Source organism: Parasteatoda tepidariorum, chromosome X1 (genome assembly GCF_043381705.1).
Source record: "Parasteatoda tepidariorum isolate YZ-2023 chromosome X1, CAS_Ptep_4.0, whole genome shotgun sequence".
Taxonomy (NCBI): Eukaryota; Metazoa; Arthropoda; class Arachnida; order Araneae; family Theridiidae; genus Parasteatoda; species Parasteatoda tepidariorum.
The window spans coordinates 18,568,687-18,624,226 of NC_092214.1; the positions used below are offsets into that span (position 1 = coordinate 18,568,687).

General features: G+C 27.9%; 2 protein-coding genes across 2 annotated transcripts; one reads left to right on the forward strand and one right to left on the reverse strand.

Moving 5' to 3' along the window:
- Positions 1–1,373: 1,373 nt before the first annotated feature.
- On the forward strand, positions 1,374–20,952 carry LOC107443985 (charged multivesicular body protein 1a; the record flags this gene model as incomplete). Its single annotated transcript, XM_016058028.3, is given in 8 exon segments — positions 1,374–1,534; positions 5,072–5,091; positions 7,698–7,775; positions 9,927–10,073; positions 14,228–14,296; positions 18,365–18,424; positions 19,217–19,419; positions 20,805–20,952. Coding segments are annotated over 8 exon segments (615 nt in total). The 3' UTR covers positions 20,827–20,952.
- A 6,209-nt stretch (positions 20,953–27,161) lies between these two features.
- LOC107443984 (aquaporin AQPAe.a-like) lies at positions 27,162–46,306 on the reverse strand. Its single transcript, XM_016058027.4, has 3 exons — positions 45,602–46,306; positions 30,204–30,284; positions 27,162–28,785 (listed from the first exon to the last, which is right to left on the reverse strand). The coding sequence occupies exons 1-3, from the start codon at positions 46,163–46,165 to the stop codon at positions 28,618–28,620; spliced, it is 813 nt and encodes a 270-aa protein (XP_015913513.1). The 5' UTR covers positions 46,166–46,306; the 3' UTR covers positions 27,162–28,617.
- Positions 46,307–55,540: the final 9,234 nt, after the last annotated feature.

Here is a 55,540-nt window from a genome sequence, read left to right on the forward strand (position 1 = left end):
CCGATATTTACAGGCTCCCGCTAGACGGCGTACTCGAGCGTTGCGATCGCGAATAGACTACAATGACATAAACAAGAGACGCATTACTCCAGAGACGCATTTTCAGATAAGTCTACAGATAAATTCTCAGCATACGGCGCAGAAAAAATTAAAAGTGGCAAGCTAAACGTTGCGTTGGATAAGCTGATTATGGTTTTAAATAAAAGGAGCCAAGTCCATGAGATGTATAGCAAGACATTCAAATTTTTAATGGATTTGCAAGACAAAAATATGGAAAACATAGATCAGGAAAGTGTACGTAATATTGTTAATTATTATCCAGATGACGTAGACGAGCATTTAGTGAATGAGTGATGAACTTACAATACGATGAGCAAATAAAGGAATTTGCAGCACAAAAATGCAGAAAGGTTGCTTTATAATTTATATAACATAACTACACATAACCTGTCAATTTATTTTGCAATAATATTGCACAGTTGCTGTTTGTATACACAAATAAAAATAAATAAATAAAATTATTTTATTGTCCTATTTTTTTCTGTATACTTATCTATATCACTATAGAAAGCCGTTTTTTTTTTTGACAAAATGGCTATTAGGGCCTCTAAATAGTTTCAGCCCAGGGTCCCTTAAATTCACGATCCGCCCATGGCTACAGGTGGCGTAGATCAGAACTCTCAACCTATGGCAACACTTCGCAAGCTTTCACCATTAGCGTGTGGAGAGTCATAGAAGAAGGAATTACGTTAATATCAGTTTTGATTTTCAAATAGATTAAAATCATTTAAGTTAGGAAACGATATGGAGCTGAAAACTACATTGAACATAGTTCCAAAAAAAAAAAGCATTGTGGAAAATTTCTTAAAAAAATTGACAATTACGTAAGAGAAATATTAAGAAAACTACATTCCTATACAACTGAGAAGAAGAGGAGAGAGAAAGGGGCTGGATCAAGCCATGAGACCGCTCTTCTCCCCCAGATGGCGGATACGAGCGTTGCTAGCTTTACTGTGCAGGAGAGAAACATGGCGAGAAAGCTGTAAGACATGAAAACGGGACATGGACTAGTCTAGCTGCATACAAAAACATTTGTGAATACGAATTTGGACATGCAAATGAGAACTTCAGAAGGGAAATATCATGAAGATCAGCCAATCGTAGTCTTGCTCTCATCTCCGAATTTGCTTACGCGTTTTGCGTATGCAAGGAGAATCATCCTTGCGTATATTTCTTCAGTGTCCGTCGCCAATAGCCCATTGTGCAGCTCTAGTGCGACGTAAATTAACAACAACAAACAACAACAACAACAACAACAATCTGAAGGCGAATTATTTTTTTTCATTTTGTCGGTAAAATCTGATTGTGGCAACAATCTGTTTGTTTTCTTCTATGACAGGGAGTGAGTGAAATCTTTGACGGAATTTCTTTTTGTGTGAATTAATACACTCGTTTTGTTGTTTTTCCTGCAGAGTACTTTTTTTTGTACATTTTTCAATACTTTTCTGATCTTCAAAAATGCCTGATATGCAAGGTATTAAATTATTGTGTCATGATCATTCTCTTTACCTTAGTTTCGTTTTCTTTATACTTATGTGTTTTTTTCTGAGATTATTCTTTTAAATCATTATTCCAAAATTCAATTTAAATCCTTATCTCTCGTCTGTTTATCTATTTAAGTAATTTTTATTTATTGCAAGCATAAAACTGTTTTGGGTTTAGAAACTGTTGTTGGTTTATATTTTCAATATTAATTTTCAGAACTTATTCCCCTATAAATCGAGAATCGAAGTGTTGCTCAATCTCTCAGTTATCGAAACATTATTTCTTTCAATTGTATAAATCCTCCAATGTTGTTTTTTGCAATCAATCCAGCCGTTTATCGCTTTTTAACCGATATTTTTCAAAGACATTTTAATTTCAATAATTAAAATTTAAAATCAGTTTTAGAAAAAAGGAAAAATAACCCTCAGTAGTTAGAAGATATAACCTGATGGTTATGTTTTCTAATCATTAGTGTTAGAAATGTTTAATTTTTCAATGTGTTATGTCACTGATGCCTCATGTTACTTATATTATTTATAAATTTAAAAAGAATACAATTTACTGTTGATAACTAGACAGAGAAGATTTATGTATCGTGGTCTGTGGCAGAATTATCACCTAGTCTTGAAAACTTCCGGGCAGTGGCCCACTAGAAACTAAAAAAAACATCACAGAAAGGGACCAACTTGAAAGGTATAACTCGTAGCCCCCCCCGAGTCTACATGTTTTTTTTTTCTTTAAATTTGCAAGTTTAAAATCTATTTGGCACCTTGACAGTTGTAGTTGGCAGGCCAGATCACAATACGGAAATGTCCCCACTAGACAATTGAAGAGCATTTTTTTTACACTTTATTTGTTAGGTAACTGATGGTTGAGTTTATTATTACAAGAATATAATTGCCTCATTGAATCAATCAAATGCTCAAAATATGCAAGAATTCAAAATCAATCAATACTGAATACAAAATGCTGAAAAGCATCATGATGTTAGAGTAAGAATGCATTGTGATGCTAAATTTGAAACCCAGTCCTACTCAAGACTTTCCAAGGGACATTGTGGTTGCAAACTTTCGAGTTACCACTTCTCACAATTTTTTATTTGGATACTTACACCGTTTTGTTGCTGTTTCTTAGTACCTCTTCAATATTACAGAGCACTATATGGATTTTAATCTTATAATGTTGTGTTCACTTCAAGACAAACATTTCTCTGATTTTTTTATTGTTCAACTCTACTAGGTCATTTTGGAAGTAAAGATCCTTAGACATTTTCTTGATGTAGGATATAGAAGAATGTTTCATGCGTTGTTAAAATCATCACAAAGTGTCACATACCACAAATCAGTCAACACTGATTTGTGTTATTGTGCTTGAATAATTGTTTCTGTTCTTGTTTCTACTTATTTCATTTGGGGATATTTCCGTTTTGTAATCTGTCACACTAACTACAATCGCCAAGGGGTAGAAAAATTTTAAACTTACAAATTTTTTTGCTTGTTTTTCTGTATAAACTATAACACAGCCTTTTAATGGAGCATTTCTAACAGACTTTATTCTTTTATTATCCCTTTTTTCCTATCCGGTGAGACAGATTGCTGGTAACATAGAAAACAGAGATTCTCAATGTTAAAGTTATATTTCAGAACCAAAAAAAATTTTTCTTCTGTTTCACTTTAGCTTTGTTTTATAAAATTTTCTTTTTATCAGTATATTTATTATGACTGCATTTTTTAAAGAGCATATATGCTCACTTTTTTTCTAAAAATACGACAATATAAAAAAGTTGAATTGACATTTTTAGCCTTAAATCTTTCATTTAAAAATAATAATGATTTGGTTTCTTTTTAGCTTTTACTTTCTCAAAAAACTTGTTTTTATTATGATGCAGCAATTAAGAGGGCTTTTATTAGACTTTAAACTTCACTTTTTCTTGAAAATATCGTAATTGTTAAACTGAGATGTTTAGTTTTATAATTTTCTTTCAAAAATTAAAATCAATTTTTATTTTTTCTGTTTTGTTTTTGTATATAATATTTTTTATGAGTGTTTTTGTGATAGTGCTGTTTTTTTAAAAGCCTTTCTGATAAACATCTCTTCCAACAATTTATGGATAGTTTTTCCTGGAAAATATTATTTTTAGTATTAAAGTCTCGTTTTAAGAACTAAGGCAATATTTTTTTCTATTTCTCTTTTTTTTAATTTTAAAACTTTAGTTTTCTTTTTTTTTTATTATTATCTGTTAGTCAGTTTTTTATTTTTCTTAAAATTTTGAATTATCTTAATATCTAATTATCTTTCCTGTGACAGAATTTTTTCAGGCTATGTGCGACAAAACTCTCTACTCCAGCACTAATATCTTTCTGCAAGATGCTTTTAATAATAACAAACATGCATGTTACTAATTTAAAATAACAAAAGTGCTGTGTTTATAAAAACTATGTAATTTTTTTAATTAAACATGTCATATTTTATTATTCTAATATTATGGGTGTTGTTCATGCATTTTGTTGTTGGGGGGGGAGACATACAATTTATTTCCTTCTTCTCATTTTGTAAATAATCATCACAGTAAAAAACATAATTAAAAACCATGAATTCCGTAGTAGTGTTTGCCGGAAAAAGAGATCTATGACGAAATCACGTGAATCAGACTTCTCAAATGTGTGTTTCATTTTGAGATTAGGTTATTGTATTAAGTAATAAATAATATCTTATAAAAAATATCAGATTTAAAAACTATGGAGAAATCAATAGCAATAACTGCCGAAAATTCGATAGAATAATTGGCTTAAAAAAAGTAAATACTGAAATGCGCGATTCAAATTTTCCATATTCTTTGATATATAACGGAGTATTTAAAAACCAAATGAAAATCAATATCAATAACTGCCGAAAATGCAATAAAAATACATTGACTTACCATACTTTCGTGCAAATTGAGCGCATTCAAAAGTGATTATCTAAATGCATGATTCAAATATTATGTTGATTTGGTAATTTTACCTAAATTATACAAATATGACTTTGTAAATTTCTGTAGAAGAGGAAAGTAAAATTTTTTACTGTTCAGAAGAAAAATCATTCTGTATGAACTATATAATGTTCTGTGACAATGTAGCTGCAATTCTGCCATAGGGATTATCTTTATAATCTTAAACATTTTTATTAAAGTTATTTTCCCTTTACCAATAATAAAGCTAAGTTTTGATTTTTTTTCAATAAAGACTAAACTTATTTATATATTAAAAAATGTTTCTTAATGATTTTTTTTTTTTTTGTTGAAAAAAAGTGTTGCTATTTCGCTACCGAATATTCGGTATTTGCCCGAATCTTTGATATTCAACCAGTTTAAGGGGCAAGAACAGAAATTAGTTTTAAACAGCCTGTTTAACCTGACAAAAAGCCTTGTTTTTTTTTGGAGAAAAAAAAATTTTTTTTTTCAACCCTATAAATAATTATGCAATAGTATAAAAATTTAATCATATTCATGGATAATTTCAAAACTTATGCATGTTTTCTTTTTCAGAACTTATGTTTCAACTGAGAGTAAGTTTGTTATTTATTATTTATAAATATCTTCCTATAGTTTAAAAATTGTGTATGCATAATGTCTTGTTTTTTTTTAATATTTTTAAGTTTTGTTGCATTTTTTAATTTAGAAATTTTTCGCTGTCTTCTAATTTTGTAAACATTTTAAATTAATAATTAGAGGGTAGTTAAGCCTATTAATGTGTATTAATAGTATATTTACTTTATGGGAGTATAGGAGAAAATTACAGTGTTTTGCTTTAACTTGAACATGGTTGATTAGGCTTACTGACAAATTTTCTTTAACGTTAGACTTGTACAAATGGACTTATTGAGAAGAGATACTTAAATCTGTTATGCAATTTTTAATGGAGGTTAAAAACATTATAACTATGGTGTCATAGATTTACTATAAAGCAGTTATAAAATATCCATGGTTTGATTATTGCTAAGAAGATTTTAAGGTGCTGTAGCCAAGAATCAAAAATAGAAAATTTCTCTCTCCATATAAAAATACAAAAACGTACTACGCTATTTAATACAATAGATGCAAATGCAGTATTTTATCCAAAATTTCCTTTATCTCTTGTAATGATTTGATTTCAATAACACAAAGTCTATCCTCTTTGAATGTTTTTTGATAAATTATAAGTTAAAAATTATAGATTAATTTTCTATGTTTTACTAGTGAAAAAGTTTTTCACTGTAGCTTACTATATGATTTCAGCAGAAATTTCTAAATAGAGCAAACCTTAATCTGCAATCTTAATAAGATAAAATCAAGTTTTAGTTTCACCAAAAATAAAAATTTAAACTTTAACCTTGCATAAATTATCAGTTAAAAACTTGTAATCTATTAATGCATCATTAAACTATGAATTTTATTACACATTTTACTTGTTTTTAGAAGACATAACTGCATGTAAATTTTTGTATTCTACTTGTTTACCAGACAGAATTTACACTTTGTCCATGCCAAAAAGGCAATGTTGTGAGTTTTTGACATTCTGTCAAGGCCTCCTTTGATTTCTCTTTTATTATTTAGTTAGTTGATTTTCTATAACTGGAATAGAAAGATGCTGTGATAAAATTGAATAAATTATTTAATTATGCAAAAATGGTAGCAATAATTCGGCTGCTATTATTTAATTAATTAACTAGGCTGTAATGTGTATAACCTTTTATGAGTTTGGCCTTACACAGTTGACCACTTAAAAAAAAGTCAAATATGGATTTTTGGTAACATTTAAGCTAGTAATCAGCTGTTTAATACATGTTATAGTGATTTTTTTCTATGTTGGTTAAGAAAAATTTTAATCTGAAAGGAAAAAATCCAGTCTACTCTAATTAATCAGGCATGAGAATCTACTATTTTTCTAAACTTTAGAAGACATTAAATTTTTAAACTTTATTATTATTTCATTCTCTTTAATCAAGATTGAAATAGAAAGCTTAAGGCTTTGTTAGACTGTAAGTGTACGTGTATATTAAAAAAACTTTCAATAATATTTAAATTTTTTTATATGTTTTCTTTTTGTGCGAAAAAGTTTCACATAATTTATATATTTTATCATGTATGTGCTTGTATATATATATATGTTTCAGGATTTTTATTCTTTTCTCACTCTATGCCTGAATTAATAAAATAATATGTTTCAACTCATCTTATTTATTACTTAGATAAAAATTTCCATGAGTAATTATAAGCTTTTTCCTGGTAAGGTATATGACTTTACTTCCTCTCAGTAGGTTCAAATAATGCAAAATAATTTAATAACTCAAATAACTAATAATGCAATAATAATTCAAATAACTCATAATAATTCAAAATCAGTAGGTATAAATTGAACTTGACCAACTGATGTGTTATCTAATCTGAATCCAATCCAATGATAAAGTATTAAGGGAATCCAATCCAAGGATAAAGTATTAAAAAAATATGTGTGAATTTTTAGATTGATAATGATTGGAATTGATAATGATTGGAATTCCTATCACAATTCTAAGATAATATAATTTATAACAATATATTCTTAATTAAGTTCACTTATTCTAATGTTACAAAAATGCATTATTTTTTTTTATTTCCAATGGCAGGGAATACAAACAATAACACAGAGGAACAATAAAAATAGAAAAAAAACCAAAACAAAAGACCAAAGTCATCTTCCCAAAAGCTCTCTCACACTCCAATATCTTGCGATCTCCAAGTCAAGTCCGTGGAGCCTCCTACAGCAATCGAGGTGCTCTCTATTCAAAGAATGCATTATTAATTTTAAAAATCTTGCACTTTACATGCATCAACGTACTTAATGCACCAAACATAGAACCTTTTAGGAATAGTGTACTGAAATTTTCCTGCTACATGCCATTTTCCTGTAGGACGACGCTAGGAAAACATTTTCTATGATGGGAAGCATTTAACAGAAAGGTTGAAAAAAGGAAGACTTATTCTCTTATCAAATGGGCAAATTTCAAACAACATTGGGCTTGACTTACTGAGATTCATACAAAAATATTTGACACTGCTTTCTGAACTAAATCCTTGATGATTTTTAGACAAAAATGTGTTTTTTGTTGTTCTTATTCACATAGCATTTTAATTGCTTCACTTTTTTCCATAGTTCAGTTGCAAACAGTTGGAAAGATTATCAAAGAAAGCTGAAAAGGATGAAAAAATTCAAAGAAATAAAGTTAAAAAAGTAAGAGTTTTAAATATAATTTAAAAATTAATTTTAATAAGCATTTTATTTTTTCTGTTAGTTCAAATCCTAAATTATTAGTGACCAGACACTACCATTCAAATCATTACACTTTTTCCAAAATTATTATTACTATTTTTATTTTTTAAATTTGCCTTAAGTATGTTTAATCAATTTATCCTTAGACTGATTATTTTTTAGGAAAATTATTATCATATTTTAACTTAATTTATACATTGCTTGTATTATCAAGTAAAAAGAATAATTTCCTGATTAATTTTTTTAATATTTTCGGCGTCTAAATTTATAGTCGAACTTTATTACCTTAATTGTCTATTTTTTTAAAATTCCACTAAGATTTTGATGTATGTTTTTTATTTTATTTATACATGCAGAGGAGTTATTTATATATATATAAAGGAAAATTTGTTTAATATTTTTTTTACATGCGATGTTACAATATGCTAGATGTATCAACTAAATATTAAATTTTTTCTAATCTTCAACTTGTAAAGTACAATTTATGTTGTATGCAGCTAATTTTTCTTCTGTTAGGAAACTTATTCAGTTCATTGATTGTATTTTTCATTTTGAATTATAGCTTATTTTTCAGTTTACTTTTTACTTCAAGGAATGTTGATTTCACTTCATTTTCAGCAAATCAGTATCAGCAGTGTTTTCTAACAACCTTCCTTGACCTTTTAATAGCAGTAGTTAGTATTAAATTCTTATTAAGGATTTTTTTTTTAATACAGACATCAAGATTACTTAAAGTACACACTAATTATTTTTCACATACTGGCAACCCTAAAAAATTGTTTCACAACAATTTTAAATGGTATTTGATCTATACAATCTCATTTATGCATAGATTTTCTGCTGTTGGTCTCAAAAGTGTGGTGCCTTAAACTCCATGACCCTCCTGTCTCTATAATTGACTGTTGCTGGAATGCTTTATGCTTTTTTTTTCTTTTCTCAAAGCTAACATTTTATTTAAAATGATTTATAAATGCATGAAACTTCTCTTTCATGAGTGAAACAAACTTATAAATTTGAAGATAATTGGCAAAACTTGACATTGAAGTTATTATTACATATTTTGCAACTGATTATACAATTGACTTTCAATTAAGCGAGATAGGATTATTCTAGTTGTGGATTATCCAGGATGATAATAAAAAGGAAAGAGAAGTGTGAATTGCAGTTAATGAAATGTGTGGCTAGACCAGATTCTTCTTTACCCTTCCTTTCTATTGTATTGGATTCATACAGCCGACCTTAAGTACCACCAATTGATTTTGCTCCCCATTCTGTAATGCTGGTGTAGGAAGACAAGGATAAACATGATTCAATATCATTAGGGCTTAAAATATCGGATGATTTCAAGGCTTTGAGTGGGTAGTTAATGAGATTCAAACAAAGATACGATATTCTCCAAATAACAGTTTAAGGCAAGAAATTGATTAGCAATACATTCATAACTGAAGATTTTGTGTTGAAATTTTAAGATGCAGGAAAATAAATATGAGTGCTGAACAAATTTACAATAAGGAAATATGTTTTATATTGGAAGTGTTTGTAACAAAAAACATTGAAACTGCATTATGAAACCGAAAAAAAGGCATTGGAACATAAGAAGCAGAATCAATGCATAGCAGTGTTATATTGTGCTAATGCGTCCTATAAAGAGAGATGATGCAGCTTTTAAAGGGAGCAAGCATGTTATAAATTATTCAAATAGCAAGAAATGCTCTCTTGTTTTGTTTTCAAGCAGGTATCATAAAGCAATTTTCATAATGAACATGATAAGCTGAAGTATTCTACAATAGTATATAATAAGCACAAAGCTCTAATATAAATTATTTAATATACAGTATATTTATTATTCAAAAGGAATGTTTTTAATTTAATCAAAGAATAAAAAAATAAATGCTTAACTATGAAAAGATAGATTTTGTTTTTGTGTGAGTAGTTTCTAAGATGATTAACTTTCAATATCATTAACTGCTTTTAATAAATAGTTTTTGTGAAAGATCTATCATTGAAAGTCATTTTAAAAATTCTTTCATGTTTAAAATGCTGTTTAAAATGTTTTTTTTTGTCTTACTGCTTTTTAAAAAGTAAGAAACATTATTTGATAAATTTTTTCAGGCAATTCAACAAGGAAATTTGGATGGGGCTAAAATATATGCTGAAAACGCCATTCGTAAAAAGAATGAGGCTCTTAACTACTTAAGAATGGCTTCCAAAATTGATGCAGTATCATCTAAAGTTCAAAGTGCAATCACTATGAAAGGGGTATTGACATATCTTTTATTTTACTTTGAGCATTATGCTGAAGTCTCTGTTACTGTTTTGAGAAGCATGTAATATATATATGCGTGTGTATATATATATGCATATTTATATACATGTATATGTACATATTAAGGCTAGGCAGTATCAGAAATTTGATATTGTGATTTATTTTCTACTTTATATCCTGATATTATGATATTCCATGGTAATTTAACTGTTATGCATATTATAAATGCTAGCTTTTTTGCAAAAAAAAAAATTTATGTGTTTAAAGAACATCATTTACAAAGAAATACCCAATGTTTTTAGGAGTAGCTCATAGGATGAGTATCCTATAGAATCAACAAATTATGAAGCATCATTATTTAGAAACAGAATACTTTTATTCACATAATTTTAAATATTATACACAATTTTTCATAGTTTTACAACACATTTTAAACATATTTAGAATTTTTACTTAAAAAGATCTGCATCCAGGCTTTGTCAGGTAGTAAATATGCACAATCTTTAGTTATCACATTGCCTGCAACACTGAATACACTTTCTGATAGCACACTTCTACCTGGTATTGCAAGGAATCACCTTGCAATTTGTTGTAGTTTTGGAAAGGAGGAGCTATGTTTTTTCCACCACATTAATGGGCAAAGAACTTTGAAAGACCTTTTTTTTGTGTTTGAGTACTTGTTGAAGAAACGCTTATTTGTTGTTCATCTTATATTGTATATGAAGCAACCATGAATTCAATTGCTCTACTTTTAACTTAAGAGGCATTTTCTATATATTGAAGTTTAAATCTTGGGTCACACAATGAACAAAGATCCAGAGTCAATACCATTGAAGAATCTTTACATTTGGCTTCAAGAGCACCCAGAATTTCTTTTTTGATAACCATGCTAATTTCAGAGTCTGTGTCATTAGCTTGAAGATTTTTCTTTGTTTTACTCAATAGTTGCGGAGCACAGGTTAGTTAGCTGTGATATAATTGCTACCACTTAAAGATTTTGTCATTTCTTCAAGCATATTTGTTATAGTCATGAATCTTAAAGCACATTAATATGTGATCCTTCAAGCATTAAATGCTTTCTGGTAGGATAATCTAGCAAAACTTTGCAGAGAGGAAGCTGTTTTGACAAAACTTGTCTGCATAGTTTTGTTGTGCTCCACCAACATGTTGGGCATGCAATTGGTAAATTTCAATAGTCATTACTCAATTGCTTTTGAGCTGTCTGTAAATCTCTTTTTCATCTTCTGCGAATGAGAAATAGTATTTTGAAGCTTTTTCAATCGAGAAATTGCTCTCTTCAGGGAAGACTTGCAGAGATTGGTTAATGCCAATGTTTGTGCGCAAAACATCAAATCTGGTTTATGTTAAGATCTTTGATAGCTTTAACAATGCTAGTGCCATTATCAGATGTTATTGAAGGCAATGTTTTAATATCAATATTTCAATCTTTTAAGGTATTAGTTAACATTTCAATTAAATTTTCTAATGTATGATTCTCTATGAAAGCTTGTAATTTAAACACGCACTTATAAGCTGCCATTCATTGGAAATTTAATGAGTAGTCACTGCTGGAAAAGGAGTGTTGGTTATAGATGTCCAACAGATCACAACTCTGTATGGAAGATATTCCAGTCTTTATCTTTTCAACCATATCTTTATAGAATTTTGGAATAGCTGTGGTTGAAAAGTGTTTTCTACCAGGCAACTTATCTCTTGGTTTCAAAACACTTACCATTTTGATAAAACTTCGGATTTTCCATTGTGGCAAATGGGTGCATTGATGTAGCAAAAAATTTTGCCACAGCTTCGGTGCAATTTTTAAGGGATTTACTGTCCAATGGTTAAAAGTCTATCCTAGTTTTTGCCACTTTCTCAAGTTTTCATTTGTGTTCTGCTTAGCATCGACTGGAGCTGGAGGATCATCTACATCCGTGGCACGATTAATGCATATAGTCACTGGTTTGCTTGAAGAGTTCAATTCCCTAAATTTTAAACAATGATGATGATCATTAGATGACTCATCAGGTTACTTGTGCCCCCATTTTTTAATCCAACAGTAACTATATACCGGTCCTAACGGTAATATAATTTTGGGATAGCTACGGTTGAAAAGTATTTTCTTCCCAGGCAACTTATATCTTGGGTTCAAAACCCTTACCCCATTTCGATAAGCTTTAGATTTTCCACTGTGGCAAATGGCTGTATTGATGTTGCAATAAATTTTGCACAGCTTTGGTGCAAATTTTAAAGGATTTACTGTCAATAGTTGAAAATGTAACATAGTTTTTTTGCCCCTTTCACACACTTTCATTTGCGTTCTGCTCAGTATCAATTGGAGCCACTTCAACATGGTTTACATCAATGGCACGATTTATACTTATAGTCAATGGTTTGATTGAAGAGTTTAATTCCTTAAATTTTAAAGGATGATGATGTTTTAGATGCAACACCATGTATATAACACACACACACATATATATACAGGGTGGACAAAATAATGGAGACACTTCTATACTAATACATTTTTTCATAACTTCAAAATTGTGCAATTTCTCATATATATCAATGGAGTTTAAAGATTTTTGAAGTTTGAGGGACTGACAATCAATTACAAATGGAAAATGTTTTCAAACACCCTATTCCAAAAAATGTAGCAATAGATTTATGTGTGACAGTTATTTTAGTTATTCTATGCAATAAGCCTAACTTAAATATTTATAGAGATATGAACATTAATATGAAAAACTAATTTTTTGTCTTTCTTTTTTTTGCTGTAAATTTAAAAATATTCTCTAAAGTGTAACAAAATTTTTAAAGCAATTTAAAATTAATTACAAAATTCTTGCTTTGAAATTTGAGAAAAAATCATTTAAAATTGCACAAGATATGAGTAATTAAAGTAATTCGTTTATACTGCGCATGCGCAGGAACTTTTTTAAAAAAGTACAATTTTAACAGGTTTAAACAGTTTTATAAGTAGTTTTTTTACTTTTTAAAACAATGCTTGAAATGATAAGGGGTTTCCCACATGTTATACTATTAAGCAATATTTTTAAAAAATGACACCGGCATTGTTGCGGATCATCCCCCATAGAATTATCTTTTCTTTTCTGTATCTGTTCAAAGTATCTGTTTTCTTCCCTTATTAAATCGCATTTTGGTATTGTAAAGTATTATCATTTGTCATTAAATTCCATCTTATGATACAAATTGATATTTGTGGAAATAGTTGTTATCATTTTAAACTTTCTTTTAAAAAATACAAAAACTAATTTGAAAATTGCTTGAAATTTTTTAAATTTTTAAGATATTCAAATCAGACTTTTTTCATTAGTTCTCAAATACTACTACAAAATTTAAAAAAAAAAAATCGATTTTTCTCAGTCTTGCTCATTTCATAACTAATTGTTATGAAATTTAAACAAATATTTTTATTATTTACTAAAAGTTACTCTAAAAATTTTGTTTAATTTTTTTGAATATTTTTAAAGTTATAGCAAAAAACATAAGATAAAAATAAATTAGTTTTTTTTTTTTTTTTTAAATATTCATGTCTCCATAAGTATCTAAGCTAGGTTTACTAAATTTTGTGTAATTATTGCATCTAATAACCAAAATAACTGTCACAATTTGTAAATCTATTGCTACATTTTTTGGTATAGGATGTTCAAAAACATTATTTTCAATTTATTATTTGTTGTGGATCTCTCAAACCTATAAAAGCTTTTAACTTCATTGATGTGTATGAGAAATCACATGATCTAAACAATTCTGAAGTTAAAAAATAATTTGTTAAGTATTTCTGGAGAAATATGAAGGAATTTATTAGTATAGAAGTGTTTTCATTATTTTCTTCACCTCCTGTGTATATATATATATATAATCACCTTATTTTATTGTTGTTTTTGTTATTAATTTCATTTTTATTTTTGGTTTTTATTGTCTCCCCTTTTTCTTAATGAGTATAAATTTCTTTACAATTCTTCCTTTCTATATTTCTTAAACTGAAATGAATTCACTATGAACTTTTGAATGATTAAATTTGTTTTAAAGAATGAAAGAAAATAGTTGTTTTAAAAATAATTTTATGTACTTTATTCTGTGGTTTAACTTAGCTATATAATGGAATGAAATATGTTGTTTTCAGGTGACTAAAAATATGGGATCAGTTGTGAAAGCATTAGATAAAGCAATTAATTCGATGGATCTCCAAAAGGTCTGAAACTTTCTTTTTGTGTGTGTATGTTTTAAATAGAAGAAATTTTGATGCTTCAATTTTTCATATTCTAAGGCATTCTTTAAAAAACAATTTTTTTTCTGCATGAAACAATTAAGAAAAATCTTTTTTTTTAAATTTTTTATATCTGATGTATCATTAACAGATTTATTTTATTCTATTGAATTTAAATTTTGCATTTTTTTTCTTCTCTTTATCTTGTTTTAATCACCAAAAATATTTTGTTACATATTTAGAAAAAAAGGGAGTAAAAAAGATATAAGTTAGAACCTAAGTAGTTAAATGTTGAAATAATTTGGAGGAAACTCAGGGGTCTGTCTAGGTCTTTCTGAGAGGTGCCTATTTTGTGAAAATTTAGACATAATTTGTGAAAACTAAAAATTTTGTTAAAAATCAACCCAAAAATATGAATTTATCGTTTCTTATGGGATACAAAAATAAAATTTTAAGAAAAAGTATTTTGAGAGACTACGGTTTTTCCTAAAGTTGAATTTGTGAAGGTACCGTTAGATGGTAGTAAATTTGGCTTGGACAGACCCTTGAAACTAAAATATTGTTTTATCAACTAAAAGTTGTTGTTTAGGCTGAATATAAATACAGTAGAGTCTCGAAAATCCGAGGTAATTGGGACACACTACCTCGGATTACTAAAAACTCGGATTTTCCGAAAAAGTAGAAAATTTTTAACAACTACAAATGAAATTAAATAAAATGAACATATTACCATAAAATCCTTGATTCTTTAGTATAATGACGTAAAAGATTCTTTACAATTTAAAAAAATTGTCAATTTTTTGTTGCTTTAGTGTATTACTTCTCTTTGTTGATGCGATAGTCAGCCAACGCTTCAAAAGCAAAACATCTGCAGGGGTGGCTTCAGTTTGCTGTTCTACATATTTTAAGGCTAGTTCTAAGGCTGCAGAACCTTCACTATGAGATTTTTTTTTCTGATAACGGAGAGTTGTTTTCTTCTGTTTCATATTCTTCCTCATCTTCCATCATTTCTATAATACTTAAGTCTGTTTTTTCCAGCTTGTCGTCACTATTTAACCATTCATTTAGATCAACTGCATTAGAGTTTTTGCAGCCTGGTAATTCCTTCACCAAATCTTTCAAAACAATTGTTTCACTATCACCATCATAAATTTTCTCAATAGATGTAACCAATTTAGGTAGAAACTTAGTCCACGATTTAATTACTGTCTTACGTTGAACTTCTTCCCAAGTATCTGCTATCCAGTAGACAACATCTCTCAGACTACATTCCTCAAAACATCCACAACACTTTCATCATCAGACTGAACTAAATGTTGTAACAAACGGTGTCAATATTTTTTCTTTAAATTTTCCAATACGCCCTGATCCATTGGCTGAATCAAACTTGTAACATTGGCAGGAAAAAATATAGCACGGATTTCACCTCAACGTAGCTCATCATCGTCCGGATGAGATGGAGCGTTATCTAAAAACAAAATTGCTTTGCAAGGCAAATTTTTTTTTCTCAATGCCTTCCGTGTTTCTGGAACAAAATGTTCTAGAAACTATTGTTTGAAAATTTCTAGATTCATCCATGCACTTTTCTGATTTGTGTAATGTACTGGTAAGGCTTCTTTAGTGATGTTTTTTAAGGCTCTAGGTTTGGCAGATTTCCCAATCACAGTCAGTTTCATTTTATGATTTCCAGATGCATTGGTGCATGCTAAAATGGTTAATCGTTCCTTCTGTTTTTTGTGACCTGGAGCTGAATTTTCCTCTTTTGAAGCAATGGATTTTGATTGCAACATCTTAAAGTTCAAGCCTGTTTCATCACAGTTATATAACTGGTCAGGTGTGAGCTTTTCTATCAATATAATGTCTTCAATCCGTTTTTGAAATGCCGGCACAGCTGACATATCTGCCGAGAGTATTTCACCGCAAATATTTAGTTGACGTACACCATATCGTTTTTTACAACGGTCTAACCAACCAACGCTTGCTGCGAAATCTTCTCCTTCTTTGAACTGATTTCTGAAAAACACAGCTTTTTCCTGAAGAATAGGGCCACTTATAGGAGTACCTTTGCTACGCTGTTGAGTAAACCAAAGAAATAAAGCCTTGCTAGTATTTTCATAGTCTGATGTTCTCGTAGATTTTCTTTTTTCTCCTGGAGTCTCATTGCACTTCTGTGAACAAAACTGCTCAATTTTTATTCGATTGCGGCGCCAGTCACCAACTGTTACCTCTCCAACACCCAAATCGGTAGCAACACTTTTTATTGTTTCACCTGTATCTAATCTTTTCATAGCGTTCAATTTAGTTATCATAGATACAAATTTTCTCTTATTTTTTTCCACTCATTTTCGCAGCAGGCACCTTAACGCAACACTTTCAACAGCAATAAGTTTCCAAAATGATAAGGATCAAGCACGTGTATTGAATCCCTAACTAACATCTTAGCTACTAGTACAATTGAACTTGGAAGAATAAAACTCTTGTAGATCTGGTTTGAAAATTCCTTTCAAACCAACCCCTACGTAGCCACCTTCCAAAGCAAAGAGAACAAAAGGTGGTGGGTTACTGAAATTCTTTCCAGGAAGAAACGAAAAATAACACCTGCATTCTTTCGGTTGCGAGAGGAAATGGGAAGAGCGCTTTTGGTTGCTAGGGGGAAAATTTGGCACCTCGAATTAAGGGGAACCTTGGACTTCTGAGACTCGAACTTTCGAGACTCTGAAGTAACTGTAGTTGAATTTTGTCCTTGTTCAAGTTTATGGGGCTAATTATTTTGAAGTTATTTAGTTATATATGTTAGAACAGGCAAAATTTAGAATTATATCTATTTACTTGCTTGGCATTGCTTCTGGACGTATGATGTATTATTTCCCATTTTATTTTTTTATGCGGAATCAACTGACACCAAATATAAGGAAGTATGACTATGTGCTTAGAAATTTTAAGTGTTTCTATGCATAAAAAGTCGTTTTTTCTTAATTCGCATATACTTGTCTAATATTTATGTATAAATAATTAAGTCATTATTCCTTCAAATTAATTGATAACTGTTCCTTCAACAAAATATTCATAATTATCAACTAATGTATACATTTTTTAAAGTAAAGTTTTATTACTTTTAGTTGTGTAGATTTTAATGAATAATTGTATTTTCATCAAGTGTCAGCATTTTTGAACAATCGAAAATTTTATTTATAAGTGTTAATTTACATCCAAATAGTAAGTACTGTAAACCACATTTTATTCATTCCTTTTTTAGTTATTATTATTACTTTTTATCTGTTCTTTCTACTAAGCCACTCTAACAGGGTAACTAGTTTTGCCCACTTATCTTTATATTATTAATTATTTATTTTGGCCCCTTACTTAACTTATGCCTCTAAATATTTATTATTTATTCATTTTTTATAATTTTATATTACTTACCTTTTACTTTTACTTTAGGTAAATTGAAAAAGTGATTTATTTAAATTTCAATAAATAAAGTTTTTTTTTTCCTTTTAACTTTATAATGATAATCATGTTGATCATGAAATTTTGTACATTAATTTATTGTTTAAGAAGCAGAAATATGTTTTTCTTAATGCATATTCTAAAATCCTAATAAGGTTTGACTGCTTTTGTTCAAAATTATTATTATTTTTTTATATCTCTACGTTTTATTTTATTTAATATCTCTATTGTTATAAGGAAAACTAAAAGAACATGGAAAATTATAAGTTTTGGTAGTTTCAATTTGTTATGCATTAATATTTTTTTAAGGGTGGAGAAACATTTGTTCGATTGAGATTTTCCTGTATAGTAATTTTTCTAATTTAATCCAGAAGATAATAATTTTTACATTAAAACAATAAGATAAATAAATTATCTCTTGAAATATTTTATAAACCATGAAATATTTATTATGAATTATTTTATAAACTTGAAATATTTTATATTAAAATTTTATATATTATGGACAATTTATTTTACTATACGGGCAATTGTATTTTTGTTCCTTTTTTTTGTTGTTGTTGTAAAGAGATAAATATAAATATTTAATCATATATATTATAGGTTTCTGCAGTTATGGAACAATTTGAACAGCAGTTTGAAGATCTTGATGTGCGAACATCTGTAGGTATTTTTATGTTAATATTTATGAGTCTAAAAAGTTTTTTTAATATTTATTTTCATATTCAATGTTGACTATATTTGGTTAATTAGGTTAATATTGTCAATTTATTATTTTATAGACAAATATACATAGGTTTCTGAACATTAAATATTTGAGCCAATTTGAACCTTTTTTTCATTATATATCAGCAGAGAAACTGATAATATAATTTGTCCTTTAAAGTGACCAAGTTTATAAATGTTTGTGCTAATCTACCAGTAATCACATTCTTCTCTGGGAGAGGATTGAACTGACACAATAGACTGAAGACAACTTAGGGAAACTCTTTAAAGACTGACACTTTATGATTTTCTCAGAATTTCTTTTTATTTACCTCTCCTCTAGAGTTTAATGCTAGGCCTGAAATTGACCTATGGTATTTTAGTATTAAATGACAGCAGTATACAAATATAAAATTTTAAAAGTATGTGAGAATTACTTATGTCTAAATTTTCTGATTTTTTTTTCTGTTTGTATTTTAATAGTATATGGACAGTATTGGAACCATTGGAACTTATTTTAAAAATAATATTGGTGCTTTTTTTAGCAGTAAATGTATTTCAGTTTTTCGATTACTACATTCATTTATAGTTTTGGTCACCAAAAAGTTATTTAGATTAAAGTTATTTAGATTAGCATTTAAAAATGTTTATATTTTTTGGAAAAATAGTAACGAGCAAAAATTTTTGTCTGGCTAGTGTTTTAGAATTGAAATTTCATGCCCTCCTTTTATTATACTATATTTTCTCAAGGTTGTAGAAGATGCTATGGGTAGTGCTACAACCACATCAACTCCTCTTGCTCAAGTGGATGCCCTAATTGCTCAGGTTGCTGAAGAAAATGGTTTAGATATTATTGATCAATTGAATCAAGCTGAGTCTGTTCCTACTGGCTCATTATCATCTACTCGTACCTCCGATAGGTCTACAGCAGAAGAAGATGCCCTTACTAAAAGGTAACTTATTTTACTTAAAATTCTTTTAGTTTATACTTAGACCAGTGAACCAAGATGTTATAAATTAGCTATGCTGTTTTTGAATCAGAGCATACTGAAGGCATTTTATGTTTCAAATAAGAAATGTTTGAAAAATCAGCATTAAAATAGAAATATTTACTATGTTTGCATTATTGAAAATACAAAGTGATAATTTTTCAAGAAATGTCTGGGTACGGTTTCATAATCACTATTGTAGATTATAGATTATTTTACTTTGCTGCCCTAAATTTTTTGCATGCAGCCAAAACATGCTGTAGCATAAGATCATATTAGGAAATATCGTCAAGATGCATAATTTCTTAATTGTAAATCAATATTTGTTTTGTGATCTGCTTTTAAACTTTTAGCTTTCAAATTTAGTATTCCAAATTTTTTATCTCACATTACCAATTTAATTCATAGTACATCATAAATAACAGCTTCCAAGTTCTTATTCCCTTTAAAGATCATGTTTGCAGAATATTATCAAGAAGACTCTAGAATAAATTACTAGAACTGACCTTTAAATCTACTAAGGTAAGTTACTGAAACTTAAACGTTTCGACCAAATCAGAAAACTATAAAATTCCTTTTGATGATAAAAATCAATCAACAGCTATAATTATATCCTTTATAAAAAGTTGCTTATACCTAAGCAACATAATATGTCTATGATGTGCAAAGATTTTGTTTTTGTCCAAAGAAATGCTGAAAATGCATTTAAGCTGTTTTTACGAAACATTGAACTAGAATGTGTCATTACAATATAGGTAGGTATTTTATTTATGTTGCTGTAGAACTGCACATCAATTACAATATGGCAACCATTACCATATAGAAAAATAACAGATAGCCTTAAAAATGACTCTACTGTGTTACCTGTTCCATAAAACGCCACTATTTTTGTTTACCAGACAAATCAAATTAAAAAAACAAAAAGCTGAAATGTAAAACAGCTTACTATTAAACTACTTATACTATTTAACTTAAATTATTAAACTTATATTATTTATAGTTATGCCATTAAAAAATTTAGAAGAGTAATAGTTAGATTTCATGAAATATTTAAATTTAAATAAGTATTTATTTAGCAATTATCTTGTTACAATAGATCTTGTAGGTTTAACTCAAACTTTTTTCACACTTTTTTTAGAATATTCCTCTTGACAAAGTGACAATTTAGTAATTACATGCATTTTGTGATTTAGAGTGTTTGTTTAAGTAATATTTGTACTGTTTAATGTTTATTAATACTTTTCATAAAAATTAGTTATCAGGATTAAGTGTTACTTTTTGTTTTGCCTTCTTCATTTTTGAAAAGTATTGTTGTTAATCAAAATTTTTTATATGTTTTGTTTTACTAGGCTTGCTGCTTTGAGAAACTGAAGCTATTTTTGGAATTAGAAATTTAGCTGCTTCTTAAAATTATGTCTCATAATGTGTATGTATGTATATATATGTAACAGATGTATCTAATGTATACCGTCAGCAAAATTAAATATTTTTCCTTTTGTTGTGATTGTTAATTTAAGAGAATTTTGGTTCATAAGCAAATGCTTTTTTTTCTAACCCACTATATTTTTAGCGGTACTCTATCCAACTGTCTTTTTGTCAGTACTTTATACCATTCTCTTTTTATCGGTAATCAAAGCACTTTCATTTAATGAGTTCTTGAATCCACTCTCTTTTTGAAAAATACTCGAGCTCTCTTTTGACCTATACTCTATTTTGACAATTACGCCATTTGAAAACTTTTCAAACTCACTCTTTGTTTTAACACTCAAACCTACTATCCTTTTATTTATTCTTGAACCCACCATGTGTACAAATAAAAAGATAGTGTGTTTCATCAGGAAATGTTTTTTTCATGTGTTTTGGGACCATTTATGGGGGTTTTGCCCTGCATTATTTTTTTTTTACATACTTGCATCCACTGTCATTTAAACAGTTTTTGAGCCACCTCTCTTTTGATCAGTATTAGAGCCAACTAGCTTTTGAACAATACTCGAACCCCATAATTTTTATTGGCACTCAAACCTATTATCTTTTTATTAGTACTTAAACCCACTATCATTTGATCAGTTCTAAACCCCTCAATATTTTAACCAGTTTTCAATTCCACTCTCTCTTGAACAATATTTAGAATCGCCATCTATTTTTTATAATTTCGAACCAACTTTTTATTAATACTCAAACCCACTTTCTTTTTATTAGTACTCAAACCCACTATCATTTGATTAATAAATCTAACTGATTAATTTTTTATCGGTACTGGAGCCCACTAGCATTTGATCAATCTTCTAACTCCATTTTTTTAATGCTGGGACTTGCTACCTTTTTGTGATAATCGAACCTGCTATCATTGAACTCAAACCCACTGTCTTTTTATCGGTACTCGAATCCTCTATTTTTTGGTACAGGAATCAACAATAGTTTTACCAGTACTTAAACCCACTATTTTTAATCAGTTCTCAAACATAGATCCAACTATCTTTTTCTTACTTTTTATTGGTCTTGGAGCAACTCTCATTTTTCATTACTTGAATTGACTATCATTTGATAAATTTCCGAACCGACTCGAATTTGTTGAAAGCTCTTAATTCGCGATTTTTTATCGATACTATTTCTATCGAGAATCGAAAGCGCTTTCGTTTACTGCCTTATGCAATTGAAATAAAATTCGATTAAAATAGTGGTCTCTGCTTGATTTTTTCGAAAAAATGTCCGTTTCTTGATTCAACTGAAACATTACGAACGTTTTTCGTCACTTGACGGCATGATAACTTGACTTCAAAGGCGAAGTTCGATAAAACTATTTCTGACCAATCACAAAGGAGATACTCTCAATTTAATGGAAGTGGTGGAGAGCAATCAGGGATATAGGAGGATGAAAACTTTGGTTATATGTTACAAACACTTCTTAGGTAAATTTGTATAAATAATACGAATTTTAAGTAAGAGGTGCAAATATTTTAAATTGTCTATTTGCATTTATAAAGGAATTATGGGATTAAACAAATTGCCAATATTTGATTAATTATACATTTTTTAAAAATTACAAATTGTTGTATAAGACATGTTAAAAAGTACTTTTGTCATAATTTAAAATGAGTAATTATGGTAGCTGAAAACGTTAAATAAAGAGAATCTTAAAAATGAAAACTCATCGTCATTGTATCTAAAATTATTTAAAATAATTATTTTATTTCAAACTAACTATTCAATTTTATTTTAAAAAACAATTGTTTTTACAAAACTGTTGTTAATTCTTTGAAATATTTAAAGGGTTCAAATAATTACAGACCCAATTATGGAAGGTAAAATCGAAACTTTGCAAGCGGAAGCTAATTTGAAAGTCACAGTTGAAAATTCTTTCCCAACTCATAGTTGAGAAAATGCGTAAAAATTGATTTAATTTTCTGAGAAAGATTATAGCACACGTGACCTGCCGAAAGAGATAAATTTCTTCGACTGGCAACCCTTCTACTTCGATATTGGCCTAATGTTACAGTTGAATTATCAAACCGGTCACCATCGTACGGGTTCGAAAAAATCAAATCGAAGAAAAGTGTTTCGAAGTGAGCTGCTTAACCCCTTGACATTTTAAAACTCAAAAATTATGCTGAATTTTTAATATCTTGATATAGAAATAATATTTGATTGCACTGTAAATAACAACTCGCAACGGAATGTTGACAGAGTTGCCAACTGCTCCGGACTAGCCAAAATAATTTTAAAAAAACGGTAAATAACTGCAAACTAAATTTTGCAAATATTGACTATGTTTGCTTGCTTTTTAAAAGGTATAGCATGACATAACTACTATAAAGTGGTGAATTATTAAAGCCTACGAATTATTTAGAAATAGTGGTAGATAAAAATGTACTAAATTGAATTTATTAAACCAAGAATCACAATTGATAAACTACCACTTTAAAATATTTATTTGCTGTCCGGAGCAAGTTCTTATCTCTGTGTTGAAGACGTCTGAGACACGTTATTGTTTTGACATAAGAAACAAATGACGTCTTCGTATGTCAAGGGGTTAATGATCTTAATCAGTTCTCGAATACACTCTCTTTTGAACAATTCCTAGTGTAGACCTCCATAAATCTATTTTCGACAGTTATCTTGGACGTTTTTAATTATGAATTTATTAATTAAAAATAAATATCAATGTAATTTTGAATTTCTTTTACTATCATATTTAGTTGAAATAGTTTTCGGCATTTGATTTCTGTAATTGATTCATGTCCACCTAAGCAGGCACTGCATTTTCGAACATATTTCTCTGTCCCAAATGTATTCACTTTCCCTGAATTAAAATTCCGCACTAGAGTTAATTATGATTATGCCGAACATGAATGAGTGTTATTCGGTTCTAGATACCCGTTAAAATGGGATAATGAAAATCTTGCCACCTTGTATGTTCTCATTAATACAATAGGTACTTACATTTGAAATAAACTTTCAAAGATGGCGCCACTATTACCAAGATGATAAAATTATTATCTTGCCTGGTTATATTTATATTTCGTTTTACAAATAAATCAAACGCTTTTCTTCTCTTTTAATCCTTTTTTTTTAAAAAAAAAACTCTATTCTAGAAATTTAGGTTATTTTCTTTTTACTAGTTCAAATTATTCATTCCTAATTTTGCCAACAAAAGTTTGAACATACCAAAAAATGCTGCTCTTAAAATCGAACGTATCGCGAATCTCATATAATAAATAAACTCAGATATTTTTTTAAACAGGCGTAAGCAACATTTTAAATATCTTTGAATGGAAATTTTATAAAATAGTTCTCATATTTTGATCTTTCATCTGCTTAAAGTTCGAACAGAATATTTCGTTTATCATATTAAAAATAAAAAAGGAAATTTTTTTTTCTTCTCTTTAAATTCCGTTTAGTTTAAGAAAAAAAACTTTTTCGAAATCTGACTGTATAGAGAACAATTGCAGAATCGGTGGTGACATTAAAACTAATAAACCTAGTAGGTACATTTATTTAACAAGTCGGTGAATTTCAACTTGTTCGGGAAAAAAATAACGTTATTATTACAGTGAAGTACAAAATGAAAATAAAAAAAAGTAATACCACTTAATGTCATTCTTACTTTTGTTTTCTCCCTATATCTGTAAAACTATTTGAGCGAATCACAAGCGTTTTGCATGAATTGATAAAACTCCTTCATCCACAGAAAGTTTTGTAAAAAAAGTTAGTTATGATAATTATTTCCTTTCTTATTAAATTTAATAATAAGAGAAAAATTTGTATCACACAATATTAAACTTTATAGTTATCTTGTAAACTAAAACTACACAATTTTAACACCAACATTCAAAATTGAATTAATGCTATGGTTTCTGAGATATAAAAATTGTGAAAATTATAAATTAAAATTTTTTGGGAACTTTTTGTTCAAATTTTATATTTATTTTTATATTTTGTTCAAATTTTATATTTCCTTTAACATGATGTAAATTTTTTTTAAAAAACCTAGAGTTAAATATTTGATAATATTAGATCATTACTAAGTTAAAAAAGAAACATTAATAAATAAATATCTTAAAGATTTAGTTTTTACTATTTTTATGCGTTTAATATTATCATTTAGTTAATACTATTTCAGCTATCTTCCTATCATAAACAATTTAATTGAAGCTACTCATTTGCTTAATAGTCATTTTTGCGCCACTAATACAGTACATCAATCGTGTGTCTTTAGTATACTGATAAAATTAGTTAAACATAATTCTGTTTTGAAGAATGAAATTAAGGATCGAAAAAATCCTTGATTAATCGAGGATTTTTCGATAGCACAGTACATTAATCGTGTGTCTTTAGCATACTGATAAGGTTTGTTAAACATAATTCTATTTTGAAGAATGAAATTAATGATGGAGAAAATCCTCGATTAATCGAGGATTTTTTATTGCACTCATTTTCAGAAATAAAGACTACAAATACCTCGATCTCACGAATATACGAATTTTTCGATGTCACGAATTCTCTTTGCCACGTAAAGAGAAAACACATCATCAATTTTTCTCCTTAATTTGTGAAGAATTTTTCTTGAATTCCAATTCATTATTTTATCGATCATTTTATTTTGAATATGGATATTTTATTAATTATTTCCCAACTAAGGGATTAATATGTTTGAAAAGAACCTCCCTGAATTTCTCTTTTTTTTTTAACAAGTAGATATGGAAGAGGTGTAAAAAGGATGGGCTGCCATCTCATTAAATAGGAAAACCAAAAGAAACTGAGAAAGAACCTATTATTGTTTCAGTGTGTGGTGATTAAATAAAACCAGTTATTTGGAGTAATTTCATGATACAAAACATCAGTAGAATTTCTATTTTGATTCAATTTTTGATTAAAATGTTAGATAACCCGAATTTTCGTTAGCATGAAATTTTGAATTATATCCTCCAAGTTCGCTAGATAATAAAATGGTTATATAATAGAGAAAAGTTAATTAAGACAGATTAAATCAGTTTTTCTCACAGATTTTTTTCCAACTGGTGCGCAAGATTGCTCCACTTCTAAAAAAAACTATAAATTTAAAAATTTTTTTTGAGCTTCGCATCTTTCTTAAATTTAAACTATCACTTAAAATTAAGTAAATATTTAATATAAATTATATATATTCTTCTGTCAAAGTAATTTTTGCTGTATAAAAATTCAAAATACATATTTTTTTCTTTTTAAATTAAAAAAAAACACTATTTATGCTTTAATTTCTTTATGTATGGTTTTTTTGACTGCCTATGAAAAGAAGTTTCGAGTCATTTATTTAATTTTTATGAATTTTATCGTGCAAGCCAGACTTGATAGTATCTTTTTTTTCCTCTTAAAATTTCAGCTCTGCAGAAATTCTTTTGTAAAGTTACACAAAAATTACAATTAAATAATAGGTGTGCTGATATCAGACTCCTGTTATAGATTCTGAATCCTAAGTTGAATTATAAAAAAAATCGAAAAAATTTGTACATTGATGCTTCCTTGATGAAAATAAAACCATCCCTTAAAGCGAACCATGTTTCTGTTCCAGTTGAACTATAATCAAGTTTAAGATTATTTAATTTGAACTATATTATGGTTTGACTTGCAACCGTTATTAAGGATGCATTGTTAGAAATGTTTGGCTATTTCGTAATCACAGACTATAATATATATAATTTTTAAACCCTTGTCAAGATGTAGTAAAAAGTATACGCATAATGGATCACAAATAAATGTTTAACTGACAAAAAAAGGAAAGAAAGCCATAGAAATCTGCCGAATCACTAGTATGGAAAGTGAGCTGAAAACATCAAACACAGTTCTGATAAAGCTTAGAAGTATTTCTGATAACTCTTCTCTATTTACTCCGGTAATCAAACCAGTTTGAATGTTGATTCGGTAGGGCGTTTTAGTTTTTTCCTCGCTTACATATCAGTTTCTTACTTCGACAGAATATGCTTTTATGACTTCATTTTTTAATGGTATATAATAAGGATGGTCATTACGGAAAACCCTGAGTAGCATACATGATAAAGAATTTGTCAATTTCTATTTTTTTTTCGACAACTGAAAAAGTTATCAAACATTTTTTTTCTCTTTACTGAAAAATGTATTTTTAATAATTAATTAACAAACTATATTAATTGAGCTTCCTGGGTAAATGTATTTTTTTTAAAATTATATAAGAAAATTTAAAGGCAAGATACTATTTTTCATGATTTTTTTATTTACACAATGAGTTTACAATAAGAAAATGGCAAATTTCACGTATTCACGACGCATGTAAAATGAAAAGTTAAAAAATAAGTATTAGCCTGCTGTCTGAATAGTATTTCTAAATCTATAAAACTGAATGTATTATGTTTCTCCTCTTTTTAAACTATTAAAATTTGTTTTTAGTAAAATTCGTTTGTCACAAAGCATTAAACTTCATAAAATGCAGATGGACTGCTTTTTTTATGGATAAAAATCATGAGAAGTAGATACATCTGAGACAACGAAATATGGCAACATTTCCGTTCCACTAAACAAATATATTAATTTTGTATAATTTTATGTAATTATACTATTATTTTTACAATTTTCTTCTCTGATCTGTCTCGATAATGATTTTTAAAATTTTGATAAACCTATCAATAAAATTTGAAACTTTTAATGTTTATATATTTTCTTTATTTAAATCCTTACAAGGATTCTAAAAATATATATCACGATTCTAATTGGTTTTATCTACATAAATATGTGTATATATATATTTAAAAAAGTTAAATTCGGAAATTAAGTTTTCGTCAGACTTAGCAAGTGGGGAAGGTTAGTTGAAAATAAGAGAAATCATTTGTTAACATTCTCATTTTTCCGTTTCCCCGAAATTTTCAAAATATCATCTTGTTACTAATATGTAGAACTAAGTTCAACATAGCTTTGAATATCGGATGAAAAAAACATTCTTTATTCTAGTTTTTTCAATTTTATGGCCATAAAAAAATGTAGATGGATGTCAGAAATAATTTTTCGATTGGATGAGAACTAAGTTTAATATGCAGCGCATAAAAATATTTACTTGCATAATAAAATGCTATTTTAGCTTTGGTTATTTTATCGAGTTGTCAGGATAAGACGAGGTTTTGAACAGAGCGTCATAGAAGCCTGTTTTATCGCTTATTGTGTTGAAAACTGATGTCTTTCATGTAAATTTTCTCAGTACAGCGATAAGTACAAGTCTGAAGTGTGTATTTGTGTGCTGGTAAAAAAAAAATCTTGATAAGGTTAATTCTCTAATAACTGGAAAAACTTTGTGCCGTCAAACAATCCTCACGTTACCAAATTAGCTAAAATTTTAAAGTATAAAAATATTTTGACCAAGTCAATAAAGCAATAAGATTATTTTTACCGGAATAATCTAATTTAAGTCTCATAAAAACGGTCTCTATAGACCTTTCAATTTGCATTAAATATAGCAATCAGAGGAGAAACCTAACACAAAAACAAATGCAAAATATACGAATGATCTGATGAAAAGATTTCACCCATAGAAAATAATAATGCAAAATAATACATATCTTTTCACCAGATAATAAAAAGAGACATGCTGAAAGATCAAATACGGTAGAACACAAAAAAAGTTATTTTAAATGCAAATTCTTATAATATATTCTCTTTCTTCTAAATGCAAGTTGTGCGATCGGTTATTATTTCTTTTTCTCTCAACTTCAATAATGATTGCAGCTTTAAACGATCGATGCTATCCTGTTCAGGTGGCGGGCAAGCGAATAAATGTTGGTACAGAAGGCCAGCAACAACACCTCCAAGAATTGGTCCAACCCAGTATACCTGAAAGAGTTGTTTCATTAGTTTAATCTCACAAGCTTTGTTTTGAAAATCGATTTTTATAACAAATTCAAGTATCGTTAATTGTGCATAATAAGTTCTAAATTGCTTTAAGGACAAAGATTACACGTCAAAGAAGTTATGCTTTCCCTGAATGGTGCGAATTTGCTGCAACCTTATTAAGGCTCTTTTTTGAACCAAGATGAGCCATAATACCGTTTATTTTAACTTAAGAAAGCAGAAAATTTCATTCAACTTAGTACTTGCAGCAATTGCGATAGATATTATGTAGAACATAATTACAGCATTGGCATACTGGCCACCCTTTTTAGGTCCTACATTTAAGAACCGGAGGAATTGAAAAAATACGATAATTGGGTTTAACTTAGTATGAAATTAAGGTTGCAGCAATTTTGAATAAAATATATAGGGCCCGACTGTAGCATGGACAGATGGAGCACTGCCTGAGGCCCCACATTTTAAAAACCGTGTAGCTTAAGGAAGACGATAAATTGGTCCAACTTAATACTATATTAAGGATCCCCTTTAGACAGAAAAGAGAGATTTTATTTCGTGTTTACCTATGAAGAATTTTAGGTCCTGAATTTCTTTATTTATTCAATAACTAATTGATTCTTTTGAATAATTTTTGCTTCATTTTATGCATTGAAATGCATTTTATTGAACTTAGTTACAAAATGTTTAATTTTTAGTAAATATTTTTGAAACTTGAACTTTTAGAACTTTGAAAAAGTTCGTAGGTTAGCATGGAGGAAGTTAAGTCTCTCTTCTGTCTGAAGGGGACGCTAAGGTTTCAGCAATTTTAAGCGATATTATGAAGGGCCTGTGTATAGCATGGGCTGATGGAACGCCTGCCCAGGGTCCCAAATTTCAAAAACCTGAAATATCATTGCTTAAATTTTAAAATTTCCAAATTCTTTTTCCTAATTTAATTACTTTTCTATTTTTTTCAATGGTAGTTAATGTTTTGTGGAAATAACCTTCTCCGTGTGGAAATCTACGCCTTACTTGTTCATTGAAATTGAATCAAGCTGAATTTATTAAAATTAAATTATTTCCAAAAGAAATTTTTATATGAATGTATTTCAAGCTCTTTTTGATATAGGTAACTTTTATCAAAGTCGAAACAAAATAACTGTCACAAATTATATTGTTTTTCACAATTTATATTGTTCACTATTTATTTCTAATAATTTATGAAACTAAGTTTATAGTATCTTTACTTTTATTATTTATTTTACTTGTTATATTTTATATGTAATTTTTTTCTTTGAAAGTTATTTTTAATACAAATTATAAATTGTTTTGATAAAGCTGGCTTTATGTTGTAGTTATCTATTTATTTTCGTAGTAAAATCCTAGCCACATTAAATTGTTCCAATTATTGAATTTAAACTTACCCAATGGTTTTCCCAAAGTCCCGTAACAATGGCTGGGCCAAATGAGCGGGCTGTATTCATGCTGGAGCCAGTATAACGAATCTGCAAGCAACGGAAAAGTAATTAGAAATCATTTAAAGCAAAATTTTTAAACGTCTTTCTAAGGAAAGCAGAAGTATACTTTTTAAATTTAGGAGAATTATTTATTAAATTAGTGAATAAAGCAACATGAGTGAAATGTAAATTACTTATTTTTCATTTCCTCATATCATTACAATGGTTTTATTGCTGTAAGCGAATGTTGAAAAACAGTTTAAAAAAATTCCTTTAAACTGAATTAACTTAGACAGAAAAAAATGTCAGCACCATTTCATTTACATCAATACATGTATAAATCACATATGAATTTCTAAAATGGAGTTAGTAGGGTATTAATGTTGGAAATACATCTATATATACTATAAAGAGTTTCCCTAACTACACTTAATATATAAGTTTAGAATCCCCTCAAGAGTGAAATTTGAAAAGTATAGACATTAAGAAATGCAAATTGATATTTAAGTGGGGGAAAAAACTATCAGAAACTGTTTTATAACTATTGGGGAAAACAGGTCAGAAACTAATGCAATGGCTTCATGGAATTTTTTCTTATTATCGCCTTATAATTTCGGTCATTACACAATACTCTGTCTAACTAACATAAGTTAATTCTCTAAAAATTAAGTATAAACACTCTACGAGAAATTAAACGGTTTTTTAATAATTTAAGAGAAGTTTACTGTGAGCGTTATAAGCCATTTTGTTGAAGTTTTGATGAAGCAAAAATGTACAAACAAAACATTTTAAAAGCAAACAACACGAAATTATGATTTACGAAGAAAAATTATTTTCATCTTTCATCCATTGTAATATATTGTAATTTTTATTAATAGTTAACTTTAAATGCTATCTTGTTACTTAGTGCAGGAATTTTTAAAGTAACGATCGATTATGAAAATTGCTTTAGCAGTTTAAAATAATTTTCTATACTCGTTTAAGTTTAAAAATTAGCTTTATGCTTATTTCTTTAAAGAAATAATTTCATTCGCCATTTAAATATTTAAAATTAAATAAAATTGTAACATGAGTTAAATTATAATATATTTCTTTTTATTTGAAACATATATAGTTCATGTTTTTGTGGTTTAATGAAAATTCGTTCCAATGATTTTTTAAGAGCTCTTTTTGCTTATTTTTAAAATCACCAAATGTCTCTTTATTTATTGTTATTTTTTAATATTTCGTTTCAAAACGTCAATAGTTCATTCACTTACACAATCTTAAATTGTGTTTTTTGCAGGAATATTATTTTAGTTCGATCACTGCTCTTGATGTTCGAACAAGAGTATTTGTTCTTCAAATTGGAACAATTGGATCACTTAATCTGTGCGAGTGCTCCAATCTGCGATACAATTAGTTTTTTCTTAACAGCTATAATTTGTGCTTTAACGCTTTCCTAAAAAATGCCTCTTCTTTGTATTAAGGGTGCAGAAAACAAATTGTTTCAGATTGAATATCCTGTATTTAAACCTTCATTGGGGCCTGTTATGAAGTGTTATACTTAAAAAAAAAAAAGGAAGTTCTTTCCTTCTTCGCTTATCTTTAGTGTCGGTGTGATTGTTGCGTTATTTTAAAAATATTAGGTTCATTGAATTCTTCCTTATTTGACACAAGTTAAGCCGATTAGTAAAAGTGTACATAAAAAACAATGGCATATTATTGTTATTGAGAATACAATAGTTCTTTAAATTCACTTACTCTTTACATAAATGAAGAAAAACCAGAACATGTGTGCTAATGTCAACATAAAAGAAATTCTATCTGAAGCATATTTTCTGAATAAATATTGTTACTTCGTGAAGAATGCGTTATTAAACCATGAGAAATTGCATGAAGAACTTAAATGCGAAAATATTGAAGCACCTGAATAACTTGTGTTCTAACGATTAGACGTTTAATCTTAATAGTTATGAATATGCTGAAATTAAACAAAAGCCTTTTTTACCACAGAGTTTACCAATAGTTTAGTTCCCTTAATACGTAGTCTGGTAATTTATGAAATTCCATACAATTAGTCACCGAATAAATTCTCTGAGGTATTTTCATAAAATCACAAAATTTTATCACATATTATAAAACCACGTTTTATTGTTAATTTAAGTAAAATCATTATCAAAGCGCTTCGGTAAAAATTACCGAGCTTTTTCGTGTTCCCATAGAATCAAAAACATGCTAAATATTCTGATAGTTTTGGCCAAATTTTTTTTTTCTCAGTTTATCAACATTATTTTTTACGCATGTTGGAACTATTGAAAAAATCAAAAACTTTTTGAGTTCATGTAAAATATACTTTTTAAAGATTATTCAATATTTTTTATTATTTAATTTAATAACGTCGAAAAACTTTTAATGGAAAGGTATACAAATTTTTAAATTATTTTTAACTATGTAATTTTAAATGACAAAATCCAAAGTTTTAACAGTATCGATCTATAGTTTTAGAGAAATAAAAACTTATACATATTAATGTCTTGTAGTTTAATTTGACTCATTTCGTTGAAATTTGTTATTTTCCTTTAAAATTAAGCAGTTTAAAATGATGTAGTAATTTGTATACTTTTCAATAAATTTTTTTGATAAACTATTAAATGGAATATTAAAACATAATAAATAATCCTTTAAAGTTATATTTTGCATGAAATTATGTTTCGATAAACAAACCTTATACAATTTTCTTCTTTTATTTACACGCTTAAGTTATGCAAAAAGCGAAAAAAGGCAATAATAATACATACACACGTTAGAGAAACCAAACTTTCTACTGCGCTTTTGACTAAATTATTGGGACCTATTTTCCGTTATTCTAGGGGTTTAAAATTCAAATATATCGGGGAAAAAACGATAAGTTTATTTATAGAAAGTATAATTTTGTGTTTCTTAACTCACAAATATTGCCAGCTTAAATTGATGGCTTATTTAAGTTACTTGAACCATTATAATAGCATGTTAGTGCTTGAAAATTCGTTCATAAGATCAATAGTTATTAAGGATGGCCTTTTATTTTATTTTACTATTAAAATGAATCAAGATGCATAATGGGTCAGTATTTTAATTAGTTCAATTGATTTTGTGCAATGCCTTTCAGGCCTTCAATATTTGTTTCAAATTCTAAGAAATGTAATTAGTCATCCAAAGTTATATCAGTTACATTCATTAAACTAGCTATACCTTTTTGAATAACATTGGCTGTAACTGAATAATGAAATTGGATAAGGCTGTAGAGATCAGCTGAAGTGATAAGAACTGCGACTTTTAATCAGCCAGCAGTGATTTTGACGCTTAATTTTTGACATAAGATTATTTACAGTTTTCTATAAAATTATTAAACTTATAACTATGGTCAAAAAATTGCACGATAATAAAACAATTCACGCGACCTTTGCATAAAACAAAAGAGCAAAAAGCCCTTAAAAAGTCTTAGACGTAGTTCTTAAAATAACGACATTCCTTATTTACTACATTACATCTTATTATATTCTTAAAAAAGATACGATGAGCAAATAGTGCGACATCAATCTCTAAAGAACAAAGAAAATCTGATATTAGATATATTTTCAATGAAACTACAACAATTATGGGACATAATATGCGAAGTATTATACTATAATGCGAAACAGCTACTCTATTTTGTTTAAATGAGACATTTTCCTCACGTGAGAGCGTTAGTTCTTTATGTCTTCACCAGTACATGATGCAGGTGTAAATATTTATTTACATGTTAAGGAAAACAAAGAAAAGGTCTTTCATATCAACCAAAATATTACAGGAAACTGTTATCTTTTTTTGTACTTCTATTCCCATTGATCTAAAATGGAAGTATTTGCTAAGTGATAAAGGGAGTTTTCCAAGCAATTCATCTGAAATTGCTTGAATAACAATCATTGAATAACAATAAATTTACTTTATGTACCATTAAAAATTTTGCTTATATTTTTACTATATAACGCATTCATTTTACTTTGCGTTTTATTTAATAACCGGCTTTGAACAGTTGACCCAATTTAGGGTTTACGGTTACTTATGTTCAACTCCGTAGCTTTGTGATTATGAACCCGATCCAGAAGACAAGGGAACTCCTGGATAAAGTATTAGGAGAAATTCGTCTTCGTGGAGGACTTTTTGATGCAACTAACCCGTATTTGCATTATATGAAAGGAAGACCGTGGAAACCTTCCACGGTTAGCCTGACTGCAAGGGGGCTCTAACCCATGATGCGTCTACCCTTGAGGATATTGTACATCAGCATTGTGGTCGGTGCGAGCTGGGTGCGGAATTCGAATCGATCAGCTATCGTTGAGATCGTACCCGCGTCACCTCATTGAGAGGCGAGCTCTCTATCCCCTGAGCCACCACGGCTTCATTATACTTTATAGATGCTGTTTGCAGTACGAAACTTCAGAGGTTGCTTATGAAAGAAGGAAAATCTACGGGGTTTCTATAAAATATTGTTCGGTTTGCCTGACAGAAGTAAAGAATAGTAATGGAAATCTCAAAACTTTTGATTAAAGAACGTGTCAAAAAATTACATTCGTAAAAGTTAACTTAATTAAAAAAAAACGCAAGTGGAGAACACCTTATAACATATTCAATTTAGCAGTTCACAAAATTTGCACCTCAAAACGTTATTTAAATAATAAGAATTAATTTATCTTATCGCCTATTAGAATTAATTAACTTATTAACTATATTAGAACAAAATTACTAGGTCTAAAGCAATTAATAGAGAAATTTAGCTCAACACAGTTATAAGAGATCAGTTCTTTACATATCTTGCGCAGAATTTACATACTTGAATGTGTGGGATGGAATGCAAAAACTCTCTAATATCCTGACGGAGTTATTAATATTTACGCAAAATTTGGCAGTACCCAAATAACAAAAGCTTTATGGGTTTTGTGTACAAGCTTATTGAGCTAATTTTCTTAATTTTTTATAACAGTATTTTTGAATTTTTATCTAAAAAATATAATAATCCTTTATTTACATATTTAAAAGAAAAAAAAAGATTTGATTAGAATTTAGTGGCTTTTCAAATTTTGGTGGCACATGTTTCGAAAACTCTTGATTTCTTATCTTTTGTGGTACGTGAGACATGAAATTTTATGTACTGTAAGTGTCAGAAAAATGGCTCAAAACTGAACTCTTGAATTCTTATCTTTTGTGGTACGTGAGACATGAAATTTTATATACTGAAAGTGCCAGAAAAATGACTCAAAACTGAACCAGAAATTAGGTACTTTGATCTATAATGTTATGCAAATTCACCTTAATAAGATGTTGAGTTGAATCATGTTTACGCTAACTTTGATCGCATAGTGTCTGATGAAGAGCTGCTAGGTTGTAAGTTTGATCGTGGTACAGATAAAACTAAGAAAATATAATATCTCCAGCTTGGATCCAACAATCTGCTTGAAATTAAAATTTCAAGATATTTAATATTCTTCCAAAACATCACCGCGGAACATTTTTGATCACAACTAAAAGCTATTTTGAGGAGATAATAAATGTTTTTTAAAAAATAAGTGAAATCATTTGTAATTGCCCCTCTTAGAGTCATGATTAATTATCATTTTCACAAATAAATTTTAAACAAAAGAATTGGCAGAAAAAGAAACCTTTTTAAGAAAACTATATCCCAGAATTTATATCTTCTAAAATCTAAACTTGATAAGGCAAAAATAAAGAAACCATCAAAGCTAAGAAAAACTGACTAATATCAACAAAATTGTTTTTTTTTTTTCATGGTCAATAGTTGGCAGTCTATTGTTATTGAAGATCACGTGTCGAGCAGATTAACTCGGAGCTGATGCCACCGGAATATAAAATGAGCAATTCGCGTCGTCACTTCTTTTTTTTAAAATTTAAAACGACTCAAGACACGAATGAAAACCATTCAGATATTGTTTTGTTTTTCGTTTCAACTCAACGCATTGTCTTTAAGGTCTTTTGGAAGTAATATTATTTTTCATAATTCATTGTTGTCAAGAAAGAAGAACGGGTCATATAGAATTTTTTAATGGTAAAATTTGATAAAAGATTATTTATAATACCATTTATTAAACGACCTGTAATAAATACTATTCTTTTCATCGAGAAAGATCTTCCGCTTAAAAAATTGAGATTGATTAATAGCTCTAAGCAGAATGTTTTCTAAAATATCGAAGTGTTTTAAATCTTTTTTTTATATATATTTTTTAATTATTTACTTTTGTGATCCTTTTTTGAATACTATTATTATAGGAAAATCAATATTTTAAACATATAGTTATTGCAAAATATAGAGTAAGTTGAGATTTTTTTATAGAAATACAGACTAATTTAATGTTTGCACCGATAAAAAAATTTATTTTGCTACTTTGAAGTTTTATTAATATTTCTTTTTAAAAAGTCAATGTGACTAAATAAATGAATAGAAAAATAAATGAATGTAGTTGTAGTTCTTGTGAAAAATCTGAAACAAAAAATTAAAAATTATTTTTTCCTTGTTACAGATTGTTTCAGAAATAATTGAATTGATAATTTGAAATCGAGAAATTATAATAACTTTTAAACTAAACTTTTCAGAATTTTTAGAGATCTATGGCTTTAGGATTTAGTTTGATGTTTAGATCACTTTAATGCTTATAATTTTCGGAATGTAATTTATATTTATGAGCAATGTTACTAAACCTTGTGGTCTTATGATTAAGTTTAACTTTAAGTAACTTAAATTGTCAACAATTTTTAATTTCTTTAGTATTACATTTAGAATTCGATCCATAAAGGAGGCATGCTTTGTATGAAACTTAGATAAAGTTACTCAATGCATGAGCATGTTAACTAGTAAATAGATACAAGCTATATACATTTTCATTTTCCCCTTAACTCAGTGTATTTATTAAAATACTTAATCTTTTCAAGCAACTAGTTATCTTATTATCTCTTAAGTTCATTGTCCTCCAAACCCGTCAAAAAATAGAGATTAGTTATAGTGTTAAAGACATAAATTACAAAGGAATTACCTGAAATTATAGTCTTATAATTTTTAGTATAATGAAGTCTGGCAAAAAGAAAAGAATGAAATAATATGTTATTGTATAATTGCAGTTAAATGTGAAGAATAATTTTTTTTTCGTGTCTGTCACAAACCGCAAAAGTTTATAACTTATGTAAATACTATCACGAGTGATTCTGAAATCCATTGACCCCAGTCTGGAACAATAAATACGTGTTTATTTCATTATAATTAATATCAGAAACCACAAATGCTAGACAAAAGTTACATAACCACAAACAAATCGTCTGCGTGATCTAATTCCATTTAAAGGTGGTACAATGGCAGGAGAAATTTTTTGCGGTATATTTTCATGATTTAAATTGATTTCGAATCTATGTTTTATTTATATTTTTTCGCATACGACCACACATTTCACATTTCGCCAAAGATCACGCCATTTTCTAAATTATGAGCTCGGGGAATAACCCTAACCGTATTCATAATTTTATTTTTTTCCCCGCCAAAGGTAACCTACTCTTTGATTACTTTTGGAGCCTAAGTTTGTTAACTAGCTTCCGGGCATGAAAAAAAAAACTGAAAAGCAGGTGTAAAACAGAGAGCAACATCTTCAAGTTCAAGGTTAGGAATATTTGGCGGAAAATTAAGAGCGCATCAAAGAGTAATATTCCATGCAATAAACTTTCCTCGTTTTTACGACTTGCGCTGTGTATTTTATTCTATGCTACATTTTTTGTCTTTAAGCCTATTATTTTTTTCATTCTTACAGGTAACTGTGTGTTTAATGAGAGTCAAATTATCTTAGCATAATATTTATTTCAGACACAAAGCATTAAAAACGCATTTAGTTTATTGCAAATAAATAAGAAATATTTCATGTAGCTTTCTTTCTATAGCATTTAAGTATTTGCCAAGTTATGACCTAAGAAGGTCTTGACTACTTTTAAAGATAAAAAAAGTGTTTAAAGAAAATAAATTGTTCTTATGAGCACAAATTAAAACATTTAACAAGCAAACATGTTTAAAATTACGAAATACTTTTGGAACATTTACAACTTTTTTAGTATCCTATTTCATACAACCAAGAAAAAAGGCGTAAAATCTTTCACCAATGCAGTTCTAGTCCTTTTTTTTGTAAATTAAACACTTAAATATAATTATATCAAAAATATAAAAAACCAGCCGCAAACTTTGAATTTCTAACAGAGCATGTATTATTCTTTTTCATAAATCTCAAGTTAATTTCAGATTTGACAAATAATGTAAAAAGTATTAAATTTGAACTTTTTATGACTTTTATTTTTTAAAAATTATTTATTTCCTGTCTCAATTATTTATAGCATATTTTTATGAGCCGCCCCAAGCTTTCACGTCTTTCAAAAAAAAATGCAATAAAACTGGCAATTTTTTGATTGAAAGCCATGCACCTAAAATTTTTTCTTATTTAAACATGATTAAACATTCTTTGATATTAAAAATGATTTAATATGTGTTGGAACATAGAAATCAAATAACAATGAAAAGTTCATAAATCAAAGAGACAACCGTTTCTATGATTCAAGCATCGATAAGTTTTGCCTCTCAGGAATTCGTAAGATCTAAATTTTATTAAGCGTAAATATTTCAAGCGTTACCTGTTTCATTTTAACGCCTGTCTTCGTTTTCCTAAAGTTAGCAAGAGAACAATTTAGAAACAAAAATTAATTTTGTCTTGATGTAACAGCTAATAAGTGCCTTCTCAATGAATTATTTTTCTATGCAGTAACAATGATATATGGGATTTTGGGATTTACAGTTTAAATGTTAAATCATGATTTTTACAGAAATTTTTTGTTTAATACACTGCTTCTTTTTTAATTTTTTTTTCTTTTGCTAAAGAAATAGCTAACTTTTAAAGAAAAATGTTTAAATTATATACGTTTTCTTAATTTTTAAATGAAACATGTAAAAACTAAAAAAGTGATCGAAGCTCACTGTTTTGAGAAGTCTGAGGAGAAATGTTACGATATAGGTGTAAACTGCGTGATATTTTTCACAATGTTATTTGTTTTATAATTTAATTTTGGTTTAAAACATGTAGAGGAATTTAAAAATTATACCTATATTTCAATTGATCATTGAATTGATTATTCACTTCAAGTGAAAATTATGCTGTTTCTCAATGTGTTTCTCAATTTAAAATCACGTACAACTAATATTTAAACTAGCAATTTCGAAAAATAGGTCATTAATCACTTTTGTCACACTTTTAAGCACGAATGAACACTCGTGAAATATTGATGTTATTTCAAAGAAACGAAAGAGCATTAAACAATAAAAATTTGCTATTACTCGATGATTTCGTCTTTCTTAAATTAAATATTCGCTGTCGAAAAAACCATAAGAAGTTAAAGATTAAATCAAAAAACTCGAGAAAAAAAATGGAATAAAAATAATGTAGTTTTTTCGACCATTTCGTAATTTATATTTAAAAAGATGGTTTTTAAATGATGAACTTTCTCTCATTCTGGTGTTGATTTCGTAGATAGGGGAACCTTCTATTCTAATTAAAATATATTATCTCTGAGTTCTTAAATTCTTCCTTACATGTTCCTAAGTAATTAAAAATTAGGGGAAAGCTGGAGTTACCTTTAAAAGTTAGGGCCGAAAAGTTTCTCCTATTTTGAAATGATCTTGACTGTAATGAGAAGAAAAGAAGTACAAGAGAGAGAAAATCAAACTTTACTATACAAGCAAGTTTGCTATGTATTTTTTTATTTTTATGTTAAATCAAATAACACCTATGTCAAATCTGTAGAACTAATAATTCAGAAATCAAAAGAGGTTTAGTAAATATAAAGTATAAAAATGTATAATTTTTTATTATACCTATTTTCTTTTCTTAAATACTTATTTCAAGAAAGAAATTAGTTTATATGGATTTTTTTATACTTGACGGAATAGGGCTAAAACAAAGTCGATAATAGTTCAAAATTTATGGAAGATATCGTGCATAAATAGTACAGTTGTGTTCAGATAACTATCAAGACCTCTTAAATTACTATAAGACAAGAAAAGTATTGTTCCCAGTGTATTTCTTTGTACTTAATCGAATGAAATCAAAACCACGTCGATCATATTAACAGTTCAGAAGTTTTTAAAGTTTCAAGCATTAAAAATATAATTTTTTACGTATACTTCTTTATGCATAAAACTTTTATCCCTTAACCATTAAGTTCAAGCAACTTACTCTTGATTTTATTGAATTTATCGTAAATAAGTACATCTGCATGCTAATATCCCTGTACCTACTTTATTTAAACGATTTTTCGATGCAAATATTATGTTAAACTTTGAAAACCTGCACAAAGCTTGTCTTTTTCATACGTGTTACTCTTTTAAAAAATTACTTTCACGTGAATAATTTTAGTGTAAAGTTATTACAGTGTAGTAACTGTAAAAAATTATTTGGAAAGAATTTTCCAATCTTTTATTTTCCCTCATTTTACTAATAAATAGTAATTTTATTTGATTAATTTGCTAAAATTAAAATATGGTTTAGCATAAACATTTTTTTAAATAAATAGTTCCATACTCGATAAGTAAATTCGCTATTTATGTGAAGTTTTGTTTATGAATGCAAACTAATTTATCTTAATTTGGAAAGAAAACCTTTTTGCCTACTCAGGTCAATGTTTCGAAAGGCTACCGTTAACTAATTTAAGTGGACACAATTTTTTTTTTTTTTTGACAGACCCTCAAAATTTCGATCTTTTATTTTCCAGGTTGAGATTTTCGTAATATCTTTGACTGAATCAAAAAATAAAGAAAATAAAATAAATAACTAAATAGAATTAAATAAATAAATAAAAATTTCGAACAATTATAGAACTCACGTTTGCAAAAAATTTTCTAAGCAAAAATATTATTTATATAATTTTCTATTATTTTTATCATTTAATTCATTAAAGATCAAAATATTTTAAAATGTATTGTACACAAATTATAACACTAGTTCAAACTATGCATTCCTGAAAGTCAAATCCAAATTTGAAAGAAAATCAGCCAATTTCTGAACAATAACATTAAAATAAATTTCTTGTTCCATTTTAAAGAATTATTTGAATGGTTAAAAACAAGGTTATGAATTTGTCCTTTAAATTTTAAATTATTCCTTAGTTACTTTATAAATTACAAAAGTGAAAAATTTCCGACAATTTTTTGTGCTTGAAAACCTTATAAGCTGATTACAAATTCCAAATTTTACCAGTGATATTTTCGAATTCCTTAACAATTCCAAATTTTCCTAGTTTTTAGAAAGAGCTTTCCGTTGGCTTTCACGTGTTCAGGTATCTAATTTTGTGCACGGAACATTTTTTTTTTCATTTAACAATTGAAGCTATACAAATCCAGGAAGAAATAAAATGGTTTTTGTAAACAATAAAACTATTTAAAACATGAATTAAAACAATAAAAAAGAACTAGTTCTATGCAGATAATAAATTGCATTTTACGTCAATGATATATCATTATATAACATTAAATACAAATTTCGTGACCGAACAAATAATGTCTATCATTAAATGTCATACAGTGATTGCTTTTTATGAATCGAAATATTTTAGAATCCTTCTCTTTTTTAAAGTCAGAACTTCATGTCAAAAGAAGTTCCCATCATTTAAAATAAAAACAGTTATTTGAATGTAAGCTATTATCTTCGTGTGTGGGCGATAATATTTTAAGCGACAATGAAAGTAATTTTCATTCGAATGGAAGGAAAATAATTTAAAAAAATATCAATAGCTTCGACGGGATTTAAAAATAGAAAAAGTATGACACCCTTGCTAAGTTTTAATTTTTTTATTCTGTAAAATGCATTGATTTGCAAGTATAGCATTCATTGCTCGTTTAATAAATTTAAAATTTCGTAAATCACTAGGTACAGAAAGGCCGATTTCTATTACCTACACTGTAAAAAATTCCTGGTCAAATTTCGGTGAAAATTACCGGCACTTAGATTACCGGTACTATTTACCGTACAATCTATTTTTACAGAAACATGTTACGGAACCAAAAATCTGTTGTACCATAATTTTCACAGTAATAATTACCGTAAAATCGCTGAATTACTCTAATTAAATAAATATTTCTGTAAAAATTATGGTAAAAATGGATATCTTATGGATGATGCACTTAAAGGACCGGTACTTTATACCGTAATTTGATACGGAATATTATAGTATACTTAGTAATGCCTTAATAGTAAATTCATAAGGTTTACAAAAAAAAAAAAAAAAAAAAAAAAAAAAAAAAAAAAAAAAAGGAACCTGCATTATTTGTATTTGATTATTTGCAGTTCTTCCTAGAAGTCGTTCTTTTTGTTCTGCTTCTACGCTGCCACAACCATTTAAGTTGGTTTATTAGTTAAAAAAATGACTGAAATTTATTTAAAATTAGATGCTATAATATATTTTCACCTTCAATTATGGTATACATAATATTTTTCCGTATTTGTTGATGATTTATGTTTAGCTGTTATATAATAATATATCATGAATTTGCTGTACAATGTTGCATTAGATAATTACTATTTAAATTACATTATAGGACTTTTTATTATGTTATTTGTTGTCTTAATTTCTTTCTTTTTTTTTAATTTTCAGATTTTTTTACTATTTTATGCATGAAATGTTTTAAATGTTCTATTGTTGTTGAGAATAACGGTTTTGATAACTGCTTCGTAATTTATTGAGTATTTGGAAATCATTCGCAATGATAACTAAGCATATTTACTGTTGAAAAAATTTAGACTTAAAACTTTAAGATATTTACCTAGAATTTTATTTTATGAGATAAATAAAAAGCTAAATTAAGTTGAATAAAGATGACAAGAACCAAAAATTTGAGTAATGTTGTGTTTGGTTCTTATCAATAAGGTTTTTTGTCCCTAATTTCCAACACTCAAACCCTTCCCAGATTTTCTGTTTTAGATTTAAAACTATAGTATTTCAAAGTGAAACTATCTTTTACGATATAGAGCAATAATTGAAGCGTCTTATTAAGAATTCTTATTTTTTTTAATTTATCTGTATATTATTTCTTATTTTTGGGATGAAATAAGACATTTTAACTATGCTGTACTTAGTTTTAAAACGTATGTCAGTTTTATTTTTAAATTAAATTAAAACAGAAATTCTAAACATTGTGCTTTATTTAAGCTCATTTGAAACTTTTGTTTATAAGTTTCCAGTAAATTGGAGTAAGTAAAGTAGGTAAATAAATTAATTTTTACAACGATATAACTGAATGTTTATTTACTGAATAAATACTTTGAAAGAATTTTATGTAGCTGTATATTATTTATGCAGTATGCCCTTTTGTTTATTTAAACTTTGATGACCCTTCGAAATTATACAGTAATATTTTATGTAAATCGCTGCGTCACTATATAAAAAGCAATGTATTATTTTGTTACAATCAATAAAACTGTATTTATTTCAATCGTTTTATTAAACCAATTTATGAAGCAACAAGTTATTTCTCCTTTAAAAACTAGAACAAATAAAAAAATATTTCTTAGGTTTGCTTTGCTGTTTATCCAGTTTTCAATGGAATAAACTGAGTACAAATATAGTTTAAAAAGTGATAAATGCTTAAAGCCAATCAGTTCTCATTGGCATAAAAATTCGTCAAATTTCAACAACGGTTTATATTTATATTTTTAGAATCATTTGCGCTCCGAAGAAAGTTGGAATATTAGATTAATTCAAAAAATTAATTTTTTTTTTCTGTTTTGACTTTACAATAAATCATGTAAATTTGGCTTCACTTATTTTTTACTCTAAATTCTCTGAAATACAATTAAATAAGTACTATAGAGTGAAATGCTTGTTGAAAGAAGTAGTCTCAATGATGAAAATGTATTGTTTATAAATAATTCTATAAATCTCTCATGCTCACAATTTCAAATAAAATACTATTGTTCAATTTTATCATCTCAAAATTCGGTATGACATTCCGCAAATATTAAAGACTATTACAAGCCATTTTATCAGTAAAGTGTTTACTAAAGATGAGCTAATTCTTGATAATAACTCAGCGTGGTATTTTTGTATTCATAAAAGAAGATAAAAATTGCATTTATTTATCTGTCTTAAAAATACCTGCCAAACTAAAAAAAATATGTAATATAGCTTTTAAAAATGGAAATATTTTTTGACATATTTGTTTTTGAAAAACATAAAAACACTTACTAAATGCACTTTTTTTTTTTTTTTTAAAATTTGAGATTAAATGTTTTTTTCATTTGAAGAATTAAACTTTTGTTTATGTTTAAAGTTTAGCCTGAAGAATAACATTTTAAAATCCTTAAAAATGTTACATTAGGTGTAATGTTAGAGATAATTAATTCTCAATTTTAGAGAGAATTATTTTGCTACCATTTTTAATTTAATAAAGAAGAATTTATTTAAATTATTGTTATTGTTTTGGTTATTCATATTTTTTTCTGACTAATGATTATGATCTGGATACTGTAAGTTTTACATTCAGTTTGATGAAAAGGGATTTTTCCAGCTAACCAGAAGGTTTTGTTTTGATAGTTCTAAAAAAAGTTAACCAAAAAGGCTTTTTTTGTATTTTAACTTCATTCATCTAAAAAGTAGCGAAGTTTCCAAAAAAAAATTTTTTTTTAAAGTTTTAAAAAGAAATTCTCTTAATAGGAATGTCTTTGAGAGTTTTTATTTCACTGGTCGCTAATTTAATGCTATATTTAAATTAATATTTTTATTGCTACAATTTTAATATGTGTTTGAAGCTAAATAATTCCTTTTTAGTATATATTATAATACGTATTACATTACTTAACTGAAAATTCACATAAAGAAAATAAACTTTTTAAATTTGATATACAAATGGTTTAAAATAAAGTCAAGTGAATAATGAACTTTTATATAATATTTTTTAAATTCATTATTGTTTTGAACTTTAGCTGGTAATAAACATTAGTATTAATTAGAAATAGCTGCATCTGATTTCTTGTACTACTTTTAATTTCAATATGCCCTTTTCATAATCTATTTATATTCAACCACATTAAATATACTTTTTATAACAGTGAATTATTTCTTACAAAAGCTTTAAAAAGTAAAACTTTTATGTATTGGTTTAAAACCTCTAGTTGTTTTTCCTCCTCTACAACTTCTTTTTGCCTCCTTAACAGCCTCTATTTGTTTACAACTTTTAGATTCTAATTATATTTGAGTTTATTTCCTTAAATATACGGAAATTTTGTTCTTTAACTATAATATTCAATTTTTAAAAAAAATAAATAAAGCTTAATACTTACAGCAAAGCAGTGACAAGCCGTGATGGATAGCCCAATAGCGAGGGGAATCGAACCCTGTACGTCTAATCGATGATCATCACAGGCAGCGAAGACAGTAAATACGAGAACAAAAGTGATACAGAATTCTACAGCAAGTCCTTGAAACGCTGTTATCTCTGGATTAATTAAAGTAGATCCAAGAGCCCCAACCTGCGCTTGGGGGGTTACAGCTTTCAAAATAGAAGCTCCTGCTATTGCTCCGCAACATTGAGCAACAATATAAAGTCCGGCTCGCAAAAATGAGCATTTTCCAGTGACCATCATGCCACAAGTGACAGCTGGATTAATGTGACAGCCACTAATTCCTCCAATACATTGGGCCACTGTGGCTACTGTAATTCCAAAGGCTATAGCTATTTGGATAATAGTGGGACTTTCTCCCCAGCCTCCAATACACGAACCACAACCTACAAGTACCAAAATTGCGGTACCTAAAAATTCAGCTACAACAGCTTTTGCGAGTTGGCGAATTGCTCCTAACTCTTCCATACCGCAAATAGATCTAAATTCTTTCACTCGTCCCATACTAAACTTCTAAATGAAGAGATATGAAACCGATTATGGATGAAAAGCAAAGAACTGACTGATAAAAGTTCCTGATAATGAAGAAGACAGAAGAGAGCGGGAGAGATGTTTAAAAGGGAGATGAGAGGAAAAAAAAAGAACATATTAGTCTACTCCTTTTTTGCGCAGGTGCGACGACACGCGCGGACAACCAATCATGATGCAAGCTTTGTTACGATTAGTATGGTGGGTGATATTCTCTGTTTCTCGAGTTTCGTTTTAAAATGAATAGAACATTCTATTCAGGATTATTTCAATGAAATTTCGTTGAAAGTATTTAAAATGAAAGCTTAAAATTTATTTCCAAATTGGATTTTTTCTTTTACTGAAAAACAGCCTTGAAACAATTACAAAAGTAATAGAAAGTTCGATATTTATTTTGCAAAATGTTTGCAGAAACAGTTATCTGAATTATTTTACCCACGAATGAGTTGTTACTATTGGATATGTCAGGAATATGTAAAATCAAACAAATTTTTAATGTTTAAAGCTATTTATTATACATATTTCAAGTTATAATTACTTTTAAATTCTTTTATGTTTTAATACCAAATATCTATCAAATTTTATTCTTCCTTTTATACTAAGATAATTTTGTTTCATTTAAGAATGTTTTCTCTTTATGAAATATTACCTATTTCAGTGCAGTAATATTTTATTAAGATTTAGAATAACCATGAGATTATTTTTATCATCCTCCAGAAAAATATGTGCGTAATGGTAACACAAAATTAAATTTTCTTAATAAAAACATTTAATTTCGTTAAAATAATATTTAAAAATGATATAATTTATATTGGATTTAATTTGCTGAATGTTGTCACACTTTATTCTTAATATTTACCAAAATATTTTTTTCTCATTTTTAAGAACATGAATTTGTATTTGAGAACAATAATAAATGAATGAAATTTATATTTAAAGTTTATTATTGTTTAACAAATAAATTTCGTCAAGTTTTAAAAAAAAAGCTTTTTAGAATATAATTTTTATAATACTTGGGACTCTAAAATTCTTCTCGGTATAGATTCACTGCGTCCATAAAATGCAATCTTTTAGCATTAATGACTTTTTTAAAGTATGTAGAAATATAAATTATAATTTATAGAGCTTTAAGCTAGATAATAACAATTCACGAGTTATACAAAAAAATTTATTAGAAAAAAACTACGAATGCGTTAAGTTCTTATTAAATTTTTAATTTTTATCAGTACGTATTCGAGGTTAATTTTATTGAGAAAATTCAGCATAGACAGAGATGATGAGTATCAAAATAACTTTTAAATAAAAATAGAAAAAAATTGCATGCAAAATATTGAACTTGTCTGTAATAAGTGAGATAAAATATAACTCACTTTATAGAAATACTTTTATAATCTCTTTCTAATTCTTAAAAACCTAAACTAAATATTGTACTTAGGTAAGTCTTAAAGAAACAAACTAATAACTTTTCAATAGTTTCAAATTTACCATTTCTCCAAGAACTTCATTTATAGATTTACTGAGATCTTTTAGCAATTGATTGTTGTGCTTTGGTATTTCAATTTTTCCTATTAATATTCTTAAAAAAATCTAAATTTAAATTATGTTTCATTTTGTATAGTAATATTTTTAAGAAATAGTAATTATTTTTTTAAAAATCCTGCTTCTCGTAGAAAGAAATTGTTATTATAATTACAATGTTCTTGAGCGTTTTTAGAACTTCTTTTGTAAATTTGCTGAGATCTTTCAGCAATTGATTGTTGTGCTTCGGTATTTTAATTATTTCTGCTAATATTTAAAAAAAATCGAAATTTGAATTATGTTTTATTTTTTATAGTAATATTTTTAAGAAATAGACGTTACTTTTTAAGAAATGTTGTTTCGTGTTGGAAGAAATTGCTATTCTAATTACAATATTCTTGAACGTTTTTAGAAAGTGACGTATTCGATAATTTCTAAGCTTTAATATGAAAAATGTATTAGCGATATGTTTATATAAATCTTACTTTAAATCGGAATTTGATATGTAAAACATGTTATTCACATAGTTATCATCATATAAGTAATGTAAAATTCTTATAAATGTTTGAAATTAAAACTGCATTGTACTGAAAAACTGAAAAATCAACATTCCTTTTTCCTAGTATCTTTACTAGAAGAATCCCCAAAAGTGAAGTTTACATTATTCATTTCTTCAGAATTTGACAAAAATATTGTATTTTTACAGAAATGTTCCGTTGCAGCTGAACCTAAAACCCAACTTCCACCATCGTTTCTAATCATAGTTTCACAAACTTTCACATCACATAATATGTATGTCTCACCTAACTGGTTATTGTAATGCCTTTTCTGTTTATTCCACTTTGACTTTACATTTTTATCTCTACAATTTCAAAATAAATGTCCATATTTGTGGCAGTGATAACATGGACCAATGACTTTTCTGTTATTTTCTGACTTTAATTTACTGAGAGATTTTCTACTGTCTCCATATATTTCTACATCATCTTTACTTATAGCAGAAACATTGAAATCATTAACACCTGGACTAATATTATCAGCTTTCACTTATGTAAGTCTACTTCTTTCAAGAGCAATTTTAAAAACAATTAGCAAAAAATCTTCATGTTTCCAGCAATAGATTTGCTGAAGTATACCCGAGAATTCAGGTGATAGGTGTCTTATTGCTTGGAAGCTTTGAAACAATTAATTCTACTTATGACCCGCTTCACAAAGCTTTATTCCCTGCTGCTTTAAGTCGAACAATAGAAATACCTGTACTTTGATTTGCCTGATATTTTATACTGAAAAACTCATCTAGTATCTGAATAAGTCTAGCTCTTGCTTTGGGCTCAAATTCTCCCACGCTTTCTTTCCATCTAAACAATCGTGAATTAATTGCCTGAACTCTTATTTAATAGTATAGTACAGCGTTGAAAATGATTTATCTTTTTTTAATTCATATTCCAGTTTTTCCCTTCTTTAGACTTAAAACTCTTTTTTACATTCTATCAATTTCCCTCTGACTTTATCCAACAGCGAAAATTTAATCCATGTCTTCCATTTGTCTCAATTCTCATGATAAGCTAAAGTCTTTTAGTAACATTGCGAGTTTTTTTTTACAATTCATCAAAATATTAATAAGGCCCCCTTCTAAAATTTCTTTGGCCTATAAGCAATCTTGTAAAAAATTAGGTTACAGATAAAATATAAAATAAAACCCCCATTCATAGAAAATCTGTAAAACTTTTTTAAAACAATAATAGAGTTTATTAAAAGGAAAAATGAAAGACTCTCTAACAAAGGCACTAGTAAGACAAATATATAACTAACTAAAAACAGAGAAAACACCCCTCAAGCTGCATTCATTCAGCAGAGAGGACAATACAATCATCTCTTTCCAACTACATTTCCCATCATTGTTTAATTTTTGCTAAAATATCCAACATCAAATACGCAGAATAAGATCCTACACTAAACCATTGTAAAAACGCAATAGAAATATCTTTCTGCAACGTTTTGAAAGGTTAATTTTTTTTCCCAAAAATCTAAAAGCATTTTTTTTATTTAGTTAAGAGAATAAATGTCCGATTATAAAACCATTGTTTAATTACTGATTCGTCAAAGTTTCTAAAATATTAAGGAACAAAAACCATCAATGGTTAATAATAATTCCAAGAACCCATCATACAAGCATTTCCGAGAGCAAACTTAAAATAGAAAATCATTTTAGGAGGTAAATAACGAGGTAAATATGAAACATAAATTTACGGACAGAACTGAAAAGATGGGAACACTTATTTTGTGAAGGACATATTTCACTGGACATTGCATTTTTTATTTTTTTATGTAATTTATATGCGGATGAGGAGTACATTTAAAATGAGGAAGCTGCCAATGATGATCTAATGGTTACATAAAAGTAATCTTTGAAAGCTCTTGTCTTCAAATTCAATCAGATTAATAAAAGCATATTATGATGAATTATTCCTGCTTTGTATTATTGATGATCTTCTTTATTTCTTTGTTTTCGTATTTATAATCTTTGTTGATAATATCACTTGAAATTAAGACCTTGATGACAAGTTGATCACTAACTGAGAAAAGAAGTATGGTCATAACTACCTAAAGATGGTAAAATTTACCATGTTCTGTCTCCATAAGTACACCAAAAACTCGGTAGGTTTCAACGAAGCGCTTTGGTAACGATTTTGGCAAAATTAGCAATAAAATATGGTTTTACAATATGTGATAAAATTTAGTAATTTCATTATGATACCTTATATAATGGCATAAAAACCATTTATTCGGTTAAGTTAATTTTACAGTATTGTATTTTTTACTAAATGTGTGGTAATGAGAACTATAATTTTGAAAATTAGAGTTTTTGGTAAACCGTTACCAAATGAATGGCTTAATTGCCGCATATTTTGGTTTATTAACCAGAATTTCTTTTTTTCTTACTAGAAATGGCATAATCATATAGTACGTTAATTTTACCAGAAGTTTTTTCTCTGAGCAATAATTTATTCAATACTCAGCTGATTTATATCATCGAATTTATAATGCTTTTCGCAATACATATGACTGGTTTTAATCACTTTTTTTATTGTTTTTAAAATGTTGCTTTATTCCTCATTTAAAAAGAATATATATAACCTCTATCAAATGATTCGGATCACAATTTGGATCAAGTGATTCAGACGAGTGATTTGAATCATACGATTTGGATCACAATTTGAATCATGCGATTCAGATCACTGACTCGAATCATTGAATTTAGAACAATGATTCACAGATTTGAATCACAAATCACTGATTAGAATCATGTAATTTGAATGAAGTGATTTGGATCAATGATTCGAAGCATCGATTCAGATCACTATTCGTTTCAAGTGTGTGATTAAGATTAGTGATTCAAATCAAGTGGTTCAGATCAGTGATTCAAATCACGTGATTTAGTTTAATATTTCAAATACAATGATTCAAATCACTGATTTAATTCATGTGATTTAGATCAATGATTCGAATAAAGTAATTCAGTTCACTGAATCATACGATTCAGATCAATGATTCAAATCTAATTATTCAAATCCTGTGATTTGGATGACTGATCTGAATCACTTGATTTAAATCACATAATTCGGATTAGTTATATGAGTGAAGTTATTCGGATCAATAATTTGAATCAATTTATTCAAATCACTAATTCAAATCATGTCATGCGGTTCCAGTGATTCAAATCACGTGATTCGGATTAGTTATTCGAATGGAGTTATTTGAATCAATGATTCTAATCAAGTGAGTCAAATCACTGATTCAAATCATGTGATTCGGAGCAATGATTCGAATGAAGTGATTCAAATCACGTGATTCAGAGCAATGATTTAAATCACGCGCTTTGGATCAATTATTTGAATCAAGTGATTAAATCACTGATTCAAATCATGTGATTTGGATCAATGATTCGAATGAAGTGATTCAGATCGCTGATTCAAGCCAGTGATTCGAATCATGTGATTCGAATTCAGTAATTTGGATCACTGATTCGAATAATTTGACTCATACGACTTAATTGCGAATCACATGATTCCGAATCAATTGCATAAAGTCAATGTATCAAATGCACTCGAATAAAAAATTTCGCAAAACATTTACTCGAATTCTGATTCGAATCACCGAATCAATTCCGTGATTCGAATCATCGACTCAGTACCCAACTCTAATCAGTATATTACGTTTGAAATTGTATAATGACTTTTTGTATATGCACACAGCCCGTGGAAAGGAACGAAATTTTTTCTTTATTTCAAAAGAATTGAATATATTGTGTGATAAAAATGTTATCTAATTATAATGTTTCTTAAATCAAATTTTGAACAGAATATATATTTCAGGGTTTAAACCTTTTTTTAGGTGCTCCAAATTGTAATACTTTATTCATTGCTCTTAATTTGCTAATCATCGTCTTGTGTTGCTTATAAAAATAATATGCTTCATTATTTTAAGCACAAAATGCGTTTTTTAATTGATTCACTCCACATCTGTTTTATGTTTGCTACCCTAGCATATCTTAAATTATTAGCAGATTTTTCTGTGAAAATTAAATGTAGTTTCAGCAGAATATCTAATTTTAATTTTTAAAGGATCATTCTAGGTGCAACAATTTATTGTTAAACTTTCTTATATTTTGAAATGAAACATAAAAATATCCAGTCTTTTATAATGTAAGAAGTGGTTCTGGTCAAACGTCTAAAAAGAAATGTAAAAGCGCTAGTGGTAATTTAGTATAGTACTAAGATATAGCATAGTATTTGTTCATTTTATTAATTCATTTTACTAATTTTCCAATATAACATACTGATAGTTTGTATGCCTTGAATGCATTAACTTTTTTTTTTTTGTAAAATTCTTGTTAGAATTAAAGTTAAAAAGTATTAGAAAAATTTCGTGTTTTTATTCTTTTTTTTTTTTTTTTTTTTGGAGATAGAGTCTTGCTNTTTTTTTTTTTTTTTTTTTTTTTTGCGTAGCTTCCAGCACTGAAAGCAAAACCTACATTCTGGGTTCTTAAATATAGAACAAACGAAATGTGTGATTATAAAAACTTATTAATTGCTACTAATTAATTAGTAGTGTATTAATTACTTTTATGATTATTATTTGCTTTGTTATTACTTATAGAATTTTTCATTTTATTGTTATTTTTATGATTCTGAAAATACTTAATAAGGTGGTCATTCTGGAATGAAATACTATTGCACATTACTATGTCTTGAATATTTTTTTTATTTTAATTTGTAACTGACAAGGCCCATTTCTGAGTTTTCGACTATTAATGTTTAACTCCGTAGCCTTGTAATCTTGAACCCAACCCAGGAGATAAGGGAACTCCTTGAACAAGTATTAGGGAGGACTTATGATGGAACTAACCCACATTTGCGTAACATGGAGAGGAAAACCACGTCTACTTCCCACGGTTAGCCCAACGGCAAAAGGATTCTGACCAGCGATCCGTCTACCACTGGGGATATTTTACGTCAACAATGTGGAACGTCAACATTGCTGTTGAGAACTGGAAACAGAATTCGTATCAACCAACTACCACAGGGATTTGACCCTGTGAGGGGAACGTTTTATCCCCTGAGCCACAGTTGTTCAAAATATGCTTTTAACCAGAACAGCTTGATAGGTTTTTATTCATGAAAGACATAATTTTCAGGGTTCTTATATATATTTTTTCAATTCTTTATGTTGTGGCTGTAAAAATGATTTTAAATAGAATTTTTGCCCAGTATAATATATTCAAGCATTAAATAGTCTACCACCAAAAAATGTCGTAAAAGTTGGTAGTTATATAAACAAATTAATTTGAACTCCATGTTCTTCAAATAATAGTGGTTGCTAAAAACGGTGAACGTTTAGAAGCAAATAGTATTGCACTTTAAATGGTCAGCAATAACCTTAAAATAACTGTGGCCAGACTGGCGGCACTGCCCCAGAAAGGGTTAAAGGCAACCTCCATTATTATTTTAAAGGAAACCTTTTCATATAATGATATATTTTTAAACACCATTTTATTATTTATTTTCTAAAAAAAAATTAGTTCATAAATTAATAAATAAATAAAATAGAGGTAAATTAATTTTTGTCCTAAAGCTTGCAGAAATATTTTTTTTTTCAAGATATAGTATATTTAAGAATTTTTTTACTAAAACAATGCCAATCTACAATTCATATTACGTTATTTATTGTCCACGTAATAAAAACTTACTTTAAGGTTTTTGATATTCTGCGTTATCTTTCAAATATCGTGGTGCAATTCTAATTTTATTCTTTTGCGTGGTTTCTCAACGTGAAAGCCGAGCCTATTCATTATCAAGGTCATTCAAGGTTATATTGCGTTATTGCTTTTAAAAAAAGATTTGTTGTAGAAACAAAAGCTTAAAAAGTTTACGCAGTACCTTCGTAACATTAGTTTGCTATCTTCACTCAATTCATTGCCAAAATCTTTACAATTCATAAGACTCAAACGTGACTGTAAAAAACAATCTTCTTGTTTTATTAATAAAGTCGACGCCCTGATTAGGAAAGAAAAAGTTTAAATGCGACATTTACAGCGTTTTCGTTATGAAATATTGAATTGTTTCCTATTTATTTACGTCTTTTATGAATTTAATATTCGTTTTGGANATTTAAAAATTATTGGTATTTTTTAACCGAAAATAACAGAAAATATAACTCCAAGTAATTTTGTGATGAGATAGTGCATTTCAGATTTTTTTAAAACAATATTATTATTTTCATAGATAGTCCAATAAATTAGCTCGTTTTTGATTTAGATCTTAAAAAGAGGAAATATCTTTAACATGTTTTTCTCCTGATATTTTTTTATAACTGCATAGTTTTTAATAAAGAATTTATTATATTATATTGTAATAATTTATGTAAATGATCTTTTACACTATTTCGAAGTTTAATTTCTACTTATTAGAGAGATTATCACACGGAGAAAAACATTCTGGTAAAATTTCCGTACTTTTATTGTGATAATATTTCTGGTAAAAAAATCCACATAATTCTGGTAATCAAATCAAAATAAGCGGTACTTTAACCATTCATTTGGTAACGGTTAACAGGAAATTCTGGCTTTTAAAATTATAGTTCTTATTACCACACATTTAATAAAAATACAAAACTAAAAAGTAAATTTAACCGAATAAAAAGTTTTTATGTCCTTAAGTACCGTGTTAAAATTACCACATTTTATCATATTTACTACCAAATAGCGTAGTAATAAATCATGTTTTATTTTCATTTTATCAAAATTCATTACCAAAGAAATAAGAAAAAAATTACCGTGCTTTTTGTTGTTCCCATAGAAACACGGTAAATTTTACCATATTCTAGTAACTTGGCAACACTTTTTTTTCTCAATTTAGGAACATAGAAATTCAAGCTAAAAAACAGAATTATTATAAAGTAAGTTATGTTTTAATTTGAGGTTTAGTTGAAACTAATGAGTATAAAAATACATTCTTTTTATATATTATCCACCATTATTTTTTAAACAACGAGGTAGAAATCTGCTTAATTAATTTCAAAAATGCAGGGTAGTCATATAAATAAGTTTATATAACTACCCTGTGAACTAAATCTAAATAATATAAGGTATATGATCTCCTATTAATATATTCATTTGAATAAAAAAACATTTATTATCAAAACAAGTCTTAAATACTCAATTAAATTACACCAAATTGAATCAATATTTGCAAAAACCATTAATATGCTATTTCAAACCTAAAAAAAAAAATTTTTTTTTCAAAACAAATTTTAAACAAAAAAAACAAAACA

Coding starts and splice junctions, on each gene's coding strand:
- LOC107443984 (XM_016058027.4), bottom strand. CDS start 46,165: ATGGGACGAGTGAAAGAATTTAGATCTATTTGCGGTATGGAAGAGTTA. Junction 30,285..45,601: donor CGGCTTGTCACTGCTTTGCT/GTAAGTATTAAG, acceptor CGTTGCTTGCAG/ATTCGTTATACTGGCTCCAG. Junction 28,786..30,203: donor GACTTTGGGAAAACCATTGG/GTAAGTTTAAAT, acceptor CAACTCTTTCAG/GTATACTGGGTTGGACCAAT.